The sequence below is a fragment of the Dipodomys merriami genome, unplaced genomic scaffold, assembly GCF_024711535.1.
Source record: "Dipodomys merriami isolate MVZ:Mamm:240054 unplaced genomic scaffold, mDipMer1.0.p SCAF_8, whole genome shotgun sequence".
Lineage (NCBI taxonomy): Eukaryota > Metazoa > Chordata > Mammalia > Rodentia > Heteromyidae > Dipodomys > Dipodomys merriami.
The window spans coordinates 32,923,873-32,995,354 of record NW_027206401.1 but is presented as its reverse complement, the minus strand read 5'-3'; the positions used below and the strand labels follow the sequence as shown (position 1 = coordinate 32,995,354).

Genomic DNA, 71,482 nt, shown 5'->3' with positions numbered 1-71,482 from the left:
CCAAGTCCGTGTCAGTGTCCAGGAGATGGGGAACAGGAGTGCAGCATGGTCTCAAGGACACTTGCTGTGGAGAGGATCCTCAGAGGAGGTCCAGATTCCAGAATCAAAATCCATGCCCCGCCCCACCTGTTTGGCTTCCTCTAGTCTCCTCAAATCGAGGGCAACGCCTGTCCAGGAGCGCCCAAGGGCTTGTGCCCCTACGCTTCTAGTGCACACAGAGTAGCACATGAGGCCTAGGCCTGCGTGTGCAGGAACGCATGCACGCATACGTGCAGGTGAGCACAGCTCTTGTTCCAACGTGTTACACCACACTGCTGAAAGTGCCTTTATTCTTCGTGTGCGTGCACAGGTGTGTGGCTGTTGGTGTGAACGGGATGTAGCGCGTGGCCATGTCACGTCTGTGCTGTGAGTGTGGCACGAAGTGGGGAGGTGAGAGGATGAAGAGGCTCCCCAGAGGAAGGCGCCTAGCAGGCTTCACTGCGGGAGGGGGCAGGTATAAGGTAGGAGAGGGATCTGCCTGGGGGCGCCTTACAGACAAGGGTGAGAAGGGTGTGGTCGCACCTCTAGGGCCCCCAGGGGTCTAACAAGGATTCGGCTGCCTTGGTCGCCTCCCCCCCCCCCACGGAACCAGTGATCGAGCCGGGGGTGGGGTGGGGTGGAGTGGAGGAACACCCCGCGATTGGACCACGCACCGTTCCCTCAACTGAATGACAGGCCCGAAGCGCCCCTGGACAGCTGGAGCACAACTGAAGAGGTGGATGCAGAAAGGCCGCTGTGCGGTCACCTCGCGTGCGGGGTGGGGGGGCTCTCCACGCCAGGCACTTCCGGCTGCGCGGGGCACCTCCCGCGTGCACGCCGCGATCGCGGACGCCACAGCTGCCTGCCCCTGACTTCGAAGCTTCTTCCGGAAGGAAAGTGTGGCCGCTGCTGGGGCGACCCCTCCTGGAGACGCGGCGGGCCCGCCTGGCGTGGGCCTGCCTCTCACTCCGTTGTAACGACCCAAATCCAGGCCTGTGGCAGATCCTCGTTGGGTATCGCCGTGGAAAGCGGCCACGTGGACACAAGCTCAGGCCCCACGCCTGGCCACGGCCCCGTGCGCCGCCCGTGGGGGGATGCACGGACGCAGGCGGCGACCCCACGACCCGGTGCCGCGTGCACGCTGCAGCTGCGCCGCTAAGGGCTGCGTGCCTGTTGGTGCGGGGCGGGGATCGTGGTCAGGGGCCCGAGGGGGCTCGACGTGCAGCTTGCTGAGCCCGAGAGAGCCGGGCCGGGGGGCCCGCAGCCGGAGCTGGAACGGGAGGAGCCCGGGAGCCCTGCGCTTCTTTAGCATCCACACCCCGCCCCCATCCAGCTCTCCAGGGATCTTTTTGTGTGTGTGTCGGTGCGCAGCTGGGGGCTCCCTCACCAACCACCCCTGGGCCTCCCCATACAGAATAAAGTCAGTCTGTATTTAATGGTTATGGCGGATGTGAGGCGGATTTGGCAGAAGCAGAAGAGGGGCCTTTCGCTCTCAAATATCGCTCCTTACGTCGTGTGAGTCTACCAACCCACCACGACCCCATATTCTTGTGCGGGTGTCTGACTCGCATGACAAGCGAGCTGATTTTTTCAGTACATAGCTGGGAAATGTAGTGAGTGATAATAGAGATTTCTCTTTCATTTTTTACGCTTGACTTGGTTATTGTTGCTTTTCTTTTCCCGTGATTCCTTCTGAGGATTAGCTCTGACTTCCCCACTATTGGCGGTCAAAGTGGCCCCGACTCGGGATGACAATTGACGGGGATCAAGGGATTGCCCATTCTGTGCCTGTAAGAACGGATTCGTGCCAGAGAAACTCATCAAGTGGAGGCGGAGAAGAAAGACCGTTCGGGGGTAAATGTATTCATTGAGAAGGGTTCTCCCAAATTGCTTCTAAGTTTTTTTAATGAAAAGTAACGATTGCAGCAATCAGCGGCTTTTTGGCGGATTACAAATCTGGAGGGAGCTGCTGGTGCTGCATTGAAAAATGCCCCCGCCTCCGCACGGGGCAGCCGGTTCACAGGAACAGCGCCGGGGGCGGGGTCCCGGCGCCGCACAAAGACTGCCCGGGGGCAAGTCGAGGCAGGTGACCTGGGGCGCTCCGAGGAGAAGCAAGGTGGGGTGACGCCAAGCTCCGCTTCCACTGCGGGAATTGTTGGCTTCTGGAGCCCGGAAGGTGCTCAGGAGGAACGCTGGTCCTCCACCAGGTACCATCTGGTCCCCAACCTCTACCCTTAGCCTTACACCCTAGCATCTTCCTTTAGGAATGTCTAATTTTGCACCTGGGGTCTTCCCCGGGTGTGACAGGCCGAAGAAGGGAACGCTGGGATCCCAGGCGCACTTCCAACAAGTGCACACCAGTCCCCCGGACCCCGAAGCACAATGTCGCCCCCACCGTGTGTGTGTTGGGGGGAGGGGGCCCATGCTCCAGCCTGGACTGCACCCTGGTCGAGGCTGCAGCCTCCCCCCCCCTCAGCCCCTAAAAAGCAGGGACTTGCTCTCCCTGGGGGGGGGGCCGAGAACGGGAAGGGGTGACAGACAGGAGGACAGGGCCAAATAGTTATTCCCATAGAGGCCAAAATCAGGCGCAGTAGTTCTAGACAGTCTCATTCAGAATGACTTTTCATACATTTATTTCTTAAATAGTAGATCTTGGCAGGGGGCTGGAGGTATGCTCCCCCCTCACCCCCCCCCCTCGTTCAGACTATTTGAAGCCTTTCCGAAGTAAATAAGAGGAGCAGAGAGCCCAGGGCCAGGGGGAAAAAGAAGAAGAAAAAACCTCCTCTTTGCCTCTCCTTCAAGTGTTAAGAATAAATCCAGCAGGCAGGCCCACAACGCTGAAGGTTTAACTTTTTTTCTTTGCAGCTTGTCAATGCGACCATTGCTTTGATGGGACCGCTCCTCAAGGTGACACATTTCTGAACTTCACCCCCTTTTCAAACTAACTCCCTACCTCCTTGTTAGTGGCCAGCTCTGAACTTCTGCAGAGTGTTTTTGTGTGAGTCAAGGCTCATTCACGGTGCCTTTGTGGGCCTCTCCTCCTTTCAGGCCTCAGCGTGTTACACCAATTAAAGGGCGACGTGCTGTAAATGTAATGGGCCGGGAGGCGATTGTTTCTGACAAGCAACAAAACACATAGATCCACCCCTTAGATTAGGCCGTTGAAGGGAGGTTGAGGCCGGTTAGTTTACTGAATAGTTTGTGAACTGTAATTCTGAGGGCTCATGTGAGAAAAAAAAAGTCTCTTCCCACCTCCTTTGCCTTACTCTCCCCCTCCCCAAAAACTCCCAAAGAGAAAAAGAACAAGAGAGAGATAGAAAAAAAAATAAAACAAAACAAGTGACATCCATGGGGCAGAATGGGGTCAACAGAGAAGAGACTTGGGTGTGGGCTTGTTCTGTCACTTGGACTGTCCAAAGAGAGCCTCCAGCCCTTCCCCCACACCTTCTTTCTTTGCAAACATCCCCTAGGCCTTCAGCTATAGGGGCTCCAGCAGCTTTTCTTTTGGAGGTGGCCTGGCTGAGAGTGAAGAGAAGTCAGACTGGATAACAATATCCTGGGGAGGTTTGATCTGTCTCTGTGGACACTGATGAGTCACTGTCACAGCCACCTCCAAGCCCTTGGCTTCTCCTCCAGTCTCCAGCTCTTTCCACACAACCCAGGGAGCTGCAGGACCCCAGTTCCCCCATACCAGGCTCTGTCTGGGAGTTCCTCCTCTTTTCTAGTGCTTCTGCAACTCTGTCACCACCTGAATTTTTAAGGGAGCATATTTCACCTGGACATTTACTCAATCTTCCTCACAAACTGAGGTCCAAATAAGAGATGTGACTGAACCAAAATGGAAAAAAAAAAAAAAAAAAAAAGCCAGTGAGCTACAGCTAGAATTCAGATATCTACCTGCCAGGCCCTGCAATCACAGAAAACATGGCCTCCCACCACCTTCCAATGTGCTTTGCTCACCTCCTCCCAGACTTCTGCACTCCCGTACTTTCACCTGCTACCTGTCTTAACTTCCAAAGTTTGGGTGTGCTCTGCAGATTGATTGATTGATTGATTGATTTTAGTTACAATTTCTTAGGCAAGCGCTCTACCACTGAAACACAGCTTCAACTGAAAGAATAATAACTATTACTGAAAATCATATTAAAAGAATATTCTGCATTTTCCAGCTATTTATGCTCCCGACCCCTCTCCCCCAAAATTCTCCTCTACCTCAAATTTCTCTTCCCTCCTCCACATTGCTTTCTGCTCAGAGACCTATCATTCTTCAGATGACACTTCTGGGAAATTATTCCAGGATGCAGAGCACCATAGAAGTGAGCTATAGCCTAATAGGAGAACCCAACAAAACCCAGTGTGGTGGAAAGACAACCAAAATCAGGTCAACACAGCCTATGTGCCAGGTAGGGATCTTGAATTGCACTTGGAAACAGAGGAAAGACACTAAACAGTTTTTGAGCAGTTAAGTTCCTTGCTAAGTTGAACTGGAGAATAATAACATATCCCCTTTATTTTTGTATTCCTATCTCCAATTCTTAGTGCTCGGTATATAATGCTCAAAAAATATTTTTTTCTGAACCAGTAAGCCAATTAACTCATTAAAAACACATAATGCAGACTGGGTATAGTGACACACACCTAAAATCTGAACTACTTGGGAGATCTGGAGAATCATAGTTTGAGTCCAGCCTGGGAATAAAGTCAGTGATGACTCCATCTCAAATAAGCCAGTCAAGCCAGGCATTGCAGTTTGCAACTATAATCCCAGCTACATAAGGAGCATAGGTAGAATGATCATGCCCCATGTAACCAGTACAAAAGAATAATACCTTAGCTGGGCACAGGTAGCTCACATCTGTAATCCTAGCTACTCAGGAGGCTGAGATATGAGGATCTCAGTTCAAAGCCAGCCCAGGCAGGAACAGTCCAAGAGACTCTTATCTCTATTAAAACTACCAGAAAACCAGAAGTGGTGCTGTGGCTCATGTGGTAGAACACTAGCCTTGAGCTGAAGAGCTGAGGGACAGCGCCCAGACCCAGAGTTCAAGCCCCCCCCCAAAAAAAAGAATAAGGTCTTATCTGAAAAACAACCTAAAGCAAAAGGGCTGGAGGCATGGCACAAGTGATAGAGCACTCAGACTCAAGACCCTGAGTTCAAACCTATGTCCTCCCCTCCCACCCACCCACTCCCAAAAAAACCATACCATTTAACTCTTCTTTACCCATTACAGTGGCAAACCAGATGTAATTGCAGGACCGCAGGAACCAAGTCGCTATGTCTTTAAATTCACAGTGGCACCTAAGTGATATTGGATCTATGCTGAGAATCTGTATTAGGTGCCCATTGATGAAATAACTTAAAATCAGTACTAGTAACCAAAGCTTGAGGACACTGCAGCCACACTGAAGCCTAAGTATCTTTATTAATAAATAGGAGTCATGCTCAGGAGGCTGAGATCTGAGAATTGTGGTTTGAAACCTGCATGGACAGAAAAGTTCCCATGAAATTATCTCCAATTAACCATTCAAAAACCAGAAGTGGAGCTGTGGCTCAAAGTGCTAGAGCACTAGCCTTGAGCAAAAGAATTCAGGGACAGCACCCAGGCCCTGAGGTCAAATCCTACAACCACCAAAATGAATAAATACATTAATAAATAGGGGTCATGTTGCTTCCTTCTAGGACCGATTGACAACTAAAGGCATTCCTATGAATGATGTTTATTTTGAAGAAATATGTGAATGCATAAAAATTAGGACATGCCACCAAGGTCTGAGCAAGACCAGTCATGGAGGTACTTCTTTAAAATGACAAGGCCAGGCATTGGTGGCTCATGCCTATAATCCCAGCTTCTCAGGGGGCTGAGATCTGAGGACTGTGGTTCAAATCCATCTAGGGCAGGAAAATCTGTGAGACTCCTATCTGCCAATAACTACAAAAAAAAAAAAAGTCAAGGATAAACCAGCCATGAGCAAAAAAGCTAAAGGACAGTGCCCAGAACCTGAGTTCAAACCTCATGTCTGGTACTTAAAAAAAAAAAAAAGTAAAATAAATAACAAGACATCCAGGAGCAAGCAGAAAGTTTGAGCCTCTGTTCTTTCATGACCAGGAGCCTGGCTGGTCCTGCATCTTCCCCAGGATGGGCCACTGCCTCTCATACCCTTCCCACCTGGCCTCCTGTTCCTGCTCTAAGAAGCCTCAAAGCACCCACGTTCTGACCCTGCCCAAAGAAGACTGCACTTGAAGACAGGACAACCAGATACCCAGAAGCTATGGCAGGAATCACACAGACCCCGATTTCTGAGATCCAGGTTAAGGAACCACTTGTGGCCAGAGCAGACAAAGTCACCAACCTCTGACCCCTTACCAAGCATGGTGACTAGGGAGGCTGCGGACCTGCTGCCACCCCTACTCCTACCCGCTACTCTCCACCCCCGCCCCAGGAGATGAAATGTGAGGACAAGAGCAGAGACTGCCCTACTAGATGCTGGGCTGTGTATATGGGGAGACATCTTTTTCATTTCAAAAAGCAGGCTAGAAGCTAATACGTGCAAAATCCTGAAGCAGTTAGCTCTAGAGCCTGCCAGAAAGCACTGTGAGCATGCAGGACACAGCAGGGTGCTGGGAATTGTTTGGCAAGGGCTGTTCTCCCTGTAGAGACCACTGTTGTGTCTCCAGGCTAAGTCAATGTCCAGCCAGAAGCCGTGGTCAATTGGGTCATCCAACATGGGAACCAAGGCGTCCTTAGAAACCTTTTGCTCCAACCGGATATGTGTGCTGTGCCTCAAATTACAAAAGTTCTTTTCCTCCTTTTCATAGGACAAGCTATTTTGTGTGTGTGTGTGTGTGTGTGTGTGTCTGTCTGTCTGTCTGTCTGTCTGTCTGTCTGTCTGTCTGTCTGTCTGTCTGTCTGTCTGTCTGTCGGTCATGGGGCTTGAACTCTGGGCCTGGGCCCTGTCCCTGAGCTCTTCAGCTCAAGGCTAGAGTTCTACAACTTGAGCCACAGCACCACTTCTAGTTTTCTCACAACTTTCCTGCCTGGGATGGCTTTGAACCATGATCTTCAGACCTCAGCCTCCTGGGTAGCTATAATTACAGGTGTGAGCCACTGGTGCCTGGTTATACCATTAAATCATTTAATGAGAAGTTATCAAGTGCACTTAAAGGGCCACAATCACAAATTAGGATTAGCCGGTTTGGGAGATGATGATGCAAAGCAGAGTGAGCCTGTGATACTCTGGGTGGAATTACTTGAAGGCCAAGGCTGGGACCCAACAGCCTTTTCTAACACATTTCTACTGCCTCTTCCTCTGCCAGGCTCTTGAATGAGCCACTGAAGTCTCTGCCAACAAGAGATGCCTCTGCCCAATTTACCCAAATAGCTAGTCAGTGAGAGAGAAAGATCTGAAACCTCGTGTGTGTGTGTGTGTGTGTGTGTGTGTGTGTGTGTGTGTGTGTGTGTGTGTGTGTGTGTGTGTGTGTGTGTGTGTGTGTGTGTGTGTGTGTGTACCAGTACCAGGGCCTGAATTCAAGGCCTCACGCTCTCACTTTCTTGCTCAGGGGTAGCATTCTACCACTTGAGCCACCCCTCTAGTCCTGTGTGCATTTTGCCCATTAATTGGAGATAGAATGTTTTAGATTTTTTTACCTATGATCCTTAAATCTTAACTTTCTAAGTAGCTAGGATTAAAAGTATAAGCTACCAATGCCAAGAAGGCTGAAACTTTATTTGTTTATTTATTTACTTACTTGCTTATTTATTTTGTCAGTTGTAGGGCTTGAACTTAAGGCCTGAGGGCTGTTCCTGAACTCTTTTGCTCAAGGCTAGTGCTCTACCATTTTGAGCTACAGCTCCATTTCTATTTTTTTGTTTTGTTTTGTTTTGGGGGGGGGTCGTGGGGCCTGACCTCTGGGCCTGGGTGCTGTCCCTCAGCTCTTCAGCTCAAGGCTAGTGCTCTACTACTTGAGTCACAGTGCCACTTTCGGCTTTTTTTTCTTCTGCTTATGTAGTGCTGAGGAATTGAACCCAGGGCCTCAGGCATGCAAGGCAAGCGCTCTACCACTGAGCCACCTGCCCAGACCTCCATTTCTGTTTTTTGAGTAGTGAATTGGAGATAAAAAAAAGTTTCATGGAGACTTTTCTGCCCAGGCTGACTTTGAGCCACAATCTTCAAATCTCAGCCTCCTGAGCAGCTGGAATTACAAGTGTGAGCCCCAGTGCCAGGTAAAACTTCATTTTTTAAACTAAGTTTTAAGTATTCTGTCACTTAAACTGAGCTGATAACACAAAAAATTGCTACTTCAAATTTTCATCTCAGAGAGTGCTCCTAGTCCTGTGTGAGAACTCTCATATCTATAGGAAATAGTACACATTTGAGAATAGAGGATAAATTAGGCAGATTTAGAATATGTGATTTACTGTTTTTGTTACATGCCATTTCAAAGTAAATAGGATTCAAGGCTTCTACATATAGGCTTCTATCAGCAGTTGTATAGGATTCATGCTGTAGAAGCAAACACACAGACAACAGGATAGTGGGATAGGAAAGTGGCTTCTGCCTATGGCAGTGGGGAGCGATGAGGACAGAAAGGTTCCCTCTCGTTTTATTAATTAAGAAGATTGATAATAGCATGGGGATTTTTTTCTGGATGATTTGCTAGTCTTAAGGCTCTTGACCCCAAAATCTTAGATCTAAATTCCACCTCTGCCATACACTAGCTGAATTTCCTTAGACAAATTACTTCTAACCCCAGCTGGGACTACAGGTGCACCCACTCATATTTGCCTTTTTTATGCAGTTGAGTGCTAAATTATCAGCTCCATCAGAGCAGCAATCATGTTTGGTTCTGTTTAACAATGTGTTTCTAGGGTACTTTGGCAATATTTGTTGAATAAAGGTTTTTTTAAAGTATTACATTATTAACTGGGCATCACTGGCTCATCCCTATAATATTAGCCACTCAGGAGGCTAAGATCTCAGGATTGTGATTCAGAGTCAGCCTAGGCAGGTTGGTCTGTGAGATTCTTATCTCTAATAAACTACTCCAAAAAGCCAGAAGTAGCATTGTGGCTCAAGTGGTAGAATGCTTGCCTTGAACAATAGAAGCTCAGGGACAGCACCCAGGCCCTGAGTTCAAGCTCCGGCACTAGTGCATCACACACACACACACATACACACACACACAACACACACACACACGCACGCACGCACACGCACACACACAACAACAGAAAGATTTTCCTGGCTGCCTTCTCTATGTGTTTTCACAGCTCTCTCTCTTTCTCTGTCTCTGTCTCTCTCTCGCAGGAGCATCCTTGGGAATATCAAGTCTTCACCTTCAATCTTCTTTATCTTCTTACAGGCCCTACCTCCAAATACAGTCACAATGGAGATTAAGCTTCAAAAGGAATTTTGAAAAGACACAAACATGTAGTCTATAATATTCTCCTGATCCCCAAAATTCATATTCTCTTTATAAATCCACTTATACTATCCTGAGTCCCCAAAATCTTAACGTATTCCAACATCAACTCTAAAGTTCAAAAACTCGAGTCTTATTTAACTATTACATAAATCAGATAGAGGTAAGATTCAAGGCACAACTAGTTCTGAGGCAAAATTCCTCCCCAGTGATGAATCGCTGAAACAGGTCAAGTGCAGTGGTCAGACAGGCATAGTTTACACAGTCCCCCTCTACAAAGCATAAAGAAGAAGAAGGGAAGGGTGACCTGTACAAGCACATGAATAAGGTAAGTCCCATTAGCTGACTGGCTGGGAAGAGCAGGCCTGTAGCTGAAAAGGTTGCTTGCTTTTTCTCTGTGGTTACCTCCAGGAGCCCACTTGGAAAGCTTTGCCTCTTTTGAGCTTGTGGTGGGAGCAACAGTTTGCTGATCTCTGAATTGCTTCTGGTATCCTCTTTTCTTAAGGGACAAGGCATGTAGCTGGCCTTTCTTCATTCTGCCCAGTTTCTTTCAACCCAGCAGAAAACCCCACCTCTATCCTTGGATTCTGCAGAGATGTCAGATCAAATCCACAGTTTGCTCCCACGTTAATCTCCCTACTAAGTGATCCCTTAGCCAAACCTTCAGTGCTTTCAAAACATGCCTTTTCCATTTTCACGATGAAGACAGGCTAGGAATTTTCCAAACCTTCAAGTCCTAGTTTTTTAACTTACCCATCCCTTCTTCAGTGTACCTTTTTCCTGACAATGCCTTTAAAGTCCATTTTTCTACCAATAGGTCCATCGTGGCAGCAGACACTTCTAGCATGTACCTTGAAACTACACATTTTAGGAGCTGGGAAGGTGGCTCAGTGGTAGAGTGCTTGCCTTGCATGCCTGAGGCCCTGGGTTCGATTCCTCAGCACCACATAAGCAAAAAGAAAAAAGCTGGAAGTGGTGCTGTGGCTCAAGTGGTAGAGTGCTAGCCTTGAGCTGAAGAGCTGAGGGACAGCGCCCAGGCCCAGAGTTCAGGCCTCACAACCGGACCCTTCCCCCCCAAAAAAAGAATATTATCTAAATGCATTTATGAAAAAAGAACAACAAGATCTTCTGAAATTGCTTTGCAAAGGGTGAAGGGAACAGGGAAAGTGATAGAGGGATGAGATCGCAATACATTGTAAATGTGAAAATGTATCAATGAAATCACACTTTTATAATTATTGCAAGCTAATAAAATACATATAAAAATATCCTGCTCAAAGGCAGTCAGGTAGGAAGGTCTGCAAGCATTTTTGTTATTTTTCAGACTTCAGCTGATTAGGTGTCACCCACTCACATGAGGGAAGACAATCTTCTTTACTCAGCCTACCAATCATTAGTCTCAGACAGAAACCTCTTACAGGCATCCAACAAATGATGTTTTCACCGACTACCTGGGCAACCTATGGCCCAATCAAGTTAAGACGAAATTAACCTTCACGCTTCTCAAATCCATAAGTGCAAACTGTAATCCCTTAAAAAGCTTTAAAAAATTACTGTAGTCTCACACTGAGAAATTCTTAGGTTATTGGTCTGAGATTCAGCTAAGGTCTTAAGAGTTTTAAAAGCCCCTCTAGTGATTCTAATATGCAATAGAGAGGACTAACCATAGTACCTTAGCAAGCAAGGTTCATGCAGGCAACAATGCTATGCAGAAGCACTTCATGAGATCTGCCCCAGAAGAGTCTCTTACAGAGCTGGGAACATAGCTAAGTAGCAGAGCTGTGCTTAGGCTCTGGGCATAACCTCCAGCACCAAAATTTAATTGATTAATTTAATTGATTAATTTAATTGATTATTCAGTCAATCCATTAATTAAATTATTTTTCTTAGCTTAGTAGCCTTCTAGCTTTAAGTATAAAGGAATTCAAGCAATTTAACAACACAGGTGCTAAGTGTGACTACAGTAAAACTATAAAAGGCACAAACCTTTGTAGGGAGGGGAAGATAAAGTTTTTTTTTTATGTGAAGACAGTGGAGGTTTATTTTAAGTGATTGGATACCATCTAGATTATAAACTTATAGGGATGTTTGCTGCCCTTAAAAATCTTTGAGTTGGGCTGGGAAGGTGGCTCAGTGGTAGAGTGCTTGCCTTGCATGCCTGAGGCCCTGGGTTCGATTCCTCAGCACCACATAACAGGAAAAAAAAAAAAAGCCAGAAGTGGCACTGTGGCTCAAGTGGTAGAACGCTAGCCTTGAGCTCAAGAGCTGAGGGACAGCGCCCAGGCCCAGAGTTCAGGCCCCATGACCAGACCCCCCCCCCAAAAAAAAATCTTTGAGTTGATTTTTGATAGTTACATCTTTTCATCTGGGAACTTAAAGGAAAAACACTGTCCCCTCCCCTCTTCCCCAGTGCTCTGCCTACAACCAAGGCAGAAGGGAAGGGGCACTGGCAGGGTCTGTTTTGTTATTATTTTTTTCTTTTCTTTTTTGGTCGGTCGTGGGGCTTGAACTCTGGGCCTGGGCGCTGTCCCTCAGCTCTTCAGCTCAAGGCCAGCACTCTACCACTTGAGCTACAGCGCCACTTCCGGTTTTCTGGTGGTTTATTGGAGATAGGAGTCTCACAGTCTTTCCTGCCGGGGCTGGCTTTGAACTGCGATTCTCAGATCTCAGCCTCCTGAGTAGCTAGGAGTAGCTGGCGTGAGCCGCCAGCGCCCGGCTCTGTTTTGTTATTATTAATATTATATTGCCATCCTGTGCCCTGGCTGGCCTGAGCTTTGGGGTTTGGCCTGGTACAGGGTGAGGACGAGGGAGAAGCTGGGAAGACATGGGAGAAACTGCCTTGGCCAAGAAAGGAGGTCCTAGCTGTGGGTGGGGCCACAGAACAGGGGTGTGCTGCTATGAGGTAACTGTGACCCTTCCCTTTTTAGAGCCTGTGTCAGAACCAAAAGGTGAAGAGGAAATCAACAGGGCAGCCTAGTAGCCAAGGGAGATTTTTTTTTTTTCTTGTTTGGTACTGAAGCTCAAATCCAGGATGTTGCACTGGGTAGGCGAGCCCTTGATCACTGAGCTACATCCCAGCCCCAGGTGAGACTTTGTACAGTATGACTCAGCAGTGATCTGGGGAGCGCTCCCAAATCCTTGGGAATTGTTCCTGGGTGAATAGGGCCACCTTATATTGTTCCAACTTTGACCTGGACAACTCACTAATGGAAGTTAATTCCTTAAAGAGAATTTACTGGCGATTTGACAAGCCATGGAACCAACCTTCAAAATCGTTTCAAAACTAAGTGCCACGCCTACAGCATTGCCCTTCAGGAAGCTGCGAAATTTCTGGAGCTGGACGGCGGAGGCTGCACAATACGAATGCACTTTTTCTTCTTTCTTTTTTTGTCGATCGTGGGGCCTGAACTCTGGGCCTGGGCACTGTCCCTCAGCTCTTCAGCTCAAGGCGAGCACTCTACCACTTGAGCCACAGCATCACTTCTGGCTTTTTCTGCTTATGTGGTGCTGAGGAATCGAACCCAGGGCCTCCTGCATACAAGGCAAGCACTCTACCACTAAGCCACCTTCCCAGCCTCAGAATGCACTTTTTCGAACAGTGTAAAAGGTAATAACAATATTACAATAATTACTTTTAAAAAAGAAATACATTGCACATTTAGAGCTAACTCCATTTTTTCTGTATTTGGTACCCAGAATGAAACGGTGCAGGCGTTTTTTTCTAAGTGTCTAAATTAGGAAAGTCTAGATTCAAGTTCACAGGGGAGGGGCAGGAGACCGGACTGCGGAGGGGTAACGTCTATGCACATCCCTCCACCCATCCCAGCCTTTCCGAGAGCAAAGCGCCAGTCCCAGGGACCTTCTCCCTTCCGTGACGTGCTGAGTTGGTGTCGGAGACTCCAGAGGGAAGACCAGGGAAAATCCAGAGGGCCGAGGAGAGAAATCGACCCCAGAGTCACCCTCGATCGGGGCCAGGGCGCCCCCACACCGAGCCGGCCCAGCCTGCGCGGGGACCCCTGCGCTGGCACGCACAGCCCAGCCTGCGCGGGACCCCTGCGCTGGCACGCACAGCCCAGCCTGCGCGGGGCCTCTCGTGGCTGCGGCTGCGAGGCGGTGGCCGCCGCCTCCCGTCGTCGCTGGGCTGCAGGTTCAATAAGGATGACATCATGGAGCAAGTATGCCGGGCAGCCTGAGAATCAAAGCCGTCCCCACCCGCGGCTGGTTAACTGTACAGTTGCTGAAACCCACCCTCTGGGCACCCCACTCCCCGCCGGCCCTCCGCCTCCCTTACCATTAAGGGCAGCCGTATGGGGGAGAGGAAAAATTTGACCCAAACCGTGGCACTGCCACTGGCGGATTTTTCTATGGATTCTCTGAAGGCCACCTTTAAGATTTCCCTAATTAATGGATGACATCTTTGGCTGCAGGAGAGGCGATGGATTCGACTCCGTCTTCGTCTTTGTCAACCTTCTAATTAACTTTCGTAGGTCACCCAGGTCTCCCAAACCTAAAAAGTGAAGAGGCCCATTGTGCCGGCTGCAGTAAACTCACTTTTGCTGCTGGGGTACTTAAAAGGGAGCACGATTATAGGCTGAGAAAAAGAACTCCATTTAGAAGCTTTGTGGCTGCAGAGAAAGCATAGGGTCCCTCCCTCAGAGAATAATTGAAACACCTTTTATACCAATATTTCTATGCATAATAAAAACAAATTAGTAAAACGCATCTAAATTCAGCAGCACTTTCAAATTACCTTTTTTTTTTTCTCTTTTGGAATGTAAGCCTCTGTGCATCAACAAAAGGAGTTGCGTTTAGAGGGAAATTTGTAACTGCAACAGCTATCAGCCTTTGTGTGACGCAGGGCAAGACTAGCCAGGAGCTCTGTCAAGTCTCCTCCATGAGGGAATGCCTTAGGCTACTGCCCTTGAGAAGACCATTAGCAAAACAGCACTTTGGGGGGCTGTGGGTGGGGGGCGGAGATGGTTTTGGCTTTTGGCTTTTGAGTTCTTTTTATTTTATTTTATTTTGATCTCTCCAGGCTGGCTGGGAATGTATGGGCTCAAGAGACACTCCTACCTCAGTCTCCTAGATTGTGAGCATTGTACACACCCACCCCCATGCCTGGTTTAACTGTTACTTGTTTATTTGTTTCCTCGCTCACTTATTTTGCAGTGCTGGGGATGGAAACCAGGGCCTCCTACATGCTGAGCAGGTGCTCTACCAATGAGCTACCTGTCTATCCATCATTTTTTTTTAAACCAGTCTTAATGAAGAACAAACACTAATGGAAGGCCAGAAGGTGAAATGTAAGCCTATTGTGAACAATGCAAAATTGATAAATTTGAGCAATTTATTTTAAAAAAAAGAAAAAGAAAAGACTATTTCTGTTGTCATTTTTAACTCCTAGCAAATGAGTCTGGGTGTTGATTCAGCTCCTCAGAGTCTGAGCCAATGAATGCAAAGGGACCCTGAGGGAGGAGCAGGTGTTTAGCCTGAAATAGAATCACATGGGGGGGGGGAGGTCCTTTAAAAGAAGAGCTGGCTCCAGGGCCTTGTACTGGCTAGGTAAGTGCTCTAAGGCTGAACCACACCCCCAGTCCTCTGACATATCTGGTCCTACTTATACCAAGGACAGCAGCAACCACTGCTTCATTGTCTTCTGGTCACAAACCAAACCAAAGCACAGTTGATGGTAGAAAAGTATAAACTTTTAAATGTGGTCATTTGGGACATCTACTTTTCTGCATACCAAAATTTACACAGTTCAGATTGTACACTTCTTTTCGTTACCACAATACCATATCATGTGCATTTTTCTGTGTTATTAAAAATAGGAATAAGAGAGGTTGCAGGCATGGCTCAGGTGGTAGAGCACCAGCCAGTGAGCAAAAGTGTCAGAGTTCAAGTCCTGGTCTCCAACCAAAAAAAAAAAAAAAGGAACAAGAGCTGGATGCTAGTGCTCATCCCCACAATCCTAGCTACTTTAGGAGGCTGAGACCTGCAGGATGGAAGTCCAAAGCTAGTCTGAGTGGAAAAGTTGAGACTCCATCTCCTGTTGCTCAAGTAGATCACCAGTCAATAAATAAGCAAGCTGAACCAGAGCACATGGGCCTGAGTTCAGGAGTTCAGGACACACACACACACACACACACACACACACACACACACACACACACACACACACACACACACACACACACACGAATAAGATCCACTATTATTTTCTCTCCATCCCTTAATGCAATCTGTCTGCCTAAAATACCATTGGGAATTATTAAGTTGAACCATATAAAAGTAGTGTTGTGTCAGTGACTCAAGAGCAACTATTTCAAGATCAGATTCATAGTTTTCCTCATCTTGTTGCAGCTGGAGTGGAGACCCCATCACCTGCCTGATCTAACATCAGTTCCTCCCTCCCTGTCAGTAGGACTCTCATTTAGCTCCTATTTAAGAATAGTAAATTTCACTGCTACTAAGTCATATTCATGTACAACTCATTTCTTTTGCCCATGATTGGTTTAGATTTGGGCATGTGACATAGTTCTTGGCCAATATGAAAAAAGTTAGAGGCTTCTGGGAAAGATTTCTCACCCAGGGGACAATTTCAAGTCCAGAGGGTTGCATGGAGTGCCAGATGCCATCTTACTGGTAGAACTGTGGTAAGCATGCACACAAAATGCCGATTCTGCCAAGTGTCAGGGACTCAAGCCTATAATCCTAGCTACTAAGGAGTCTGAGAATCATGGTTCAAAGCCAGCCTGGGACAGGAAAAATCTGTGACTCTTATCTCCAATAAACCACCAGAAAACGGATGGGGTGCTGTTAGTCATGTGGTAGAGTGCTGGTCTTAAGCTGAAGAGCTCAGGGATAGGTCCCAGGCCCAGAGTTCAAGCCCCACAACAGACAAAAAATAAAATAAAGCTACAAAAAAAATTGGAAGTGGTTCAAGTAGTAGAGTGCTAGCCTTGAGCACAAAAGTTCAGTGTTCAAGCTTCAGAACCAGTATAGCAACAGAAAAGAGGAAGTATTAAGCTCCATAATTCTCTCAGTCTGGACTTCTTTACTACTTGAAATATTAATTTCCCTTGTTGTTTAAGCTGCTTAGAACTAGGTTTCTATTACACTTCAAATAGATCATTCTAACACACATATTCATCACTCGGAAAATAACAACAAAAAAAAGTGGTATAAAGCCCAGAAGAAAAATTTTGTAAAAAGCTCCTCAATTAATGCTTTCATGCTTCTCTGGCCAAGACATTTTAAATCATAAAAAATAATGTCTCTAAACCGGGCACCGGTGGCTCACGCCTATAATCCTAGCTACTCAGGAGGCTGAGATCTGAGGATCATGGTTCAAAGCCAGCCTGGGCAGGAAAGTCCATGAGACTCTTATCTCCAATAAACCACTAGAAAACCGGAAGTGGCCCTGTGGCTCAAGCAGTAGAGCGCCTGCCTTGAGCTGAAGAGCTGAGGGACAGTGCCCAGGCCCCTCAACCAACCAAAAAAAAGTCTCCACTAGGTGCTGGTGGCTCATACCTGTAATCCTAGCCACTCAGAAGGCTGAGATCTGAGGATCAGGGTTGGAAGCCAGCTTGACCAAGAAAGTCTATGAGACTCTTATCTTCAATGAACTACTTGGAAGAAGCCAGAAGTGGTTCTGTGGCATAAGTGGCAGAGCTTTGAGCACACACACATTGCCCAGGCCCTGAGTTCAAACCCCAAGGACTGGCAAAAAATAAAATAAAATAAATGCCTCCTCAATATCATTAGTCATTCAGGGAAGTAGAACTGGAAACCACAGTAAGATACTGCTTTACATCCACAACAACAGCATCAATAATATTAATAAAAATAGAAAATAACAAGTGTTGGTGAGGTAGAATTAGACTTCTCACTGGACACAGGGTACACAAGCTCTGAAAGGGCAAGATTCTGAGTTTAACCTCCCCCACGCCCACACACATGCAAAAGAAGGAAGAGGAGGAGAAATGACCCTGCCAGGAGCTTGTGGTTCACACCTGTAATCCTAGTTGCGCAGGAGGCTGAGATCTGAGGATCGTTGTTCAAAGCCAACTCTATGCAGGAAAACCCAAGAGATTCTATCTCCAGTTAACCACTAAAAAACCAGAAGTGGAACTATGGTTCAAATAGTAGAGTACTAGCATTTAGCACAAAAGCTCAGGGATAGTATCCAAGCCCTGGGTTCAAGCCCCAGGACCTGCACACACACACACAAAAAGGACGCATTAGCCTTTCATATGTTATTGGTGAGAATATAAGATAATTCAGCCACTTTGGAAAAAATAGTTTAGCAGATCTTCAAAAAGTTAACTATATACGGAGTTACCACATAACCATCATATCCCCAGGACAAATGAAAACACACCACCACACAAAAACTTCTCACAAATGTTCCCATAACAGCCTTGAGGCTGAAACCACCCAAATTTCTAGCAACAAATACAATGTGTTATATCCATGCAATATGGCAATAAAAAGAGATGAGGTTTGGGATACATCATACAAGATGAATATTAGAAAACATGACATGAAGGAAAAGAACCAGATACAAAAGGCTACCTCCTGTGTGACCTCACTTACATGAAATGTCCAGATCAGGCAAATCTATAGACAGGAAGTAAATCCGTAGTTGCCAGGGGTTAAGGGGAAATGGGAAGTGATTAGTGATAGGCACGGGATTTGATTTTAAGCATGATGAAAATACTCTGGAATTTGAATATAGTGATAGAGACACAACTCTGTATTAAAAACTACAGATCTATGTATTTTGAAAGAGTAGATTAGGGCTGGGGGTATGGCTCAAGTGGTAGAACCCTTGTCACTTCAACACTTGTCCGGAGGCCCTGGGACAAAACCCCAGTAATTAAAGAAAAAGTAAACTTAATATCAGTTTTATCTTAACAAAGCTTTGATTTAAAAACAAAACAAAGCAAAACCGTAAATCATGTCATAATTATTTTGAAAGATCTTGAAGTTAAAATACAAATTAAGAGCCAAACTTCAAAAGTAAATATGGCTCTATTAAAAGAATGATTAAGTCAGGAGTTCAGGGAACATGCCTGAAATTTTGCTACTTCAGAGATCAAAAGATCATAGTTCTAAGACAGCTCAGACAAAAAGTGAGATCCCATCTCAACAAATAAGCTGGGCATTGTAGATTACATCTGTAATCACAGCTATATGGAAAGAAAGGTAGAAGAATCATGGTCCAAGGCCAGTCCAGAAAAAAAAGTATGAGACCTAGTCTGAAAAACAGCCTAAATCAAAAAGGTCTTGAGATGTAGCTTAAGTGGTAGAGCATCTGCCTAGCAAGTATAAGGCCCTGAGTTCAAACCCCAGTATCACAAAAAAAAAAAAAAAAAAAAAAAAAGGAAGAGAGGGAGGAGGGGCTGGGAAGGTGGCTCAGTGGTAGAGCGCTTGCCTTGCATGCAAGAGGCCCTGAGTTGGATTCATCAGAATGGCTCTGTGGCTCAAGAGGTAGAGTGCTAGCCTTCAGCTGAAGAGCTGAGGGACAGCGCCCAGGCCCAGAGTTCAGGCCCCACGACCGGACCCCCCCACACACAAAGAAAAAAAAAAAGAGAGAGAGGGAGGAAAAAATGAGGGAAGGAAGGAAAGTAGGAAGAAAGGAAGGAAACAAGCAAGCAAAGCATAGCAGTACATACCTGTAATTCCAGTATTCAGTAAGTTGAGACAGAACGACCATGAATTGCAGGCCAGCCAGGACACTACATGGTAGTTTGAGGCTAGCTTGGGCTATATAGCAAGAACCTATTGGGGAAAAAAAAAAACAAAAAACTAAAGCCAAGCCAGGTACCGGTGGCACATGCCTGTAATCCTAGCTACTCAGGAGGCTGAGATCTGAGGATCATGGTTCAAAGCCAGCCCAGGCAGGAAAGTCCATGAGACTCTTATTTCCAATTAACCACCACAAAACCAGAAGTGGTGCTGTGGCTCAAGTGGTAGAGTGCTCACCTTGAGCTGAAGAGCTGAGGGACAGTGCCCAGGCCTAGAGTTCAAGCCCCACAACCACCAACAACAACAAAAGCTAAGGCCTAAAAAATTAAAAACCTAAAAAACAGACAACAAAAACCCTAAACCTGGTTTCAGTGGCTTACACTTGTAATCCTAGCTGCCCGAAAGGCTGAGATCTGAAGATTGTGGTTTGAAGCCAGGTAGAGTAACAAAGTCTGTGAGACTCTTACCTCCATTTAACCACTTAAAAGCCAAAAGTAGAGCTGTGGCTCAAGAGATAGACCACTAAAAAAGAAAAAGAGGTAGACCACTAGCTTTGAGCACAAAAGCAAACCTCAAAGACAGTGCCCAGGCCATGCATTCAAGTCTTAGGAACAGGAAAAGAAAAGACCTTAAAGATTTTGAACCTAAATAGCAAACATTTCAAATGGCTTCTCTCCTTCCCGCTGCCCGTTCCATGCTTCTTTTCTCTTTGTATGACTTTAACACACACCGGTAGGATGCACAATTGTTTGGGAGTGGGTGAGGGTGCACCAGAGGTCAAATTTTGATAGATAAGGAGTGTCCCTCATCTATGTTGTTAGTGGGTGTTGGAAAGGAGAGCCCGGGACAAGTTAGAAAATATGACACCCCTCCTTCATAGCAGAGGCACAGGAGCGAGCGAGCAGCCAGAGCAAATAAGTATTATGAGACAGGACAAGCCTAGGGGAAAGATAAGTACAAGATTTCTAAATGGATCTGCCCAGATTTCAGGGCAGGGTCGGATCATTTCTGTAATTAATATGCTTCAATTAGTCTTTCTATTTAGTTGCTCTGGTGGGGGAAATACAGGCCATTTGGGGGAAAGATACTTGCTGGAGAGATGAGGAAATACCTGTAGCTTTCAATTTGGGGGAAAGATACTTGCTGGAGAGATGAGGAAATACCTGTAGCTTTCAACCAGTTCTATGGAGTCACACCACAGCTCCTCCACCTCCCTGGTCAAAAATAGAGGATGAGGGTGGGGCACAGAAATGGAGGGACAAAGGGTGAACACATGCAGCAGTGATATTCACCAGACACTATTTTGAAAATGAACTACCCACCTTGTGGGTGAGGACAGGAAAGAGTGAGCGTAGAGGTGACATTGTCCAAAAAGAAATGTACTCTTGACATGACTTATCTAACTGTAACCTCTCTGAACATCACCTTTATAATAACAAATTTAAAAAGAAAATTTTAGCAAGAAGGAGAAGGAGGAGGAGGAGGAGGAGGAAGAGGAGCAGGAGCAAGAAAGGAAGGAAGGAAGGAAGGAAGGAAGGAAGGAAGGCAGGAAAAGAAAATAGAGGACAGAGGACAGGGTAGAAAAAGAAGCCTTTAGTCCTGGGCATTAGTGGGTTAGAAACCACCCTAGTGAGCCAGAAACAATAGCTAGCCATTGTTGGACTCCATTCTCTTTTCCCTTTGCTCTTAGTTTGAGGAAGACCTGCCTCCAGGGGGAAATCTCCAAAATTTCCAAGAAATCTGGCTAGCTGGGTAGCCCCTGTAATCCTAGCTACTCATGAGGCTGAGATAGGAGGGTCCAGGTTCCAAGCCAGCCCAGGCAGGAATCAGTGAGATGCTTATCTCCAACTAGGCAAATAAGCCAGAGGTGAAGCTATGGTTCAAGTGGTCTCTTCCACTAGCCTTGAGCAAAAATTTCAGAGAGAGCACCCAGGCCCTGAGTTCAAGCCCCAGGATCAGTACAAAAATAGAAAGAAAAAAGAAAGTCGGCTGTATTTTCTCTGCAGAAAAGTTACACTGGTCCTCTATTTCAAAAGTTCTTGGAGAGCAGAGCCCCATGGTGATGGATTATTTCCTGGGGCTTGAACTCAGGACCTAGGTGCTTCTCTCTGAGCATTTTTTCTTTTTGGTTGGGGGGGGGTGGCAGGGTTGAACTCAGGGCCTGTGTACTGTCCCTGATCCTCTTTGTGCTCAAAACTAGTGCCCTACCACTTTAAGTCACAGCTCTACTTCCAGTTTTTGAGTGGTTAACTGGAGATAAGAGTCTCATGGGGACTTTTCTGCCTGGACTGGCTTTGAACCAGGATCCTCAGATCTCAGCCTCCTGAAGCCACCGGTGCCTGGCTATCTCTGAGCTTTTTTGCTCAAGGCTAGCACTCTACCGTTTGAACCACAGCTCCACTTCCAGCTTTTTAGTGTATAATTGGAGATAAGAATTTCATGAGTTTCTCCACCCCACCCCCCACCCCCTTACCCTGTGGCTTGCTTTGTACCAGGATTTTTAGGTATCAGCCTAGATGAGTAACCTAGGTTACAGGTATACGCCATAGACACCTTACTCACATAGGATGTAAACAAATAATTTTCTGGATTTGTGTAAGGGGCCTTTGAAGTGTTTTCTGCATGCTAATTTCTCTGCTAATCCAGATACTACTGCTCACTGTGACATCAGAGAGGTTACTGAGCACCATTGAGAACCTTCCAGAAAACAATGGCATGTCAATGCCAAACTGCTTTCACTATTATTATGAGTGGTAATGTTATCATTTAGTGATCCATTTTTACTTTGAAGAATAGCTGGTCAAATCTGAGGAGGTCTTTTTCTTGTGCCATCCTTTTTTTAAAAATTGGCTTCTATCAGTTATGAGGGGAATCTCATTGTTATAGCTCCCTAAGTGTTAATGCTGTATTCCAATCAATTTCACACACACCACAGGAGGTCTTAACACTGATACAAATTTCTCTCTGGTTAGTCAGTTCCAAGAGCAACTGGAGCTGCTGTTTGCAGATGGCCACATTTCCTATCTATGCAGCGCCTTCTACAGGAGCTACCTTTAGCCTGGGCCTTGCCAAGATTGTTCAGTGCAAAGAAGAATTTCCTCTGACTTGGATTCCCCACAGCCCTAGCTATAGCCAAACCTGTATTTAGATGCTGGTGGTTTGGAAAAAAAAAAAAAAAAGTACAAATGTCAGAGGCTGAAGCTTGGAGCCATTGTATTTTTTTTAGGAAATCAACATAGTTTGTGGAATTTATGTTGAAAATGACAATGTCCCTGTAATCATCTCAGTACTTGGCACACTGACCCAAGACATAGAATTGGAAGTGTCCCTTATCCCATTTTGTTTTACATACAAATATTGGTGGAACAAGAAGTTTGAGGATGTGTGAGATGTAATCGTTAAAATATAACAGCTCTTGGCAATCACGTCCAAATCATGGTAGCTGGCCTTCAACCTTAGTCCCAAAGATTACAGTTTTTGGAGTGCACTTGTTACTCTTCTGTGTGCTTTTTCTTAGTGCTTTCTATGTACTTTTAATTTATTCCCAGGTTTTACATCTTCAGGCTCACACTTCCGCCACTTAGGATTCCTTCCTCTCCAGGTCTCTGTGGGTGCTGGGTTATGCAGGGCCACGCCTAGGGCAGGTGGCTGGGAGTCTCAGCACTGGCCACTGACTTGTTCTCTTCTCTTCTGCAGTTCCTCCCGCCTTGTTGTTTGCTGCTCACTCATGCAGTCCTTGAAGGCCGGCACATGAGGCTGACACTGCCTCCAGTCTTGGTGCTGCACCATGCACCCCTGCACTGCAAAGTGACAAGCAGCACAGCCAGAGTGAGAGATCAGCTAGTCTCGAGGGTTTTCTTCTTTCTCCTCCTCCTCCTTCTCCTCTTCCACTTGTCCAGCCAAGTTGTGGCCTTGAGGGACAGAAGTTGACATCCTGGGTAATCTAACCTGTTTAGAAAAAAACCTCAGACTGCTGGGTGCCTGTAATCCTAACTACTCAGAAGGCTGAGGTGCGAGGATCATGGTTCAAAGCCAGCCCAGGCAGGAAAGTCCATGAGACTCTTATCTCCAATTAACCACCAGAAAACTGAAAGTGGCTCTGTGGCTCAAGTGGTACAGCTCTCACCTTGAGCTGAAGAGCTAAGGGACAACGCCCAGGCCCAGAGTTCAAGCCCCATGACAAAAGAAAAGAAAGAAAGAAAGAAAGAAAGAAAGAAAGAAAGAAAGAAAGAAAGAAAGAAAGAAAGAAAGAAAGAAAGAAAGAAAGAAAGAAAGAAAGAGAGAAAGAGAGAAAGAAAGAGAGAAAGAGGAAGGAAGGAAGGAAGGAAGGATGGAAGGAAGGAAGGAAGGAAGGAAGGAAAGGAAGGAAGGAAGGGCCTCAGAGGCATGTTCGACAAGCAAAACATCAACTTGAATTCTAGAGAAATTTAAAATATTTAATGTGTTTAACATGTACGAAGTGAACAAGTGTTTACTATCTGACGAGTGTTAATTTTGCTTGTATGGAAACAAATTTTGTTTTGTTTTTGTTAGTTTGTTACTTTGGCCTTGGCAGTGCTGGGGACTGAACCCAGGGCTTTGTAGGTACAAGTACTCTACCACAGAGCCAACTTCCCCCACAGCCTCAAAACAAGTTTCTTTGAAACTGAAATATCTTATTTGGGTATGATTAAGGAACAAAAACCTAGCTGTGTAAGCCATGCATACAGAAAATCCATTTGTATTTATAATAAAAAATTCTAACCACTTTAGTTTCCTGCTCTGTGAATTTAAAGATAACATGCTTTTAAGAATAATGTTATGGGGCTAGGAATGTGGCTTGTTGGTAGAGTGCTTGCCTAGCATGCATTGGAGCCCTGGTTTCAATTCCTCAAGGCCAGAAGTAGTAACTGTGGCTCAAGTGGTAGAGCACTAGCCCTGAGCAAAAGAGGCTCAGGAACAGTGCCCAGGCCCTGAGTTCAAGCCCTAAGATTGGTTAAAAAAAAAAAAAAAAAAAAAGATATTATAAGCCAGCTGCCAGTGGCTCACGCCTGTTATCCTGCTACTCAGGAGGCTCAGATCTGAAAATTGTAGTTCAAAGCCAGCCCTGGCAGAAAAGTCCCTGTGAGATTCTTATCTTTAATAATCAAAAATGGGAAGTGGGAAGTGAAACTGTGGCTCAAAGTGGTAGAGCACTAGCCTTGAGCAAAACTGTCCCTGCTCAGGGACAGCACCCATGACCCAAGTTCAAGCTTCATGACTGACAAAAAAAAAAAAAAGCCAAGCAACAGTGGCTTAATCCTGGCTGCTCAAGAGACTGAGATCTGAGGATTGAGGTTTGAAGCCACTCAGGCAGGAAAGTTTGTGCAAAAAGCCAGAAACAAAGCTATGGATCAAGCGGTACATCACCAGCCTAGAGCAAAACCAAAAAAAAAAAAAAAGGAAGTTCAAGTCTCAGTAAGGGCAGCAAAAAAGAGGAGAGGGAGGAGAGGGAGAGGGTGAAGAAAGTGAGAGGGAGAGGAGAAAATCTAGAAGAGGAGGGAAGGGGAGGGGGAAGGGAGGGGAGGGAAGAGAAAAAAGAGGGGAGAGGAGAAAAGGATGTTATGATTGTTGTAAGGAATTTGAAAAAATGCAATGATGCAAAAAGAGGAAAATAATTGATAATTCCACCACCAAAACAACCACAGTTCATATGTCCTTCCACGCTACTAGGCGTAGAGAAGTTTCTCTTTTAAACTTTTTCCATTCTGGTTTTGTTTGTTTGTTTGTTTGTTTTAAGGGGGGAAAAAAACCTCTTGTTTCCATTTCCTCTGTTCTGTTTTAAAACAATAATATTCCATATTGAGACATGTCTCAACTTTCTCTTGAGAGAAAACAGAATGAAGTAAATTTTGTCTGCTGAGAGAGAGAGAGAGAGAAAGAGAGAGAGAGAGGGAATGAGAGAAAAGGCTCCAGGATTATTCTCTTCCCTCCTAGAGAGACAGCTAAAGCTTTTCTAGATTCAAAGTAAATATATCAATATTCTATATATGATATCTACAAAAAATGTCTGGTTGTTTGCCTTTCTATCATCTTTTTCTAGGTATCTAAGAAATTATAAATATTTCTCCATCAACATTTAAATTTTATTTTGTAACTGTTGCATAAAAATATAAAAATAGTCAGGCACCAGTGGCTCACACCTGTAATCCTAGCTACTCAGGAGGCTGAGATCTAGGGATTGTGGTTCAAAGCCAGCCCAGGCAGGAAAGTCCATGAGACCACCAGAAAGCCAGAAGTGGCGCTGTGGCTCAAGTGGTAGAGCGTTAGCCTTGAGCTGAAGAGCTGAGGGACAGCGCCCAGGCCCAGAGTTCAAGCTCCATGACTGACCCCCCAAAAAATACATATATATACATATATATATATCACATAGTAATAGAGTCCTGTGTAATATTTTGATACATGTATATGTTATGAAATGCTTAGATCAGGTTAAGCATACCTTTCTCCACAAACATTTATCATTTCTTTATGTTCTGTTTTTTTGTTCTTTGTTTTAAAAAACTCTTGCTTTGTAGCTCAGGATGGCTTTGAACTCTTGCAACTGCAAAATGATCCTGCCTCAAGTTCCTGAGTGTTGTGACTTCAGGCATCTACCATCGTGCCCAGTCTTTTTTTGTCCAAGACTGGGACTCATAGTCAATATCTGATACTTGCTTTCACTCATTGGCTGGTACTCTACTACCTGAGCCATCTCTCCCACCCCTCATTTCTTTTTAGTGCATTTTTATTGTTATTGTAAAGGTAATGTACAGAGGGATTACAGTTATATAAGTCAGCTAAAGAATATATTTCTTTTTTTGGGGGGGGGGTCCAGTCCTGGGACCTGAACTCTGGGCCTGGGCACTGTCCCTCAGCTCTTCAGCTCAAGGCTAGCACTCTACCACTTGAGCCACAGCGCCACTTCCAGCTTTTTTCTTTTTGCTTATGTGGTGCTGAGGAATCGAACCCAGGGCCTCAGGCATGCAAGGCAAGCACTCTACCACTGAGCCACCTTCTAGCCCCAAGAATATATTTCTTTTTGAACAACGTTACCCCTTCCTGGCTGTCTTCCAGTTTTTCCCTCCCATCCTCACCCACAAATTGCATAGTTCATTTTCAACATGGTGAATAGTATCACTGCTGCATTTCTTCCTTTGTCCCACCATTTCTGTGCCCCTCCTTACTCTCCCAAAGACAGATAAACCACCTTTTATATCTCTTTTTATCTCTTTTTATCTGGCTTTCTATAGTCACCATACTATATGCCATACTGGCATACCTGAAGGTCTCATTCCTAACTCCTAGTATTCATTTATCAACTACTTAATAATGACAATGAAAAAGATATGCAAAAAAGGTTACAAACAAATGTTTTATAAAACACATTCACAGGTCGTAGAAGAATGTTCAACATTACTAGCGTGCATGGTTCCATAGGATGGGGGTGTCATTCAGTGGTAGAGCTCATGCTTAACATGAATGAGGTTCTGCGCTTTTGTCCCTGGTACTCCAATAATGATCATTCAGAGAAACAGTTTGATATGGAATAAAACTGAAGAAAAATAACAGTTCTACTCCTGGGCATACATATTAGAGAAACTCTTGCATACATGTATATATGTATACCAGGTTGCATGCATGAAAGATATTCCTAGCCGCTTTGGTCATAAGAAAAAAGAACAAGAGAGAAGGAAGAGGGGAAAGAGAAAGAAGAAAGAAGAAGAAGAGAGACAGGAAGAGAAAGAGGAGGAAGGAAGACTCCAAACTAGTGTTGATAGTGATGATAAATCACAAGTGACATACTCCCACAGTGGAGTACTATACAACAACGAGAATGCCGATGTCATAGTGTGGGAATATACCAACAAATATACCAACATTATAAACATAGTGGAAGAAAAAGACACAAAAACTTTATGATGTTTGCTTTTCTTCATATAAAAGTTTTTAAAAGGCAAAACCACATCAGTTTATGGGTACATACATAAGCAATAGAATTACAAAAGAAGAGATTAAATGAGTAATTAGTCAAGGTGGTGGCAACCTTGGTTAGAGAAGAACAATGTCAATCAAAGGGCACCAAGGGGTCTCCTGGGGACACCGGGTGTCCATTTCTTTCCATTTTTGTTGGTCTTGGGGCTTGAACTCAGGACCCAGGTGCTATCCCTGAGCTTTTTCCCTCAAGGCTAGCTAGCACTCTACCATTTTGAGCCACAGCTCCACTTCTGGTTTTCTGGTAGTAAATTGCCATATTCTAACTCAAGTGCTGTGCTTGCCCTACTCAGATTTCTGACTTTTTGGCAATCTAAACCTGAGGATATGAAGACTCTCATGTTCCCTTTCTAGCCTGCAAGTGTAAGATGATTTTTTTTTGTTTGTTTTGTTGGTCCTGGGGCTTGAACCAGATCTGGCATGGTGCTGATCCTGGGCTCTTTTTGCTTAAGGATAGGACTCTACTACTTAAGCCACTGTACCACTTGCAGCTTTTTCTGTGATTAATTGGAGATAAGAATCTCACGGATTTTCCTGCCCAAGCTGACTTTGAACCTCAGTCCTCAGATCTTAGCCTCCTGAGTAGCTAGGATTACAGGCAGGAGCCATGGGCACCCAGCTTGTTTGTTTGTTTTTAATTAATTCACTTCATTGTTATTATAGAGGTGATATACAAAGAGGTCACAATTACATGAGTCAGGTAATGAGTACATTTCCTTTCATACAGTGTCTGTATTCCCTCACTCTTTCCCAGTCCCTCTTTCCCGTCTCCATCCACGCATTGTATAGTTCACTTTCATCAATGTCCAGTGAGCTCCACTGCTGCACTTTTTCACCCTTTTTCTCTAGAGTTCTATGCCCTCCCTTCCACCCTCCCAAATATATACACATGAGTACACCATACATAAGGTCGACATAATCACCAAATGCTAAAAACTAAAACAAAACAAAAGAAGAAAAGAAAAAAAAGAGTCTCTTGTTTCCAGTAAGATAATTCTTTAAAAAAGAAAATAAAATTGAATTGTAATCAGAATTTTGGGAGCTTCTTTTCTCTGCTGATGTTCACAATGAGTGACTCTATTTTTTTTTTTTTTTTTTTGTCGGCTGTGGGGCTTGAACTCTGGGCCTGGGCGCTGTCCCTCAGCTCTTCAGCTCAAGGTTAGCGCTCTACCACTTGAGCCACAGCGCCACTTCCGGCTTTTTTCTTTTTGCTTATGTGGTGCTGAGGAATCGAACCCAGGGCCTCAGGCATGCAAGGCAAGCGCTCTACCACTGAGCCACCTTCCCAGCCTCTCTTTTTTATTTTTTTTCTAAAAGAGTACTTCTTCAAGCCCTTGAAAGTTAGCCAGGGAGGGATGGAAAGGCTTAGTATGATGCTTACCTTTTGCCTCAGGAGACCTAGGACATTACCCAAGTGTCCCTCCCTCTGATGGCCTTCAATGGAAATATAAAAATGATCAGCAATGATGCTGGATATTTTCAGAAGCGGTGATCATGAACTATGATTAGAAAATGGAGCCTGCCTAAACCTATACATTACTTCAGCTCAGGAGTTTTCATCAGTCTGCCTCTAACTTGCTTTTTATTTCATCCTAATAACATTATATCTGGTCTTTTTACCCTCACTCAACTCTTGCTAGAATTGATACATTCAGCACTGGCACACTTGCCAATAAAAGTCAAATACTATATTGGTTTTTTGGCAAGTGTTAATAACTTTCATAATAAACAACCATTCTTGTCCCTTATTTAATCTGAACTTGCAAAGGCATCAATGCACTCAAGGAAGGCATTCTGAGAATTGATGGAAGAAAACGTTGATTCCCCAATTCGTCTTCTGGGAATGCAAAGTACACAATAGAGCAACAGCTGTTTGAGATTTCCATCACAGATTAGCAGATAAGTTATTATTGAAATTCAAAGTTGTGACATCTTTAGATAAATATTTGTCCTTGATTTTCACAGCCCACCCTCAGATTCAACAGAATTCTGGCCCAGAGGAGATGATTTTAAATCGACAGATTTTAAGTGATTGAAAAGGAGCCCAGATTGGATCCAGCCAGCAGGTCCTGCCCCACCCTTTGCTTCCTATCCCTCAGTGTGCAGGACCTGAAGATTTACCTCACCGTTCCTTAACCCGCAGTTCCTGGCATCAGCCTCTCACTGGGCTGCGGGGGGGGGGGGGGGGGGGGGGGGGAAGGGGGGGAGGGGGGGGAGTGAGTCGGGTTGGGAGAGACATTACCTCTAGCTAGATGCCGCCAGAGGGGCTCCACATGAAAGACAAGCTGTTAAAAGACTTACCCACTCCTGTACAGCACTTGCCAGGTGATGAGCACAGATCCAAGGATGAGAAATGGGCCCATTTTTATTGTGAAGGGAATCTCTCACTGCTCTTCTCGCTGAAGAGCCCCCGACACCTCTCTTACTTGGAGAGGAAAGACATTAGAGACGATGTCTTCCGTGGCCAGTGAGGTTTAGACCAGTGACCCTGCTGATCCTTCTATGGGTGCTGTTGCTTTAAATCAAGGCCTCTTTTCCAAGGACGGTGAGTCTATTAGAGTAATTAGATAGCTTTTTCCCCAGCTCACTCCAGCGGCACCATCTCATCATTTTACAGCAGGCTGGTACCTTGGCTTGCGCTGCTCGGGCTGGCACGCATCCCCTCCCCTCCCCTTCATCAGCTGGTCTTTCTTGTGCTGTTTTCTTTTTCTCTTTCCTTCCTTCCTTCCTTCCTTCCTTCCTTCCTTCCTTCCTTCCTTCCTTCCTTCCTTCCTTCCTTTCTTTCTCTTTCTTTCTCTTTCTTTCTTTCTTTCCCAGTACTAGGGCTTGAACTCAGGGACTTCAAACTCTCCCTTGGCTTTTTTGCTCCAAACTTGCGCTCTACCACTTGAGCCACAGCTCTACCTCCATCTTCGTGCTGACTAATTGGAGGTAAGAATCTCATGGACTTTTTCTACCCGGATAAACTTCAAACTCGGATCCTCAGATCTCAGCCTCCTGAGTGGCTAGGATTCTAAGGTGTGACCCCTTAGGTTGGCCTCCACTTTATGATCCTCCTGCCTCAGCTCAGTTGATGCTATCTATCACCAACTAGTTTGTGTCTGTCATGCCCGACTGCTAAAGGCAAACTGGCTTTGTCTCCCTCCTGTTCAGATTCAGTCGTTGCTGAATTCACTAACTGTGGGGTGAATGGTCGCGTCTCCCTCCTGTCCCAAACACCTGCCTCTACTTGCCCAAGCCGGCGTCCAGTCCTTGGTCCTTAGGGTGCTACCCCAATGCGGTCCCTCTGCGTCTAGCAGGCCCCAGCCCCAGGTCCAAGGGACCTGGCGGGCCAAGGGACCTGGCCGCCACCCCCACCCCCCTGTGCTCCCAGCCCTGCACTCCTGGGGTCCCCCGGGGTCCCTCTGGCCCCAGCTTCGATCCCCTATCCCCCACCCCCCATGCCGGCCGGACGAGGCCAAGGGGCGAGTGGAGAATCGCGCCGGCGGCCCCCTCCCCCGCCTTATAAAAAAGAAATTGACTTTTGTTTGGAGTTTGTGAAAAGTGGGGCTCGGGGCCCAGTCAATGGGGCGCCCCGCGGCGCGGGCTGAGTGGAGCTGCGGCGAATCGCTCAGCCGCGGCCCCAATTAATCCGCCCTTTGTGCGCCCCGCGCGGGCGCCCCCGCCGCCGCAGCACCAGCGCCCCATTGTCCGGCCCGCCGGGCCGCGGGATTTACGCTTTTCAAACGGCGCGTTTTGTCCCGAGCAGTTCGAGCGGAAGTTTCTCACTGACAATTTGCCCCAAATAGATAGATTTGTCAGGAGCGACCTTCGCCAAGGAAGCAAAAAGCCACCGGCCTGAAGGTTGGGCGGGGGGCGGGGGGCGGGGCGGGGAGACTAGGACTCAGTGTCCCACCCGCGATCGCCGCGCCCCGCCCCCGACACCCGGCTCCCCAGCGCCCCCACCCCCGCCCCGGGCGACGCGGATGCCGGGCACCTGCCCAACCACCTCGGTTTTACCCATCTGTGGAATGGGGCCGCTGGGCGCAGACAGGCCCGAAGGCAGGGATTACCTTCACTGGCTTGCTTTCCCCCACCCCCAACCTCCTTCCCTTCGGGAACGGAGAAAAGCGTGATGGTGGCCAGCAACCTCTGAACGAAGGTGGGTCAGGGTGACAAGTTCTGGGTCGCGCACGTGCTGGGTCTCTTCTGCCCCCACCCCACCTCCGGACCACTCCTTAACAAAGATGTCAACCGTGTTAAGTCACAGGTGGTGCCTTTGTAAGACCCGCCATTGTCTCCTCATAAGTCAAGATATAAAACGCTTCACATGAATAGCTGTGGTCGGGAGCTCTCAACTTGGGAGTCAGACTGTTAGATCCACCCCCCTCCACCCACCAGAGCTATTCTTCTCCCAAATGACCTCACTTAATAAGCAAAATTTAAATAGGGGGGAAAAAAAACCAACAGGCTGTTGATGAAAAGAATAGTTACTGATTTCTTCACACTTAATGGCAAGTATGAGTCTTTTAAAATACAGTCTCATACCAAACAGATCTGTGAATTTTAAGCAGAACTGAATTGTATTAATCAGTTGATGGGTTTGTTCATTTTCTATCACTAGATGAGAAATACAAAGGTTGGGAACTCCACCGCGTCTGTACTCAAGCAATCTCTTCAGTCCAGAAAATTCTGAGCTAGTTGCACATGAGAGGGGGAAAAAAATGAAACAAAAAAATCTGTTTTTTTGTTTATCCATCAGGTGAATACACACTTCAGCATCCTACAGAGGAAACCCTAGGTGGTCTTTAACAAGATTTCAGTGGTTAAGAGCTACAATTTAGAAACGATGACAATACATACACAGTGTCAATAGTATTTAAACAAACATCCCAGACAACAGAATCATGGTTATTAGCTATGATGCTTTGGGCTTCTAAGTAATTTCCCATGTCTTTCTGCAGCCAAACAGCTGCAAGTTCCCCTTACACACACACACACACACACACACACACACACACACACACACACCAGCCACTTTTAAAAATTGTTTTGTGGGCATCATTTTTAAATTTTACATTTAGCAGCCATCCCCCCCCCCCAGAATAGTCCCTCCTAGTGCAACTGGAATGAATGGCTTAGTAACTGCAATGAAGCTAGTAAGAAGAATGTCTTTCATGCCAAAACGACTCTAACCACTGTAAGAAACAAACTACTTTAGAAGACTATCCACCTCTGTCTGTCCCCATTTGACCTGTACGGTGGGTCTAAATGAATAGAGCTCTGGATCCTGGCTCATACTTGACTAAATCATTCAACTGTACTCCTTTGGGAGTTTGAAAAATAGTAAAGGAATCCAGAAATGATTTTACACAATTTCTCACATATCCAGACAAATACTAAAAATTTAAAGTTACTTTAGGATTGGAGTAGAGCTCAGTGCAAGAGTGCTTGCCTAGCATATAGTAGGCCCTAGGTTTGATCCCTAGCACAAACACACACACACACACACACACACACACACATACACACACACACACACACACACACACACACATACACGTACCACTTCAGTGGTCAAAGATTAGAATAAATTCATTCCTTCTACTCCCAAAATATGTAATGCCAATCATTACTAAGAAACACATCTATGTAGAGATAGAAATACAAGCAGTTACAAAATTCTTGGGTAAACAGACATTATTGTAGCTATTCATAAATCCTTGGACTGGAGTTGAATGACCGCTGCTTGCATTGTTGTTGTTTAAATATTTATTAAGCACCGATTTGGCACTAAAAGATTATCAGAACATGTGAAAGACCCTCAACTTTCAAAAAAAAAGTTCTCTAAATATGCCTAGACTATCTTTAGAGAGACATAATGCAACATGTGCATACAGTGCAGGTGGGTATTTCAACTATCTCACAAGTCAATGTGCTGACCTTTTTGAAATATTAGACTTCCAATCACTGATCTGTCTACTTCAAATTCACATATGTAACACCTGAAAGGTTAGAGGCTGGGAAGAAAGGTCTGCAACCTTATTCTAGAGTTATGAACTCTACCTGCAAGGCCAAATCCTCCACTGCCAGCAGGCAATCATCTTATGCCCTGAAGCATGAGATCTGATTACCCCTATCATCATCTTAGCTTGCATAGATACAGATGTTATTAACGGCTGTAGTTTATCCAACCCTTTTTCAAAACGCAGCTGCAGCATTTGACTTGGGGACCTCCTGTGAATCCCACTGGTTGACTCCTTCTGGCACAAAGCACGTGGGGCTTGGGGGAGGAAGAAGAGAGGGAGGTTTGTTTTGTTTTGGAGGGTTCTTTTTTTTTTTTTTTAACAGACTTCCCTAAATAGCCACTCGGCATCTTTGTAAGTGATGTGAATTCTGAAATTACTTAGTAGAATAGGACAACAGCTCGACTCATTGGAAACAAAGCATACTAGAATGTATGATGTTTTTTCACAAGCTTGGCAGAGATCAGATATGCAGATATGTGGTCCTGAGATACTTAGTCACATGATAGGAATCATAGCCTGCTCTCAAATATGTTAGCCACATTTAAACTGGCTAGCCAGTTTTACATAACAATTGTTTCTATGAGTGCTGAGACCCTAATCTGGATCAAGCAGTTCCTAAAACCTGCTGTAAAAGAAAGACCATGACATTTTATTTTATTTTGTAATCTAAAAGGCCTGGATGGCCAGTTCACACTGGCCAGATTCAGTGATTAATTGCTCCATCTAATCATTGAGTATCATCTCTAAGTGTTTCTCTTGTGGATCACATTATCCCCTCTACAGAACAGAAAGGGACCTCCGAGTCTTTCTATCCCTTGGGGAAACACAGATTTTTCAATAGTGACAGAAGAGGAATTTGAAGAAACCCCTGTAAAGCGAAGGAGGCTGAATTCGCAGAAATACTGAATAATTTCTTCAAGATGCACAAAACATTAGTCTTAATTCTGATTATTTCACTAGTGGATAAGGGAAGTTGTCTTAATTGGGGCTTGAAGAAGCACTCGTGAGAAATGAGAGTTGTTCTCCTCCCTTCCCCCTCCCCCATCCTCAAGGAATGAGTATTTCAAAGAGCACTGAACTCCACATTAGGGGATCCAAGTTCTGGGGTGGTCTCTATTTCTAGATGAGTGACCAAGGACAAGGTTTGTCTGGGAGAGTCTCAGTTTCCTCATCAGTAAAGTGATGGAATTATTAGGTACTATTGTCCTTTCTGATGCGGTGATTCTGAGCTATATGGAAACCAAACCACACTGTGTAAATCAGAATACATTAAGCCAAAGAAGGCTGGGTGTGATCAGTCTCTGGATGTAATCTGCATTATTGTTTGAGTATTTTGTTTCAGAAAGTCAAAAATGACCTGAACTGCTTCCTAAACCCATCCCATTCCCTTCTGTCTCATTGTGGATCCTTCAGCTTTACTTTATAAAGCACTACTGGGTACTAGGTACATGGGCTATGAAGAAGCTTTGATTTGATCATTCTTGGGGCAAGAAAAATATCATGGCCCAGCAGGACTCTAGAAACTTCTAATCCTCTGTGGAATCTAGAACCTAATTTCTTCGGTCAAGCCGGGGTGTGAAGAACTGCATATATGATTTGTGTGACAGGGGATGCCCAGCACACACAGTACTATGTTACTGCTGTTGCTGCTAGCAATGCTTTTCTCCTCATTAGTGGAAAGTAACTGACAGCTCTTAGCAACATTGTTGAAGATTGTGCCAGGGAAAAACACAACTCAGCATTTACTGCTCTCTAGAGAACCTGGGTCTCTTTCCTGGATTGTTCTAGGTTCCCCCTCCCACCCCTTCTTTCTCTCCCTCTCTTTTGGTCAGCTGAGTTAGGAACAGGCAAAGAACTTGTAGAGAGGTCCATGACAGAATCAGAAGCAAGTCTAGAAACTTTTTTTCCCTTTGACATAGCAAGTCCTCACTGAACATCCACTATATTCTAGACTCTGCTCTGTGGCTCCATTGGCATTCACCATCCCCTGGGCAAGCAATAATTATAAAGTTTAATTACAACTGGGAAGCAAATGAAAATCAATTTTCTAAGGGTGGGGCACGGAAATGGAAGGACAAATGGGTGAACAAATGCAGCAGTGGTACTCACCAGATACCATGTTGAAAATGAACTATCCAACTTGTGGGTGGAGACATGGGGTAAAACTGGGAGAGAGCAAGAAAAAGGATGGCATTGTCCCAAAAGAATTGTACTCATAAGCCAGGTGCTGGTAGCTCATGCTTATAATCCTAGCTACTCAGAAGGCTGAGATCTGAGGTTCAAAGGCTCTTATCTCCAGTTAACCAACAGAAAACCCAAAATGGCATGGCGCTGTGACTCAAAGTAACAGAGTGCTAGCCTGAGCACAAAGAGGTCAAGGATAGCTCCTAGACCCTGAGTTCAAGCCCCATGAGTGACAAATAGAAGGAAGGAAGGAAGGAAGGAAGGAAGGAAGGAAGGAAGGAAGGAAGGAAGGAAGGAAGGAAGGAAGGAAGGAAGGAAAAGTACCAATTACCTGACTTATGTAACTAATGTAATTGTAACCCCTCTGCACATCACCTTTATAATAACAATTTTTAAAAACCTAAAAAAAAGGAAAAAGAAAATCAATTTTCTCCCTCTTGTAGGCAATCAACCAATTTAAAAGCTTGTATCAGCATGTTTTGGGGGGAGTAAATATTAAAATTCAGCCAAGTTAAACTGATAAGTTTTCCCAGCCACTTCCTGGGTCTGAGTATTTAGCTGCTTTATCCTTTGAAAGGAAGGATATTTTAGAGGGGTTTGATCGCTGGTTGCAAAAGGAGTGTCTATTCCACACTGGCTTCACTGGATCTGCTTGCTGATGGGAAGTCTTTTCTCTTCCCTTTTGTTCTTTTAATTGGGAAGAATAAAGAGAATGGAGAACATGGTGCCATTTTTGGAGAAGCCAGTGAACGGCAGGACGAGGCACAACCAGCTAGTCTGATGCTGCAGGGGAGAGAGTATCTGCAACCCTGCCTCCCGTGCAGCTGGCTTAACAGGCTAGAAGGAATATTACCAAAAGCAAACTTGAACATAAGACACTTCACAGTGGCAGAAGATTTCCTGGCTCAGGGCTGGTTTTCCAGACATGGACTGACAGTCCATAACACTGCACAGTGGTTTAGGGCACCTTGCATTTTTTCCACAGTTGTCTATGTTTTATTCCATTCTAAAACACATCACTTTTTTACGTGCATGCTCTATGCTCCTTCTGCAGAAACATGATATTATATCCCCACCCATGATGGGTGCTCAGGTTTTTGTTGTTGTTTGTTGTTTTGTTGGTTTGGTTTTTTTTTTGCTGGTCCTGGGGCTTGAACTCTGGGCCTAGGCTCTGTCTCTGAGTCTGTTTGTGCTCAAGGCTCTCTACCACTTGAGCCACAACACCACTTCTGGCTTTTTCTGAGTAGTTTATTGGAGATAAAGAGTCTCATGGACTCTTGAAGCCAGCCTGGGCTGGCTTCAGACCACGATCCTCAGATACTCAGCCTTCTGAGTAGGTAAGATTATCAGCTTGAGCTATTGATGCCTAGCAAGTGCTCAGGGTTTTTTGTTTGTTTGTTTGTTTTGTTGTTTTGGTTTTTTGCCAGTCCTGGGGCTTAAACTCAGGGCCTGGGCTCTGACCCTGAACTTCTTTTGTTCAAAACTAGCACTCTACAACTTGAGCCACAGCACCATTTCTGATTTTTTTTCTGTTTATGTGGTACTAAGGAATCGAACCCAGGGCCTCATGCATGCTAGGCAAGCACTCTACCACTAAGACACATTCCTAGCACAAGTGCTCAGGTTTTGATGAGTGGAATGTATTGCTGAATAGACAGAAACACTCTTGATCCAAGGTTCTGCTCCTAGTCTCATTTCTTAACTCCTGAACCAGATGTAAATGCCCTTTAATTTGTTTCTTTGTTTATTTAAATGCCCATTCTGGGGGCACTGTCCCTTCACTTTTTTGCTTAAGGCTAGCACTCTACCCTTGAGCCACAGCTTCATGTGTGGCTTTTTTGGTAGTAAATTGGAACTAAGAGTCTCCTGCCCTGGCAGGCTTCCTCACATACTAACCTCTTGTAGCTAGGATTACAGGCGTGAGCCACCAGCACCTGGCAGCCTTCTCCATGTTTTAAGTTTGGGTTTGACAGTTCTATATTTACAAAAGACTAAAGAAGAAATGAGTGGCTATATTTGGAACTGGTTAGAAAGGCTTCCAAAACCACTGAGGTGTGGCTTTCCCCACCTCTGAAGCTATATATTTTACCTTGTAACTAAAGGTGTAGTTTAAAAATGTTTCTGAGGTAGTCCTGGCCCTTCATCATTTTCCTTAGTGACCTCACAGGGGGAAAAATTCTTGAAACTTCTCTAGCGTTGAACTGAAGCCGATCTTTTTACAAATAACAAGCTGGAGCCCAGAGAGGTCTAGTCATTTGCTCAAGGTTGCACAGCTAGTTGGACAGAGCCTGGATTCCCATCACCTGGCTACTAGTAGACTTACAGTGCCTCCTGAGGCCCAGGAAATCTCATGAAAACTACCTTCTTCTTTCTCTCTCTCTCCCTCCTCTTATCTCTCCCTCCCTCTCTCCCTTCTTTCTTTCCATCCTACCTTCTTTCCCACAACGTGCATGCAGAACGCACTATGACTCAGGCAGTGTGCTGGACCCACTAGTGATTTTTGGAAAGAAAAAAAAAAAAGAACGTTTTGTCCGGCAGAAGCTTTTTTTTGTTTGAGTTTTGCCCAAGATACCCGCAAGTTTCCACAGCTTAGCACGCGGGTCCCTGTGGTCAGCAGCAATTTGGCATTCGTGGAGGCCCGTGAGCCCTCTGGCTTTGGGCTTCTTCGAGTCCTGGTGGGCGACGGTGCTCCAGTCCCCAGCCTCCTACCCCACCCTCCTACCGTGGAGCTGCTTGCCGCTGTAACCAGCGAACCAATCATGCCAGAAAGTCATCACGATGATTTCAGAACTGCATTGTGAATTATGCAAAGCGCGCAGGATAATTACAGCCGGGCGCTCAGCACACAGGACGCATATGTTTGCTGGTGTGTGTGTGAACGTGTTGTGCCTTTTGCCAGGGCTGTGTGTGTGTGTGTGTGTGTGTGTGTGTGTGTGTGTGTGTGTGTGTGTGTGTGTGTGTGGTAGGCTCTTCAACACCCAGCTTGATTAGGGACTGGTGTGGGAGAAAGAGAATATTCCATTTCGATCTTGAGTATTTTCCCTAAGTTTTAGTGCCTACCTAGGAGCCCGGCTGGCACAAGAAAAGGGGCAATCTGGAGCCCAGGGAGAGCCACCGCCCTACCCCCTTGGCCCTTCACCTGCAAAATAGCTCCTAGATCTCCAACTTGCCCAACACACTGAAACTACCCCCTGCACCCCCACTGGTCCCACCACCGCAGCCCTTATCTTGGCCCTCGTCAAATTAGTTCGAATCCTGAAGTTCTTTGTCCTTAACCAAGCGCCCCCTTGGGCCGGCTCCGCTTCGTGGCGGTGGCGGTGGCGGTGGTGACGACCACTCCAGCAGCCAGTGGATTTGTGGCGGGAGTAAAAACCGGGTGATCCCAAAACCAAACCCGGCATCTTGTTTCTCAATCGCTCACCCCAAATCCCTTCTTTCTCTGGGCTCGGAGTTCGAGTTTGTGTTCCGCCGGGGCTGCCTGCTAGCCCAGCTTGAACTGTCATGGAAACAATTCCCTTCGGCTTCTGTCTGTGCCCCACAATGTCCTCAACGTATCGATGTGGGGAAAAAAAAATGTGAAGGAGAGGTGACTTGGGAAATAGTTCTCCTTCTCTGTTTCCCCGTGACCCCAAACCCTGCGCCTTGCTGGCCGCGCCGCCCCGGGGAGGACACAGGTTCGCGGCCCGGGGCTGCGCCTCCAGCCCGGCGGGTGGCGGAAAGTTGCGGTCACTTGCTGTGACCGCGGGGACCCGAGCGCACGGCCGGCTCCCTCTGGTTCGCGGCTCCGGGAGACGCCACCACTCACTTCCACGCACACAAACCCGATTCGGAAGCCCCAGGAGACGCAGCGCCTGCGGGGAGAGCTGGGGGCCCCGGGCTGGGCAGCCACGCCCGGCGCTAGGCACCGCGCCCCTCTCCCAGCCCTCGCCCGGGACGGGAGACACGACCTCTGACCTCTGGCCGAGCCCATGGCCCCCCCACCCTTACCCCATCCCGCCACCGCGGGAGAAGAAGCTGGCAAACTCGGGTTCTGCAAGTTCAAGCTGCCCCGAGAGCTTCAACAGAATTACTCTCCTAGCGATCGGAAATCAGCGCTCCCTCGGCGCGCGCTCTCCCCGCCTGCGCCGCGCCGGGAGCCGGGGACTCGCGGCCGGGCGCGCCGCGGCTGGGGGGAAGCTTTCTGGAATCTCTGCGCCCTGAGCGGGGCAGCCGACTATGCCCGATGCGGAGGAGGGGGGGAGGACGGGGGAGAGGGGGGACGACCAGCCGAGGGAGGGGAAGCCCTGCCTTTTCAGGCGCCCCAGTGCCCCCAATGAAGGAAAGAGTAGCTTCGCCCAGCTCTATGTGGGCCGAGTTTGCACGGAAGAAACTGGCACCGCCCTCCTTGGGGCTGGTACCCAATCCCCGCACCCCACGCGAAGGCCGAAGGGACGCGGAGAGCCCCCCTCCTCCCGAAGACCCCATTCCCAGGCCCCCAAGTCTGTTCACAGTACCCTCAGCTCCGACTTTCCATAGATAGATGCAAAAGGAATAAATGACTTACCTCGGGCCAGATCCAAGTTTTACCCAACAGAAGGGGCACGGGACCAACAATGAACCAACTCACATCAAACACAGCCACACAATTTCTTCCACGGAATCTATCTGGCACTCTGGAAAGAGCGGGTGGGGGTGGGGGAAGCGGGTTTTTTTGCTGTGTTTTGTTTTTTTGCTTTTTTTTTTTTTTTTTGAGAAAGCCCCATCTCCCCTCCCCTTCTCCCTTGCCAAGAAATAGAATTTTTAAAAAAATTCATTTTTATTACAAGAGCAGCGCCGTCCTCCCCGGCACGCACGCACGCACGGAGCCGCACTCGCATTTGCACACTCGAACTCCGCAGCTCCGCGAGCGCCTGCATTTTCTTTGGGAGCCGCTGGGAGGTTCATTAATATCATTAGCATTTAACCCCCTCCCTCTTCCCATCCCCGCCTCGCACATGGCTGACGTCAGACCCCGCCAGGAGTTGGGGGAAAAGCTAAGTGGGCCAGGGACGCCCTATTCCCCTCCCCGCCGCTGCCTGTCAGAGCGCTTCTGGAGATATTACAGGGGACCCAGCCCGCAGCGACAGGCACAAAGTCAGTCCCAGGGTAATGAACTTCGGGGGCCCTTTGGCGCTGCGCGCGCGGCTCTCCCCGGAAACCCGGACGCGGCTGCCTTTTCCCTCGGAAGATTTCCCAGCGATCTAGTCCCCCCCCCCCCCCCGCGCTCTAGGTTCTGACTGCACGGGGCCCATCCGCCTCCGACACTGCAGTTGTTTTTTGTGTTTTGGTGGGGTTTTCCCCCCTCCCTGTCTTTCGTTAGAAGACCGGCGCTCGGTGGAGAGCTGCACCCTCTCCGCATGCCTACGTAGAGGGGGAGACTCGAGCCCGAGTGACAGGAATGGGGAAGGAGGGAGATTCTGCCCTGTTTGCTTCCTAGGAAGACCACTCTCGTGTCTCTGTCCTTCAATAGCCCCCCCTCCCCCAGGCTGGCCTCCTTTCTTCAGTCTGTCTGTCCAAGCGTGTGTCCCTCCCGAACAGCGCTCCCCGCAGCTGCAGTTTTGCAAGAGCCGGGAAAGAAACTTAAGGATGCTTACACTGCGAGCGTGGAACGGATTCTGAAGGCCTGGAGAGAGCAGCGCGCGACCCGATCCCCACCTGTCCCGCGTGGGAGCCTCGCAGGCTGGAGGGAGGCTGGAGAGCGGCGGCGCCCGGCAGCGAGGCGGGCGCTGCCGGCCGGGACTCGGGCAGTGCCCACCAACCCCTCCGCCCCGGGACCGCCAGCATGAGCAAGCCAGCCGGATCAACAAGTGGGTACCTCTCGGGCCGCCGCGGGGGGCCCAGGCGCGCAGCCCGGGGGAGGGCGGGCGGGGAGGCCCGGGGCGGTCCTGCCCGGAGCGCTGCGGCTCCCACCGGGAGACTCCAGCGGTCGTGGGCCCTTTGGCCCAGCTTCTCGTAGACCGTGAGCTGGAGCGTTTCGCGGGAAGGGGAGAGCGATTTCGTTGCTTCTGGATTGCTCCCTTCTCTCTGGTGCGGTGGGAAGGCTGCGACTCACGCAGCCCACTAGCCAGTCCAATGAGTGGTTCCCATTGCCAGGTGCTGCGGCGGGGAGAGGGACACGCGGGGCGGGGGTGGCGGGGGGACCGGCCACCGCTCCGGGCCGCAGCACAGTAACACTTTCGCTCCAAACTCCGAGCTCCTGCGCGCAAAAGCAACTCTGTGCAAAGCGGATTGTGAATGGAATGCTTTACACCCCGTTTCTTGCTATTTCGAATAATCCTGCAAACTGGGAAGCAGAGACCATGTAAAAGTCACATTTTCCTTTAATCCTAAATCCGCGTAGGTCATAACTGGGGAATTTTAAGTATGGCGAACCGCTCGAGCAAAGGGAGGACCAAAGCTCTAATCCCAGGACTTTTTGAGCGGGAGCTCAGCACCCGCCGCGGTGCGCGGCCTGCCTCCCTACAGACGCGTCTCCCTTTCCCGCAACTTCTTCAGCCGCTGGCGGAGGAATGCCAAGCCTCGGCTGATCTCCCCCCACCCCCACCCCCGACGCGGGAGCGAAGGGCCACTGGGGTGCGCAACGGTATTTGCGTGCTCAGTCCCCGCGGGACTCGAGAATTTGCAGGCCCGAGCCGGCGTTCGGAAGGCAAAGCCGCGGGGCTAGGGTCGCCCCCCTGGGGCTTTTCAGTTCCCGCCTTCTAGGGGGAGCCGAAGTCGCGGGGTTTCGGGGAGATGGCTGGGGCGGCCGTGGCACAGGTTCCCCCACATTGCCCCGGGGTGTGGTTTTCCCTTAGAGCATTTTGGGGGGCGCTGATCGGTCCTTTTCGCCCCCGCTCCCAGCCCCCATTGTCCCGCGTCTTTGAAAGTTGGGAGCGTCGCAGATACTTCTGAGGACTGGTAATGAAGTCCCACTGCAGGAGGATGCGGTCCCGCCCCATCTCCCACCCGCGCTAGAAGTAGTGTGTGTCTTCCTTCTGTCCGTTTGGTTTGAGTGCTGCCCGATGAAAAACTGGAGCAAAATGAACGTGAACAAAAAGAGGAACAGAACGTCTGGAGCTGGGGCAGGGCGAGCAGAGAAGGAAAGTCCTCGGTGGCGGGAATGCGCGGCCGATCTTGCGGCGTTTCCCGTTAGCCTTGGGCCTACCCTGGCCCTAGCTGTTCCGAGCCCTGGGACCTGGGGCTCGCTTGCTTTGTGTTATCAGAGTCCTGGGGCCCAAGAGGCCCAAGAGGCCTTTCCAAGTCTCCACTGCAAAGACCCGCAGGCGGTGGGCCTGGGGCGGGGGAGGTCTGCGGGCCGGCTCGCTCTGAGCCAGACCCTCCTCGCCTCTGCCCTGGAAGTAAAGCGCGTCGGGTTGGGGTGCCCACTTGGGGTGCGAAGACCACCCCCTCTGGGAGGCTTGAAAGGTGAGGCCTCGGACGCGTGGAAAGGAACAGATGCGAAGCTCGGCTCGTCGGCCTGCGACCTGAGATGCGGGCGGACCCTCGGATGGGCTGGGGGCAGAGCAGGCACACTGGGGGGCGGGGGGACTGGAGTGCTTTCCCGCCGCCGCCGAGGCTGCCCAGGCCCGCGGGGCAGCGGCCCCCCGCCCGCAGCGCCGCTGCCCCGGCCTCACCGCACACCCGCGGCGGCAGCTGGCAGAAACCTGCGGCCCTGCGGCCCCCGGCAGCCAGGGGGTCGGCGCGCTACTGGGTAGGTCAGGAACAAGCGGGCAGGGAGGTCTCCCACCTCGTTCCGCTTTGGCCGGCTAGAGGGCAGCGCGATGTCACCCCGAGCCCTGCCTGGGTGGTAACAAGACCCTGGGCAGTCACCCCTGCAGTCCAGACTAACTTCTTTCAACAGCCTCTGATGGTAATTACAGTAATCGAAGCTGCCATATATCTTTAGGCAATTATGACACACAAAAAGCCCCGAAGGGACCCCCTGGCGAGGGAAGTTAAGAACGGTTTCCAGCCTCAGGAAACTCTGGCTGGCCTCACGTCGGAGCTCGCTCTGCTTGTTAAATGAGAGAAGCTTTGCAACAGGGTCAACCAGCTTGTCTCGTGACCCCAAGTCACCTTAACGTGGCTGCGTGGCTGGGTCTGCGGCGCAGACCCGCCATGCGCTGGAATTCTTGCTTCCCTCCCTCCCGTGCCCCGCCCCAGTCCCGTTCCCTGGCTCTAATCTGCCCTGGGAACCCCGGCTCGGAGCTCTGTTTCCATTACAAGGCCGATCGGCAGCGGTGGCAACCCAAGGGGCGACTGTCCCGGGGTCCAGTCCGCGGAGGGTCACCAGCCTCGTACTCATCTTCCACACACTACCGTTGGGTTCTCCAAAGAGACAAGTCCTTGACCTCCAGTCTGCATGGGGGAGGGGAGACATCCGACCCTTCTCCCCCAGGGCCACCGGTCAGAGGAGAGCTGGGGTGACAGTACTGCTGGGCCCTCAACATGGACCCGGTGTGAGCCCAGTGAGTGTGCTCTGCAAAGGAGGATGTTTGCAGAATATGGAAACTTTAGTTTACTGCTTCGAGCGTGAGGGCGGTGGTACAGTAAAGGAAAGCGACCCTGGCTCCGAGGCGACCAAGAGTTTCTTTAGGCCGGGTGACAGGCCGGAGAAGGTGGACGACCAGACCATTGCGGCCTCGCTCGCTCGGCTCGCTTGCAGACCCTCCCTCCCACTCCCAGCCCAAACACCCCTCCCACCCTGCGAGAGAGGGGGCACGGAGGAGGTGACCGCAGCGCCCAGCGCCTCCCTCGCCGGCCTTTGTCGTCGTCTGAATTCCCATGCTACTCTTTTTGACGGGTCACTGGTGGCTCTAAAGGCAGGTGCTGTGGCGGGGTTGTAATTACCCCGGCTGAGCCTAGTCCTTCCCGACCCCCCACCCCTGTCCACTCCCCCCACGCTCCCTCTACCCCCAGGCACCTGAGACCAGGGTCCAGGCTCAGGCTGCCAATCCACTCCCACGACTCAGAATCCCAGAGCAGGCCCCCCCCCATGCCTCAGGAATCTACCCAGGCAGCACCCTCACCTTCCCGCCCCCCTTTCCCCGTCATCCTAGCACCCAGCCTTTCTGGACCCCAACCTAAGCACTCTTGAAGCAGTTGTCTGGAGACCTCCAGGGCCCAGGTTAGAGGCCTGTGGAGAGGAAGCTATGGAAAAAATCAAGTTAATTAATAAGTTAATTACTATAAACTTAAAAAGATTAAGGTGTTAACGCTTCTTAAAATACTCCCTACGTTCTGCAGATTTCTAAGTTCTTATAAACCACTTCAGGAACTTTTGGACTCTAGAACCTAAGAGAAAAACAATTTCCCCCTTTGCTTATTACCTTCTTTCTAACGTTCATTGAAGGTCCTGGGCACCGCAGGCTTGCAGGATTGCAAGGAAAGTTCTCTTCAGCCACAGTCCAATGGGGCTAAGGGACACAGTCTAGAGAAATTAGAGTCTATCAAGGAAAAGGAAAAATAATCAGCCTTGACTAGTGATGAAGGGGGGGGACACTGGAGAAAGACATACACAGGCCCAAGGGGGGTGGGGGGTAGGCCAGTCTTCAGGGAGAAAGGACTTGGGAGGAAGGGAGAGAAGGGGCGATGTCCCACAGTAACCAGTTTGGGGATACATCAACTTGCATGCTGTCCACAGGCTTGCCTAGACTCTTGCTACTTTGCAGAGACATTTTGGGAGCAAAAAAAAAAAGTTCTCAAAAGCGATCCACCAAACGTTTTTAAAAATAGGTAAAGAGAAAGTTGGGCAATTACCACTACCCTTATTATCATTAATAAACTGAGTATTAGCATCACAATAATAATCCTAATAATAACGACCGCCGGGCAGAGCTGCATGAAAACTCGATTGCCTTCCAGCTGCCGTCCCTGGTTCCAGCCGTGTTTGTTTTTCTTCTTTTCCCTTTTACATTTCAAGTTTGTCTCCTCAAGCGCTCACTAACAACTTTCCTCTGTTAAATGCGAGAGCAGAGGAGGGAGGCGGCCAAAACTTTCCCCCGGAGCAGAAAGGCAACAGCGAGCTATGCCGCCGCCGGGGCCTGCTGTAATCTTTTATTCCAAAATGGGTCTCGGCGATTAGAGGAGACCCAAATACAAGTAGCGGTGCATGAATAATGCTCATTGTAGGAAACTGACACTTGCTCAAGGAAAAAAAGTTTGGCTATAAAATCACTTCATTATTTGCTTTTACCGCAGCTTCGATGCTAATCCCTTCAGAGGTCAGATTGCTTAGCATCCCTCTCTCCCTCTCCCCTTTCCTCCCTCTTCTCCGCCCTCCTCTCCCGGTCGCTCCTTCCCGCCTTCCCCTTCGTTTCTGCGATTTCAGGCCGCATTTTAGATATCCCCTGCAAAGTGTGCGGTGACCGCAGCTCCGGGAAACACTACGGCGTCTACGCTTGCGACGGCTGCTCCGGGTTTTTCAAGCGGAGTATCCGGAGGAACAGGACGTACGTCTGCAAGTCTGGAAACCAGGTACCTTTAGCCTAGAGCTTGGCTGCCGGCTCCCCTCTGCCACCTCTCCCTCCTTTGTGCCAAGGCCTCTTCTAAGTTTCCACTCTGCAGAGGGGAGGCAGACGCTGACCTCTCCTTCCTCTCCCCTCCTGCTGCCTCAACTCTGGAGGCTGTTGGGCGCTGGGTCGTGGGGCTGAGTTAAGGGAGGGACAGATGCACTTACAGAAAGGAAGTCTGAACTCCCACAGCCTTCCCATACCTTATTATTTCTTTAAACCCCTATTAGATATTGACACACTACTGGCTATGAAGCCAGCCCAGGGGGCCTAAAGAACTTCAGAATCTAAACTGCAAGTGGCAAGCAGATGAAAGCCATGTTTTGTTGCCAGCCTGTTACACACACACACACACACACACACACACACACACACACACACACACACACACACACACATATCTGCCAGCACCCAAGCTCAGGCTCCCGCAGCCTGGAATGACAGAAAAAGGCACATAGGAATTTGTTTTTAAATTATATTCTTATTATAAAGATGATGTGCAGACAGGTTACAATTGCATAAGTCTTGTAAAGAATACATTTCTTTTCGGACAATGTCACCCCTTCGCGATTTTTCCCTCCCACCCCCATCCACAAGTTGTATATAGTTTATTTTCAAGAGTGTCCAGTGAGCACCATTGCTGCATTTTGTTCGATCTTCATCCCTCCATTTCTGTGCCCCCCTTGCCCTCCCACACATGGTAATTTGAGCACAATCACTGCCACCATTAGCTAACTTCAGAGGTGCTAGTTCACACTCTTGGCTCCTGGGAAGCGGGGCTGCTCTAGAACTGAGTGATAAGAGCTTTAGAACTCTTGGAACTTTTACTGGGATTTATTGGGAAAAGTCAGGGTGGTTAAGAAAAGAAGACTCAGAGAAAAGTGTAGTTGGCATCCTTCCAGGTTCCTGTATCCTCTTCCATTTTCAGAGAGAGAGAGAGAGAGAGAGAGAGAGAGAGATGTGCCTGGTTGGTTGTGCTTTGGTCCAAAGCAGGTAGAGCTAGCTTTTTGTTTTTCCCCTGGGGCTTGAGCTCAGGACCTAGGCACTGTCCCTAAGTGATTTTGCTCAAGGCTAGTGCTCTTCCACTTGAGCCATAGCTCCACTTCCGGCTTTTTGGTGGTTACTTGGAGATGAGAGTCTCACCGAATTCCTTGCCTGGGACTGGCTTTAAACTGTGATCCTCATATCTCAGTCTTCTGAGTAGCTAGGATTGCTGGGGTGAGCCACCAACACTGGGCTACAGAACTACCTTAAAGAAGCCAGACACTCAGGATATGAACTGAGTGTGAAACTAAGCTTCCCCATAGAATAAGCAGGATTCCTTGACTGACTCAGTTTCCTGCTCTGCAGTGGATTCATTTCAACCTAGGAGATCAACTTTCTAGTGCCATACTTTTCTCTCTCCTCTGCAAGGAACACAGACTTCAGCACAAGAGGCTTCTGCCTTCACTTCTAAGAATTGCCCTTTGTAACCGAATTGTAAAAAAGCTTCCATTAATTAATGTTTATAATGCATGCTAACAGACACACAGACAGTCTGACACTAGAGATTTGACTCCTTTTCTGAAGGCATGCCTGCTCACTTCCATTTCTGACAGATTTGGATTGGTGGCAAAAATGAGAAGACATTTGCATTTGGATAAGTTATTTTAAACTCTCAGCCCTATTACCTGTTTAATTGGACACTCAGATCTGTATCCGTGTCTAGCTTCTCCCCAGGGATGCATCACATTATACACTCACATAGGACTGTACCCCAAGAGCTCCATAGGGCTACAATTACTGTTGGGTGTCAGATTCAAACAGTCGTCTACTTAGGTTATCTTTCACTTGTATCTAGATGTTATCTCTGATATTATGCTTGGAATTTTAAAAGCAAATGGCTATCAATTTAAACACATTGATATCAATCCAAGCGTTTGGAAAGGAGTGATAATAGGCTCATCAGGTCCCATGTTTCTCTTCTTGCAAAGAGAATAAAGGGGCCAAGCTGAGAAGCTCATTCTTCCTGCTCTCAGGCAACAGATATTTATATACATTTGGTCTGATTTGAAGACATACTTAAGAACTAATGAAGGCTTCCATTTTGCAATTGCATGTTTAGCAGAATACTGGGAAGATGGTGTTGCAGTGGGACATTTGATCGCATTTTATAACAAGTTCTTTAAGCCTCTTTCACATTGAGGTATTTACATTGGCTTGAAGAATTTCTTAGGAACCAAAAATCATTTATGTCCTTCCTTTTTGTTCTAACACAGGTTAAGCACTATTTCAATTTATTACTAACAGTAATGCAGGCATTTAGAAATTGTTTTAACATCTGTTACACCTTGATTTTTAATAAGTTTTTTTAGCTTTTTTTTTTGTACTAAGGATTGAACACAGGATCTTGTGTCTAAGAAGGGAGGCCACATAAAAGTACATTCTAAAGAATTTTTTTCCTAAAAATATTTCAGGGGAAATGTATGCCTTGTAATTTCAGAGTATATGAAAATTTGAGATTGCAAAGCAAATTAAAATATGTAGTATTGGACACAGCATCGGTGGCTCATGCCTCTTAGCTATTCAGGAAGGCTGAGGTCTTTTGAAGTGAATTTGGGCAGAAAAGACTCTTCAATTAACCACCAAAAGCCAAAAGTGGAGCTGTGGTTCAAGTGATAGAGCACTAGCAAAATCACTCAGGGAAAGTGCTAAGGCTCAGAGTTCAAATCTTAGGACACACACACACACATACACACAATTACATGCATTTTATTATTTTAATTATTCTTTACAAATATAATAGTGGCAATTTATAGAAAGATGAGAGAGGGGCTGGGATGTAGTTCAATGGCAAATGCTTGACTAGCAACTGTGACATCCTTGATTTGACACCCCTCCCCCAGCTTCAGAAAAGACAAAAAAAAAAACAGTTAAAAAAAGAAATATGAGAGTATCAAACTTCTTAGATATATTCTCTGTGTTAGGGATGTTCAGTGGTAGAGTAGTTATAGCAGGTGTCCTGGATTCAATCCTGTACTATAAAAAATTTAAAAAATCAAACAAACATATGTACATAGGACTCTTTATGTATCTATATGTTTTTTCAGTAACAAAACGTAACATTGGATAAATTCTGGAAGAAACTTTGTTAAGTTTCTCCTTTATGATCAAAATTTTTTTCCTAGAAAATTGTTTTAAGTAAGGATTTTACTTTTTCCATCATACAAATATTTCTAAAGTAGTGACTACCTTTTTTAAATCACTTAGTCTGATGATTTGCAATCTGTACTTTCACTCTGCCAATCAGCCTATCATATTATTTTTCTAGACATATTTACACAATGACCATTTCTAGAACTTTCTCTAGGCCTGGAACTGGTTCCCTTCACATCTTCACCTTTTATAGACCTTGACTCCCTAGTCATTCTGGTTACTGCCTCATTTTGGGGAAATGGATGTTTCCATAAATCTGGAAACAGGCTCGTCTTTAAAACTTTAGAGTTGTTTCAACATGCTGTTTGTAAGGATTATTTTGGAACCAAAGCAAAAGGGAGATTAGAGAAGAATGAAGAATGAATAGGAGATATTTGCATCAGGTAAGTTCATAGGTTGGCAGCAAGAAGTAGATTCAAGACCTGAAAGTGGAAAGAATAATGTTGGGAGAGGGATTCCAGAAACTGGTTTCTCATAGAGCTCAGAGCCCTGTTACTTACTCTCTTCAGTCCTGGAAAGTCTTGTCCAGGTTGACTGAAAGTTCTCCTCTGGGAAATCTGACAAACCAGGCATGCCCAGACTTCACCTGCTAGGAGTTTTGGTTTTTTTTTTTCCTTGTCAGATTCCATGGGTAGAAGACTGACCCTCTTGTAGCCTGGGAAATCCCAGCTCCTTCTCTAGCCTTACCAGTGCCCAAGGCTCTCCCTAGCCCAACCTGGAAACTCCAGGGTTTGTTGCCAGGTGGGGGTCCCCAAGCTGATTCTTTCCTGCAGTCACCATTTCTGCTCCTCTGAAAGGACCCAGAGGATCTCTGACCTACTCTCTCTCTCTCTCTCTCTCTCTCTCTCTCTCTCTCTTTTTTTTTTCCAGGGAGGCTGCCCGGTAGACAAGACACACAGAAACCAATGCAGGGCATGTCGGCTGAAGAAGTGTTTGGAAGTCAACATGAACAAAGATGGTAATCAGCAATCCATTTATTCTTGTGAGGTCGATGGATAAATAAACTATATGCATAGAAAACACATGATACTCCTATGCATATTAGCTAGCTCCAAACAGAATAAATCTTCCCAGATGCTGGGAATTGACCATATCCTCTCTACATGAGTTCCAGGCTGACCCCACTGAAGTCTCCAGGACAAGACTGATGCTCGCAGTGGAAATTTGCTCCCCTAAATTACTGGCACAAAGGCAGAGACTGGGGGACTCGGTGCCTCTAGGGACACAGGGAAGATATTTCCTGCCTGGAATCTCAATCCCTCTTCATGCTTCTCTTTTTAGTTCTTGGTGGCTCTTCTAGAATCTCAGTCTCAAAAGTATCCCTGGAAGGAGGGAGGGGAAGATGAGAGATTGTGGTGTATTGGTAGCTGGAGAGCAGAAATGGGAATACATTGAACTCGTCGAAAATTCACAGTTTGGCCATTGGGCTAGTCTGGGTTTTTCCAGTTCCTTCACTCCATTCTACAGAAAACCGAGAAAAGGGCGGGAAAAGGCTGGGTGACTGACACCCAGGGGCCGGCTCACCACCCAGGTTCAAACATGCTCAAGATCTGAGACTTCAGAATGCTTCCTGGGCATAGGGCACAATCCAAGCTGTGTCCTTGTGTCCTCCTCTGTCATTGTGTCTTGGCAAGAATGTTTCCAGGGCTCAGGTGGGGCTGAGGATCCTGGGCAAGAGAGGTTGGAGGGGAGAGATGGAGGTGGTGTGGGCCAGGTAACAGCCACCAAAGGCACAGCGCCCCCCCTCCCCTCCCCAGCCTATCCTGTGCTGAGCAGGAAGCAGAAGAAACCTGTTGAACTTATGTATTGACAAGTTGTCAGCTCCGCAGGCGGAAGATTGCCCTGAATTAATTTGTTTGTTTAAACTGTTGGTGGTAATTGTCACATCTCCTCTGCCTTCCTCCAGCACACCCAAAGATGGGCTCTCTCAGGTCCCCTCCCCCCAGCATTCCCCCTCTCTGCCCCGCCCCGCCCCGTGTCCGTGGGGCCCTGGAAGCCAAAGCCCTGGGGGCCGGCCAGGGGGTGGGGCCAGCCCCTTCTTAAGCAGAGCTGTTAGAGACACCAGCGCAGAGGCTGTGTCAGGCGTGGGTGACACTCCCTTATTTCAGTCCTAGAGGCGAGGACCCCTCATCACTACTTTTTACAGGATCTCTGGTTTCCCAATGACCTTGGAGCAAGAGGAGCCGGGAGCAGGCCCAGAACACTCTAGGCTGGCCCATTATCGTGACCCTTTGGGGTCTTGGCGTCCTGAATAATCCCCGCGCCCCCACTCCCTCTCTCTTGCGGCCTCTCGGAGCCCCTCGGGTGACCTAGCCAGCCCAGATGTGGCATTAGCGGAGGAGCGCGACAGTGACAGATGTGGCAGCGTCTCTGATCCTGGCCGTGTGTCTGTCTACCTCTGCAGCCGTGCAGCACGAGCGGGGGCCTCGCACGTCCACCATCCGCAAGCAGGTGGCCCTGTACTTCCGCGGACACAAGGAGGAGAACGGGGCGGCCGCGCACTTCCCCTCGGCCGCGCTGCCCGCTCCCGCCTTCTTCACGGCGGTCACACAGCTGGAGCCGCACGGCCTGGAGCTGGCGGCCGTGTCCACCACCCCCGAGCGGCAGACCCTCGTGAGCCTGGCGCAGCCCACGCCCAAGGTCGGTGATCTCGCCAGGAGGCCCCGAGAGATGGGGCTGGGCCATGGAAGGAGGAGGATGCGTGCAAATGGGCTAAGCGAAGAGAGGGAGGACTTGCCAGGGGCCAGCCAAAGATGCTCGTACTGGAGAGTACAGCAGACTCGACCTCCGAGAGGCCAAAAAGGGGGGCTCCCAAGCTCATCTTCCAGAAAGTTCTACTCGTGGGTGGTCATGGGTAGATGGGCGGGAACTCTGTTTAAACTCAGAGGGCAACCATGTTCCCGGAGGCCAGAAAAAGACAATAGTTGACACCTGTTGGAGGGAGGAACTCCAGGAGTCCTAAATCCCTGGGATCTTCCATCTTGGGTAAAGCAGTGGAGTCCCAATACAAGGAGAAAGAAATATGGAGCGCACACTATTAGGACCGTGCGCAGAATCTGATTTCATCTCCCACAAGCTCCTTCCTGGCTTGGGAGCCTGGTGGATTTGCACCAGGATGGAGCCCCTACTAGCAGGGCCACAGTGTGCAACATTCATCTGGGAAGGCTGCCACCTAGGGACTAGCCTCAAGACCTCCAGCTGATTCTTCCCCAGGGCCCCCACTCTAGGGGGAAAAAGGGTCCAGGATTTCCTCCTGAGGACCAGCTGCAGCCCCACACTGCAGGGAAGCCAAACACCTGGGCACAGACACCCGCACAATATTTAATATTGCTTTCTTACCCTTGATATGTATAATAAGCTCGGGAAAGTAGTGTTATGAATATGTTGTCAGTTATGAATGGGAATGCTCTGTGAATGATTAAGATGTCTAATTGAAATATTTCCATAATATACTAATCCTTTCTAAAAATACTCATATGCATATTTGTGTTTGGGATGCCTATTAATTTATACTTTTTCACATCTATTTTTATTTACACAAACGCAAGCAGCTCTTGTCTAAATTGGGAGCCAGGCCTGGTACTTGGCTCAGCCCAAGGAAATTTGCTGCAGGGACTAGAAAAGCCAGATCGTCTCAGGAAGTCAGAGGTCCCAACGGATACAGATGGGCCTGCCCTGACATTCAGTATTTCCCAAACTCTAAATAATGCTTGTCCCCTCTCCCCCACCCCCACACACCCAAATTTCTTTGTACCCTTTCCCCTTATTTACTTAGGAAATTGAAAGGCTTTGGCTCCTCTTGCAAAGCTGTGGTTGCCCCATTTTCAGATGTCTGTCCCTCTTTTTTTCTCAGTATCCCCATGAAGTGAATGGGACTCCCATGTATCTCTACGAAGTGGCCACAGAGTCTGTGTGTGAATCAGCTGCCAGGCTTCTGTTTATGAGCATCAAGTGGGCTAAGAGTGTGCCAGCTTTTTCCACACTGTCTTTGCAAGACCAGGTAGGTCCAACGGGACACTGAGGTCCTGGGGGAAGGGGATTAGAAATGAAGCATTAACGCTCAGCCTTATAAAACTCATTATTACTAAGATAAATCCAAGGCAGGCATGCGTTTTTACAGCAATGAGAAAGCTGTTTATTTTTGCGTCTATCAGTAGCTTCAAAATATCTACCTATGGAGTCATTAGTAAGAAATGCAATTATGTTATTTCAGGAAAGCTGGATCTGGTCTAGGGAAAACATATTCAAAAGAACATGATCCCCTTTTTTAGTTTAATTGAAACATCAAGTTTAATCTTAAAATTTTTAAAAATCTTAATGCTTCTTAAAACTTTGGGTAAATTAGATGTGGTTGTATGGGCCAATAATCCTAGTTACCCAGGGGGTTAAGAAAGGAAAGATCATGGCTCAAGGCTAATCTGAGCAGAAAGCTTTGTGAGACCTTATCTTGAAAGCAAAAGTCAGGACTGGAGGTATGCCTTAAGTGGTTGAATGCCAGCCTAGCAGGCAGGAGGCCCTGAGTTCAAATTACCATCAAAACAAACAAAAAAGAGAAAAATGTTGATAAAATGATGTTTTCTTTAGAATTATTAATTAGTATACATTAGTTGTACATATGCAATGAATTATCTCAACCATACTTAAGCCTCTGTTACTCTCCCTTCCTCTCTCCCCATTTTTGAAACAATTTCAACAAGTTTTATTGTTTAGTTTTCTCTCTCTCTCTCTCTCTCTCTCTCTCTCTCTCTCTCTCTCTCTCTCTCTCTATATATATATATATATATATATATATATATATATATATTGCTGGTACTGGGGCTTGAACTCTGGGCCTGAACACTTTCCCTGAGCCTCTTTGTGCTCAAGACTAGCACTCTACCACTTGAAGCATCACGTCTGGCTTTTTCTGAGTAGTTTATTGGAGATAAGAGTCTCATGGACTTTCCTGCCTGGACTGGCTTTGAAATGCAGTCCCCAGATCTCAGCCTCCTGAGTAGCTATGATTATGGGTGTGAGCCGCTGACACGTAGCTCACTAAGATTTCTTGCGGCATCTTCATAGTTGCAACATATTTCAAAATTTTTCACCCTCCATCTTTCTTCTTCCTTCTTCCTTCTTTCTCATCCCTCTAAACAATGTCATAGTTACAATTATGTTCTATGAATATAAATTTATGTATATATATACATAAATATATATATATATATGGATGGGTGGATGTTCATGCCCACAAATATGTATGTCTTTAAACACAGCTTCCACAAATGAGTGAAACATGATATTTGGCTTTTTAAGTTTGGCTTATCTCACTCAACATGGTTTTCCCCAATTCCATTCTTTATTTTTTTTCTACAAATGACATGATTTCATTGTTCTTTCTGGTTGTGTAATATTCTATGGTATGTATGTATCATATACCTATATCTGTTGTTTGTCACCTTGGCTGATTTCACTATTTGGCTATTGTGAACAGCACCAGTAAACATGGGTATGGAGGTGTCTTTCTTATATACTGATTGATAGCCCTTCAGATAAGTGCCCAGTATTAGTATGGTGGGGCCATAAGGTAGGCCTGTTTTTCATTTTTTGAAGAACTGTCATATTGACTTTCATAATGGTTGCACTTGTTCATATTTCCCCCAACAGCCTATGAGGGTTCCATTTTCCCTGCATCTTCTCCAACATTTATTGTTTACTTACTGAGATCCTGTCCCCTTCAAAAAACAAATGCCAAACAAAATGGTAAATGATGTTTGCTTAAGAACATTGGAAGTGAGAGAAACATCCAGCAGTGGGGGTACAACTGGGAATCAAAAATGCTAAGGAGGATGAGGCAGGAAGAACTGAGAACTGAGATGTTAGTCTCCGATGGGATTTTTAGAACTAATGTCCTAGTGTTACATTCTCAGCTTTACGTCCTCCATTGTGACCCTCATAGTTTTGGCCATGGATGTATCTGTATGTAAGGATTGAGATTATACCACACATATACTGCAGTTCGTGTTCTTGATTCGTGTTTGTTTTGTTATGGTGCCAGGAATCAAGCTCAAGGCCTCAAATATACTAGGCAAACACTCTATCACCAAGCAACACCCTCAGGTCCATCTTTCTTGATTCTTTAAGTGCTTTTAGAGATTTTGTAAACAAATAGACATATGTGGGAAATGACCTTCAGAGAGAGGGGAATTATGTGGAGCTAAAACTTGCATCATGGCAGGCGCTGGTGATCATACCTATAATCCTAGCTGTACAGGAGGCTGAGAACTGAGGATCATGGTTCAAAGCCAGCCTGGGCAGGAAAGGCTGTGAGACTCTTACCTCTAATAAACCACCCAGAAAACCAGAAGTGGCACTGTGGCTCAAGTGGTAGAGAGCTAGTCCAGTTGAAGAGCTGAGGGACAGCGTCCAGGCCTAGAGTTCAAGCCCCATGACTGACCAAAAAACCAAAAACAAAAAAAACAAAAAAACCCACACATATATAGCAATAGACCAAACCCCAGAAATTTTGTTGCTAGAGATATCAGAAATGGCCCTTTCCAGCATTTTTTCTAACGTCAGAGGAGAGGAAACAGTATTGATACCATTGCTGGTAGCAATACATTCTCAGAAATTAATGACAAATTTCTCTAAAAGCTAATAAGCTAATAAGGTTGGGCATTTTTTTTCACTTCTGGAGTTGGGGATCAAACCCATGCTAGGCAAGGGCTCTATAAGCATGTTACAGCCCCAGCTTTAATATGTAGTTCTAAAAACAAAAGATTTAATTTTTTAATTCACTTCTAATTGTAGCATAAAAGTTTCCTTTAATATGAAATACATTTCCTTCAGAAAGACTAGGCAATGTGCTAAAAATAGTCATCTAGAATGAAATATGGCCAGAGTAGACATTGTTTATTTTGCATCTAAAATTATTTCCTATACTTAATACAATAAGCCAAAAAATAAAGCATTATTAAAATTAAACCTTTTGATCTAATTGTGATTTAAGTTATAAGCCTTCATGATTCTTAGCTCCCCAGGAAAGAAATTCATTGGCATAAATCATCCAGGATTGGCTGATTTTTGAAAGATTTTTTTTTTTTTTAAATAAAGATTGCTTTCCAGGCTGTTAGATATTTGACCAGGGTTACTGGTTGGTTTTATCTTTTGCTCTTTGCATGGGGTGTGTGTGTATGCTTGCGTGTGTGTGCATATGTGCCTGCATGTGTGTAAATTTGTATATTTTTCCCTCAAAACAAGTATTTGTAGACTCTTTAACCCAAATAAAATTCACTTACTGTCGGCCACTTAGCCTTTTGGCAGAAACCTTTGACAATAAGCAAACTACAATGAAGTGGAACCCAGTTTATTAATTTGGCAAAGACAGCTTTTCATTTTAAATATTCAGTAGCACATTTTTATGAGAATGAAAATGACAAGCACCTTGATGCTGTCCACTTATGAGTCTCAGGAAAATCAGTCAGAGAAATGAGGTAAACTCAGCAAAACCCGATTAACATAATTACACCCTGATTTCCCCCCCCCCCCCCCCCGCATGCCTCTTGGGAATTAGTGATCTCTCCTCTCTCCCTGCCCAACCCCCTCAGCCCTCCAGGATGACAGGGACCTAGACCTGCAAAGCTTAGTCAGAAATACTCAACCTGGAAAATATTGGCATTTGATGCCAGAAGAATCCACCTGCTGAGCTGCCAGTGACATTTCATTGCCAGAGAAGTTTCTAGGTGGTCAGACATTGATGGATGCAAAGACCCTTTTTCATGAGGGAAGCAAACTTTCAGGAATTAAAATGGCTGACCCTGAAATACATGTGCAGATCTATAGGCACTTTTAAAAACAAAAAAGAAAGAAAATATGGGAAATAAGGGAAAGCTAGACTTTTCAGAAAAAAAAAGATTCACCAAGACAGGCATTTAAAAAGACTTTAAAATAATGGAAATTTACATATTGAAATTGTTTATAAATTTATAAATTACACACTATATTATATTATACATCTATTGTATGACAGCTGATGCTTTTGGAAGATGCTTGGAGAGAACTGTTTGTTCTAGGAATAGCACAATGGGCCATTCCGGTTGATGCTAACACTCTACTGGCTGTATCTGGTAAGAATTGCACAATTTAATGACTTTGTTGTAGAAATTACCATAAAAATACATTACTGAAAAAAGAACAACATGTAAAGAATAACAAATTCCTGCTGAACAATAGAGTATACCTGTCATTTATAAATCTATATTTAAATGCAAATAATGTTGTTTTGTTGTATTCATGACTGCTTGCATTGTTATTTAAATGCAAATTACTGTGTTTGTTATCATCCAAGAAAAGATTTTGTATTAACTTTCATACAATATAGCCAGTTTACATGGAATCAGATATCTTAGAGTGACAATTGAATAGATAGTGATATGCAAGAATTTTTTGTCAAAAATCAATATTAAATCATGAAAATGTCTTCATATTAGAATATTTATCCCATATTTTTATTCTAGGCATGAATGGTGACAACACAGATTCTCAGAAGCTGAACAAGATCATATCTGAAATACAGGCTTTACAAGAGGTGGTAGCTCGGTTCAGACAGCTCCGATTAGACGCTACTGAATTTGCCTGTCTGAAATGTATTGTCACTTTCAAAGCGGGTAAGCAGACACAAGCCCCCCTCCCACCCCTCACCCCCACCCTTATCTCTTCTTCCTCTCCAGTTTTGCTACTCAAAAAAGGCGATGTTTTTCAGGAAGTTGGTACTCTCAGGCTGGCTCCATCTTCTCTGGTTGGAAGGACCATGGATGCTGTCCTGGTGGGCACCCACTTCCAGAACCTTCTATTCCCATAGCATTTCTTGTGCTGTCTAACACAGTTTCCTGGCCTTCATTTCTAGTTCCGACACACAGTGGCTCTGAACTGAGAAGCTTCCGGAATGCTGCAGCCATTGCAGCTCTTCAAGATGAGGCTCAGCTAACACTCAACAGCTACATCCATACCAGGTGACCCTTACTTGTCTTGAACATGTACTTAAGAAAATTGCTTCCTTTGTGAAGTTGTAAGCTGGCAGTAAGAGCCAGTTCAAACCTTCGTGACTAATTATCCTGTGGCTAGTTGGTTAATTTCGTTAGCATCCAAGTCCTCACCTGTCTCTCAGGGTGAGGGAGGGGAGCAAATCAAACTAGGTGATCACAATGAAAGCATGGCCAGACATTTTACAGTTGTTCTGGCAGAACACTTTGACAAACTAAATCATTTGTGTGAATGGAGATAGGGGAGACTAAAAAATGAGGGCTAAAGTGTTACACTGATATTGTAGAGAGTGGTCACATCATCCTTGGAGGAAAAAAAGTGGCTTTCTTCAGATACCAAGTCACAAATAGGACCAGGGAACTTTCCAGAAAGGTCATCTTTATTCCTTTTCATAACTGTTGCAGTTATTTTGAGTCCCCACACCTACTACGTTAGTTCTGGCCAAGCAAAATCCTCTATCCTGGGCTATTTGTAGAAACACTCAGACCCTGGCACTCCAGTAAAATCTCTCCTTCGCTCAGCACAGAGCAAGCCCATCAAGAGATGGACCCGCCAGATATTCAGATTCCATTTTCAGATACATAAAGGCTTCTAAAGGCAATAGAACCTTTTTAGTTTCCTAAGTTTGGACTTTGATGGCTCTGAGATTAGAATAGACTTGATATTCTTGTTCATTCTCTAGATTAATCTTGAGAGGGACCTTTAAAGGCCTGACTGCATCTCAACATTGGCCAAAGACACTGGTGGGAGTAACTGCATCAAATGGATAGAGGTCATTAATGCCTCCCTCCCATAAGGGGTCAGGAAAGTCACAAGTTATCCATATCCATTCACCACTTCTGCTAGGATGTCCTTATTTCCATCCCAAATTCCCTTCTGAATGCTGAATGAATAAAATCTTTTCACTATCCATGGATTATCACTGAAACTATATTAAGTAGATGTGTCTATGTTTGTTTCCAAAATAAATACCACAGTTTGAAATTTTAAAATCCTTGTTGAATTATAAAATAGCAGGCTCTTAATATTTGTGGATGGGCTGGGATGTAGCTCAGTGGCAAAGTGCTTTTCTAGCATGTGCAATGTATTGGGTTTGATCCCCAGTACCAAAAAAGAAAAGACCAAAAAAAATTACAAAATGAAGCAGTACATAGTTTGGGTACTTCCCACCCCCACTAAAAACTGATTTGTACAGCATAATTGACCTTTGATATTTGCAGTCACTGAGACACTAAGAATACCAAACTGATAGTAACATGGTATTCTGTTACTGGCCCAGCTAAGCCTTTGCTGGTTACTGTCATGCACAGGGCTGCAGGTAGATGTGAAATACCAGAAAGAAAAAACATTTCCCCTTTCTATCATGAAAGTGGGAACGAATGTCACCCCAGTTCAGACCAAAGAGGAGAGCAAAGTAAGGTGGGGAGTGGGAGAGATGGAAGGGGGCAAGGAAGATCTAGATGTGTTAATTGATGGAGAAAATGACACGCAAGCGGATCTTCGAATGGTGGAAAGATTTCCCTGGGGAAGCGGTGGAGGACCTGGCCAGAGGTATTTAGTGAGGTGCCTGGAAGGTAAGCCAAGAAAGTCTGACAGAGCCTGAAATGCCACACTGCCAATAACGTAACGGGGAGAATTCCACCACAGGTGAACAGCCATCTATTTTAGAGAAGCAGCAAGGAAACCACCCCACTCCCACCTTCAAAACAAGGGGACCATCTGTGGCTGGACCACATTTGCTTTGATATGAATCCTTATTTCATGATGTAAGCTGCAGCTGTTGTTTAATATCTAGAGACTTACAGGTGACAAAACCCACTATGCCTTGTTTCTTATCTAGTTCATATCAAGGAACATGCTTGCATCCAGCACTGTCTAGAAAAATAAAATCTGAAATTAAACTGAAAAGTTAACATGCAGGTAGAGCTAATTGTTCCAGCTCTATAAGGCTTGCTCTTATTGTCCAGGATGAAAGGATAGGCTAGGAACTGTAATTCCACAAAACTCAGTTATAACTGAAGACTGAGTACACAGATCTGCCACAGATGCAACACAGTTAAAACTGAAAGGAAGTTTCTAGTTACGTATGCTATATGGCTTAAACAATGGCCATAGATATTCTAAAAATAATTTTGAGCAGTCTATCAGACACTCACACACACATTGTTATTGTTTGTGGGTGGCACACAATTCCACAAGTAACAGTTATTTTCCTGACTGACTAACCTGCCTTTTTCCTGCTAGACAATAAAAAGAGTGCATGAGTAGATGAGTTGACAAGCTATGCACAGAAACCAAGCATTCATTGTCAAACTGGGGATGTAGCTCAGCTGCAGAGCACTTACTTGCCTAGTATCCACTGCATTCTAGGTTCAATCCCCAGGATCACTGTGTATTGAGTCTCCAAAATCCATCCTTCCTGGGTGGAATTATTTCCATCTTGGAGAAATCTTGGGAAATGGGCAAAAGCTGTGGAGATGGTCTAGGCAACCATTCTTACTCTGAAGGGTTTTCTCCCGTGTCTAATTCTAGAAAGGGAAACACAGAGCTGCCTTGGCCACAGGAAGTGGCCAAAGTCAGAGGAAGGTACAAGACTTGGGATTACTTTCTAGGAAACCTGCAGATACGTTCAGCCAGGAGAACAAGTGGTAGGATTTGGGTGGTGGCTTTTCTTTAATGTAGATGAGTTTCACCTTTCCATTCACATTGTTATTTCTATTCCACATGGTCTGGTGGCCTGTCCATGGATGATCATGAATGTGGGTGATGTAAGAGCCAAATGAGATGGTCAAGGCCCACTGAGGGTCATAAGCCTCATATGTGGTTGGGGAGCAAGGCTCTTATTTGCCCACAGCTAAGAGACAGCATGGAGGTTACTTTCCAGGACTTTGTCAGCAGAGTGGGAATTAGGCTTTAAACAGAGCTACCAAACTCTGAGGAATTTTGTTATCTTGGTTTTCAGTACCTATGGCCGGTATTGAGCCTGGCATAGTCATGCATCCATGTCTCGAGAGCTTAGTGCTTTAGATGGCTTGTGTCTGTGAAGGGGGCTGACCTTGTCCAGTGCATTGATAACGAGACTCTCAGCCACTGGCTGCAGAAGCATCAGGGCCACACAGCTGAGGTGGCTTCCAAAGACAGCAGAACTTGCACATCTGAGTACAGATATATGTTGGACATCAAGAGAGGAGATTGTTAAGCAATTTCTCACATCTTTAATTGTGTGCCAATTTCATTGACATGAAAGTTGGGTGGCACTGCCACCCAACAGAACTTAGTCTTTAATTTGCAATGTAATAAGGGTGGAATTATTCCTGAGAGTGACTAAGTATAATGCCTGAATAATAATTGGGAGAATTGCTTAGAAAAAGAAGCCATTTTATTTGAGGGAAATAGCCTGGTGAGGGAGCATGGAGAATTAGAAAATGTGGATTCTGATAGGAGCTTTATCAGGTAGGCTTGTTTGCTACAATGGCAATACTCAGTTAATTATTGCCTACATATTAACACCATTTCTTTAAAAACTGTTCTCTTTTTTTCTCTCAATCAAATGCACTCCCTTGTGATTTTTTTTTTTTGACTAGTCCTCAGGTTTGAACTCAGGGCCTGGACACTGTCCCTGAGCTTCTTTTGCTCAAGGCTAGCACTCTTACCACTTGAGCCATAGCACCAATTCTGGCTTTTTCTGTTTATTCTACTAAAGAACCAAACCCAGGGCTAGGTAAGCACTCCACCACTAAGCCACATTCCCAGCCCATCCCTTGTGATTTTTAGCAGTGTCATGTAGGGTCTTTGTGCCTCAGGTAGTCTACCTGGGAAATGGGGACAACAGTGCTTGTCCAGGACCCTATTGCAGGGGCAGGATGTGACTTAAGAGACCCACCTCAGGATACTATTCTAGAGATAATGTGTGCTCAAGTATAAGAGATGAATTGCTGTTAGTGTTGGGCTCTGACATTGCTTTCATGGCTTCTCACCTTCCAGATACCCCACTCAACCTTGCCGCTTCGGAAAACTCCTGTTGCTTTTGCCAGCTTTACGTTCTATTAGCCCATCCACCATAGAGGAAGTGTTTTTCAAAAAAACCATCGGCAATGTGCCAATCACGAGACTGCTTTCAGATATGTACAAGTCCAGTGATATCTAAGCTCTCCAAGCCCCGCCTCTTCAGGATGGGACAGTGTCAAATGAACTACTACTTGTGGAGAACAAGCCTCAACTAACAAACCTTTCAGGAAGTGGAAACCTGCAAAAGTGTGGAACCTTCAGGAAAAAAAAATACCAACGGACACAAAACAGCTCCCGTAGCTATGACCTACTGCTCATCCAAGATGGGGCAGCCAGGAAGAAAAGGGGTAACACAGAACCATCTGACAAATACAAAGACAAAAAAATACCATTTCTGCCATGCCCTGGGAGGAGGCCATCTGGGGAGGGTCACCATAGAATGATCTGGACATTCAGCTGAGCTATCAAAAGCTGATAGACATGTCACACTTTTAAATGTTTTCCTGGTTAGCACATATATTTGGTTGACTAACAGCTCTGTGGATAACATCATGTGGCAGCCTTCAGAACTGTGTTACGTTGGAGCATTTATTTAAAAAAAATAATTGTTAGGTTTTAAATCAAAAGTATTATCAAAAGATTCCCTGCTATTGTCATACATCATGAAGTGGCCTTCAGAACTGAGTTAATAAGTGAAAAGTAGCTCCCATTGTGTGATTTTTTTCTTTTTCTGTATCTCCCCTTCCCTTTTTCTTTCTCATTCTTTCTTCTTCCCTTTTTTTTTTTTTTAATACCATAGGCCAGGCAAACTTGTCAAAGGAATTGGTGGACAAAACTGAGATTCTCACCAGGACTTCAGGTTGAATAACATCTCAAATACAGCAGAGCTTTACTGAAAGAACACAAGGGAGGGAAATGAGTGAAAACAGCAAAACCAAATACAGTGGAGATGAGAGTGAGAGGCAGACTGCTGTCCTCTTGACTAGTGCTGAAACCACAGGCAATGGGGTGCAAGCTACTGGTCAGCATGTTCCCCCCACCACCACAAACACAGGGCCAAAAGAAACCTCAAGGTCTTAATGCTAAAAGGTTTCTTGATTGATGCATTGCTCATAGCCTGAGACTCTTCAATCCTTTTCAGAACGCTCTGGTTTCTAGTAAAGCCTTGGATGTGTGTGTACACACACACACACACACACACACACACACACACACACACACACACACACACACACACACACACACACACACACACACACATTGTCCTACACAGTAAGCTGCTCCTTTGATGTGAATCTCTACTTATGGAAATGTAGGAACAAACATTTTTAAATAGCTGCTGTACTTTTCACATTTTGATTTATTAGGTACTAGCACTGAGGAGAAAACAATTCAGCACTTGGACTATCATAGGATGAGTAAAACTTTTCTTGTACAAAGTGAATTAACTGATTTGTGAAGTTAAAAGGTTGTACTCATTGTATTTACAAAGAATAAAAAATATATTGAATTTAAATGAACTCTGCCTGATTTGTCGCCCGCCCTCCCTGGCTGGTTCGCAGTCATCAGATGCAAGGTGGTAGTGGTGGCAGCGGCAGCTGGTGTTAAACTGAAACTCCGAGCACTCCAGTGCTGAACCGAAAGAACCAAACTACAAAGGCAATTTCCTTTTTACAGTGAATAGCATTTGTAAAATGATGAATAAAGAAATAAAACATAAAATTCTGCTCTCTCCAGCTCTCAAATGTAATTGCATCTGTTAAAAAAAAAATTGCTGTGTGAGGAAGAAAGAAGCCGATGAACAGTCTCCATTCTCTGCTCTGCTTTTCACTCTCTTGCCAACATTTCAGTCCTGACCAGGAACTAGAAACCACTGAATGATCAAAAGGATAAAGCATGAAGAAGCATACTGGTGAGGAAGTTGTGGAACAAGCCATAGAAAGGCCATGTAGCTGTTCCCAGCAAATCTCAGGGCACTGGCTGGGTGCTGGTGACTCATGCCTGTAATTTTAGCCACTTGGGAGGCTGAGATCTGAGGATTTCAGTTCAAAGCCAGCCCAGGCAAGAAAGTCCATAAGACTATTATCTCCAATTAATCAACAAAAAGCTGGAAGTAGAGCTGTAGTTCACATGGTAGAGTCCTAGCTTTGAGGAAAGAAAGCTCAGAGACAGTGCCCAGGACCTAAGTTCATGCCCCAGGACCAGCATAAAAAAATAAAATAAAATCTCAGGGCACTGGCCTCCACTAAAAGAGGCCAGTGGTGGAAATCAGAGATGCTGGATGCCACAAGAACTGTAGGCTTCTGGTGGTAACCCCAGCAAGAGTTACTTGTGCCTCTGCTAGTACTGAAATGACCTTACAGATTGTGTGTGTGAAAGTATAACCAGTCAATCATTTGTTTACTGATTTCACAGAGAATGGGAAGTTGGTCTCAAAGAACAGCAAAGTTGGTCTGGGAATGTAGCTTAATGCTAGACTGTTTTTCTATTGTGCCCAAAGCCCTGGGTTCAATTCCCAGCACCTCCCCCCCCAAACACACATTCAGCCAGCAAGTTACTCAAACATGGATGCAAAGATGTTCTTTGCAACCCTGTTTATGCTTAACAATTTAAATGTCCATCAGCATTTAAGTTGTTGAATGATACAGGTAGATTATAGTAGTTAAAGGGAATGGTTCCCATCAATATTCCAACATGGGTAAATCTAAAGAACAGTCTTGGGAGAAGGAGGAATGAATGGAAGACCATGGTATTATTTATATAAAGTTAGGTAGCCTACAGATACTAGATATGGTATACAGATGTACAGCAAACTTTTAGATAAACGTGTGATGTGTGACTAAACATGAACACATGCTAGCAGTTACCTCTGGGAATAGATGAGACTACAGGATGGAGCTAAGAGACTTGCAGATATCTCTATAATGGTATATTTTGTAATAAAAATAACAACAAAGAATCTGTTAGATGCTGAAAATGAAAGGATCATGGTTTGAGGCCAATCTAGGCAGAAAAGTTTGAAAGACCCCTTCTATCTATAGCTGGTAGGTGACTGTCATCCTAGCTTTATGGGTGGCTGAAATCCAGAAGACAGTTACTGACAGATATGTCTGGAAGACTCCATCCCACTGGAGGAAGCTGGGCATGGTGATGTACTGCTATCATCCTATCTAGGATGTGAAACCTCGAACAGAGCACAATCCAAGCAAGTGCCTAGGTAAGAAACAAGACTATATCTAAAAAATAACCAGTGCTGAGCCAGGCACTGGTGGCTCACACTTAATCCTAGCTACTGGAAGACTGAGATCTGAGCATTGAGGTTCAAAGCCAGCCGGGGCAGGAAAGCCCATAAGACTTTTCTCTTCAAGTAACCACCAGAAAAACAGAAGTGGTGCTGTGGCAAAAAGTGGTAGAGTGCTAGCCTTGAATGAAAAAGCTCAGGGATAGAGCCCAGGCCCAAAGAATGAAAGAAAGAAAGAAAGAAAGAAAGAAAGAAAGAAAGAAAGAAAGAAAGAAAGAAAGAAAGAAAGAAAGAAAGAAAGAAAGAAAGGAAGGAAGGAAGGAAGGAAGGAAGGAAGGAAAAAAGAAAGAAAGAAAGAAAGAAAGAAGGGCTGGGAAGGTAGAGTGCTTGCTTTGCATGCATGAGGCCCTGGGTTCGATTCCTCAGCATCACATAATCAGAAAAAGCCGGAAGTGGTGCTATGGCTCAAGTGGTAGAGCACTAGCCTTGATCTGAAGAGCTGAGGGCCAGTGCCCAGGCTCAGAGTTTAGGCCCCATGATTGGCAAAAAAAGAAAGAAAGAAAGGAAGGAAGGAAGGAAGGAAGGAAGGAAGGAAGGAAGGAAGGAAGGAAGGAAGGAAGGAAGGAAGGAAGGAAAGGAAGGAAGGAAGGAAACAAAAAAGTATGAAAAAAGCAAAAAATGTTTGTGGAATTCTACAAAGACTAAAATAAATAAAATATTGTCAAGAGAAAAAAAAAGTATGAGGTGGCGCTCAATGGTAGAGCACCTGCCTAGAAAAATAAGAGGCCCTGAGTTCAAACTCTAGTATCACTCTGCCCCAAATCTGAAACAGATTAAAGACAAGATTTGATCATGTTCAGGTGATGGGTTCAAGGTTGTTCATTCATGCAGTAGTCAAGTTTAGCTTCAGAGCTGCTGGATAACAACCCCAAAACAACGTCTTTCTTGCTCATAGGACTACTTATGGCTCTTCAGGGCTTGGCTCAGGTCTGGAGTATGAGTTCAGATGTATTCTGGGGTGACCCCCTGGTGCACAGGCAGCTTCTCTTCACACTGTGCACAAGTGCACGAAGCTGAGCCAGAGCACACAAACCCATCCAAAGCTGCTGCTTTCCACTGGCCAAAGTCACACACATGGCCAAACCCAACCTCAAGGGGGCAGAGGAGCCTTCTCAGTTAGCCATGAAGGCTAACTGAGGGGAATAGAGTCATTGAACCATCACAAAAACCAGGATAATCATAATCGCCTTTAACCTATCTCAACTATCCTCAGTAAAGTTAAAAGAGAGTAAAATTCCCACACAAGTCACAAAACACTGATTCCAATCAGAATGCCTTTGTTTTAAGCATCTCAGTGGATACAAACAAGGATCAAATCTGGCTCTGAACCTTTTGAAAAGGCCCAGCATTTAAATCCATAGCAACCTCTTTCTGGATTTTGGGAATTTCTCCAAAATGGCATCTCAGGACAAGCTTCTTTGTATATTTCAAGATGTTACTGCTTGCACGAGTTCAAGGCAGACCTTCTCTGCGCTGCTGTTATTCAGTGGTCTGAATACTCAGTCAAGATTCACAACTTCATAATATGAACAATCAAGAAAGAACTCATCTAAGAGATTACTGCAGTCAAAAGCAAAACAAAACAACAACAACAACAAAAACTAGTCCGGTGCAGGTGGCTCACGCCAGTAATCCTAGCTACTCAGGAGGCTGAGATTTGAGGATCACAGTTTAAAGCCAGTCCAGGCAGGAAAGTCTGTGAGACAGAAAGTGGCACTGTGGCTCAAGTGGCAGAGCACTAACCTTGAGCTGAAGAGCTGAATGATGGCCTCCAGGCCCAGAGTTTCAAGCCCTACAACGACAGGAAGGAAGGAAGGAAGGAAGGAAGGAAGGAAGGAAGGAAGGAAGGAAGGAAGGAAGGAAGGAAGGAAGGAAGGAAGGAAGGAAGGAAGGAAGGAAGGAAGGAAGGAAGGAAGAAAGGAAGGAAGGGAGGGAGGAAGGCAGGCAGGCAGGCAGGCAGGCAGGCAAGCAAGCAGTAGTGAGGCTGGGAATGTAGCTTGTTGGTAGAGTGCTTGCCTAGCATGTATGAAGCCCTGGGTTTGATTCCTCAGTAACACATACACAGAAAAGGCTGGAAGTGGTGCTATGGCTCAGTGATAGAGTGCTAGCCTTGAATTAAAGAAGCTCAGGGACAGTGCCCAGGACTGGCAAAGCCCCAGGACTGGCAAAAAACAAAAAACAAAACAGTAGTAGTGCTAGTTGGGCATGGTGGTTCATGCCTGTAATCACAGCAAAGAAGTCTAAGGTAGGAAGATCATGAGTTTGAGGTAAGACCGGACTATATACTGAAAACTTGTCTTTAAAAACCTAACCAAATCAGACAAAAACCTGCAGTGCCTCTCTTTTGGTAAGTGGGTTTTCTAAATCTGGAAGAGTTTCTTTTGCCAAGTATTATTTACTCACCATGACAATGAAGTATGGGCCTTATGTTTATTTGTGTTTGAATTACTTGTTTTTTGAAGAGAGGAGAGAGAGAGAGAGAGAGAGAGAGAGAGAGAGAGAGAGAGAGAGAGAGAGAGAGAGAGAGAGAGAGAGAATAGAAGATGAGTTCAGGAACCAAATTCAAATTATTATTACAGTGTAGGATTTGGGGGAAAGGAGGTGGAGGGATTTGGTTTTTTAAAAAATATTTTATTTTAAAGATACTGTATAGAGGGTTTACAGTTACATGAGTAAGGTAATGAGTACATTTCCTATTGACCATTGTTACCCCCTTCTTTGTTTTTCCCCTACTATTCCTTCCATCTCTACCTCCCCAACTCCTCCTTTTTTGGTTTGGGGTTTTGTAGTTGTTGTTTGTTTGTTTCTGGGCTTTTTTGAACTCTGGGCTTGGGTGCTGTCTTTTAGCTCTTCAGCTCAAGGCTAGTGCTCTACCACTGTGAGCCACAGCACCATTTCTAGTTTTCTGGTGGTTGATTGGATATGAGAGTCTCATGGATTTTCCTGCCCAGGCTGGCTTTGAACTATGATTCTCAGATCTCAGCCTCCTGAGTAGCTAGGATTCCAGGCATGAGCTACCAGTGCCCGGTAGTACTGGGTTTTGAGCAAGCACTCTAATTGACCTATACCCACCCCAGTCCTAGTTCAAGGTTTTGTTTTTGTTTTTGTTGGTCAATGGGCTTGAACTCAGGGCCTGGGTGCTGTCCCTGAGCTCTTTTGCTCAAGGCTATTGTTCTACTATTTTGAGCCATCATTCCACTTCTGGTTTTTGAGTGGTTAATTGGAGATAAGAGTCTCACAGGGAATTTTCTGCCTGGGCTGGCTTCAAACTGTGATCCTCAGATCTCAACCTCCTGAGTAGCTAGGATTACATGCATGAGCCACCAGCACCCAACATTAGTTCAAGGTTTTCAGCCAAAATTTAGAAGCCCAGGAATTGAACCTATTTCCCTATAACTGATTTCCTCAATCAATTTTATAGAAATGGAAATACTGATTTTTGCAAGTTATGTGTTTGTGTGTGCACATGCATGTGTATATGACTCTCTCTCCTAGTGAGTACTTTCTCATTTAATTTTTCTGCCTATATCCCTTTTTATGGATTCCCAGCTATTTATCCAACTAATTCTTTCTTGATGAACTTTGGTTAATTGCTGTTTTCCACTATAACAAATTAGACTGCAAAGAACCAAACTTCTGTGTTCACTTGTGTGGACTTGTGAAAGTATTTCCGTAGAATAAATTCTTAACAGTGATGGTTCTGAGTCAAGGATTATATGCATTTTTAATTTTGATAGATACAACCAAATGACTCTCCAAAAGGGTTGTATCAATTTGCACTCCTGCCAAGAGGGCATGAAGGGCCCATTTCATTGCTCAAAATTTAAAAGTGCTTAATCAGACATGGGCTTGATGAACACTTCAGAAGCTATTAGAAAAATACAGGGAATGCATATGTTTCCATTAGGAATATGCCTGCGCTACCATGCTTACTGTGCTGGCTGAGTAGGCCTCACCCAGTCCCCATAGACAGAGCTTAATTCCACCCATGTCTTAGCTCAGGCCACTTCCAGGAACTTTGTTGCAATGAAGCTCAAGAAAAACTGGATAGATTAAAATGTAGATTCCATCTACCACTAAAATGTTGCTTCTTGGGGCTGGAGTAGAACTAAGTGGTAGAGCACATACTTATGTGTAAAGCCCTGGGTTTCTCTCTCTCTCTCTCTCTCTCTCTCTCTCTCTCTCTCTCTCTCTCTCTCTCTCTCTCTCTCTCTCTCTCTCTCTTCACACACACACACACACACATACACACACACCATAATAACAGCATGCCATTTTATACAAACATTTAAAAATAATCATTCTGAAAAGTGAAGAACAGTAACTTCCTTTTTTTTTTTTAACCAGTCCTAGGGCTTAAACTTAAGGCCTAGGTGCTGTCCCTGAGCCTCTTTTGCTCAAGGCTAGCACTCTACCACTTGAGCCACAGCACCACTTGCAGCTTTTTCTGTCTATGTGGTACTAAGGAATCAAACCCAGGGCTTCATGCATGCTAAGCAAGCATTCTACCACTAAGCCACATTCTTAGCCCAAGAACAGTAACTTTCTTAGACTGAATAACTCTGGTACCTTTACCATAAATGACAAGTGGTTTATTTTCCATGTTCTCTCTCTCTCTCTCTCTCTCTCTCTCTCTCTCTCTCTCTATATATATATATATATATATATATATATATATATATACATACATATATGTATGTATGTATATATACACATGCATATATACATATATATATACATACATATAGATAGATATTGTATGTGTGTGTGTTTATGCTTTTCCTGAGGTTTGAACTCAGGGCCAGGGTACTGTCCTTGAGCTTTATGCTCAAGGCTAGTAGTACTCTACCACTTGAGTCACAGCTCCATTTCTGGCTTTTTGATGGTTCATTGAAGATAAGAGTCTCATGGACTTTCCTGCTCATGCTGGCTTTGAGCTATGATCTTCAAATCTCAGCCTCCTGAGTAGCTAGGATTACAGATATGAGCCACTGGTACTTGGCTTGTACTCTATATTTTTAATAATGCTTTTAGATGTTAAGAACATGAAGCAGGTCCTTTCTCTGAGCACTGCTGACCTCCACAGAGACTGAGAAGTTCATCAGCATTTTAGTTGTACACTGTCAGCTGGCTGGTCAGCAGGATGGCAGGAGACAAGCTCTTAGATGAAGAAACCAGGATATTGCCACATATTCTAAGTCTCTTTGGCATGACACAGTGCTGCAAGGTTATGGGTTTAATCTTCAAACCAGTAAAATGGCCTTATTCTGTCCAACTCAGTAATGGGACTTAAACTCTGGGCCTGGGCACTGTCCTTCAGCTCTTCAGCTCATGACAAGTGCTCTACCACTTGAGCCACAGCATCACTTCTGGTTTTCTGATGGTGTATTGAAGATAAGAGTTTTGTGGATTTTCCTGCCCGAGCTGGCTTTGAACTGTGATCCTCAGATCTCAGCCTCCAAAGTATGCTGTTTTTAATTTATGCTAATCACTGCATCTCAGGATCCTGAGATTCTTCCATGAACTCTGTCACAATGCCAGTCCAGAGCATCCTTTACCATCACCATAAGCCCAGGGGAAGGAACACTGGCCAGGGTAAAGAGGCTGCAGTTCCAGTAATGACCAATTTGAGCCTGGGCAAGTCAGCAGATCTCTCTACCCATCTATCATCTGTGTAAAGGAATACCAGTTCTACATTGTCTAATCCCCTCCCCTAATTTCCAACTTCTTCTTAACTTTTTTCTTTTTCTTTCTTTCCCCTGGTACTAGGGTTTGAAGTCAGAACTCACCCTTACTAAGTTTGCTTCCTCCGCTGGAATCGTACTACTTCTACCACCCTCCTTGGTTTTGTGTTGGTTATTTTTGTTTATTTTGGTGCCAGTCTTGGGGCTTGAATTCAGGGCCTGGGCGCTACCCCTGAGCTTTTTTTGCTCAAAGCTAGGACTCTTATCAATTGAGGTACAGTTTCACTTTCACCTTTTTGGAAGTTAATTGGAGATAAGAGTCTCATGGACTTCTCTGCCTGGGTTGGCTTTGAATCAAGATCCTTAGATCTCAGCCTCCTGAGCAGCTA

At 45.9% G+C, this 71,482-nt stretch overlaps 1 protein-coding gene across 1 annotated transcript; it reads left to right on the top strand.

Moving 5' to 3' along the window:
* The first annotated feature begins 40,775 nt into the window (after window positions 1-40,775).
* Nr2e1 (nuclear receptor subfamily 2 group E member 1) lies at window positions 40,776-63,591 on the top strand. The gene is made up of 9 exons (XM_070010984.1): window positions 40,776-41,201; window positions 45,704-45,849; window positions 49,950-50,037; window positions 51,484-51,719; window positions 52,933-53,079; window positions 57,088-57,184; window positions 57,575-57,724; window positions 57,964-58,069; window positions 62,085-63,591. Exons 1-9 carry the CDS (start codon window positions 41,177-41,179, stop codon window positions 62,245-62,247), a joined length of 1,158 nt encoding a protein of 385 aa, XP_069867085.1. The 5' UTR covers window positions 40,776-41,176; the 3' UTR covers window positions 62,248-63,591.
* The last annotated feature ends 7,891 nt before the right edge of the window (window positions 63,592-71,482 follow it).

Excerpts from the sequence above, each read along its gene's own strand:
- Nr2e1 (XM_070010984.1), top strand. The coding sequence starts at position 41,177 with ATGAGCAAGCCAGCCGGATCAACAA. Across the intron at positions 45,850-49,949 it reads TCTGCAAGTCTGGAAACCAG|GGAGGCTGCCCGGTAGACAA; the intron begins GTACCTTTAGCC and ends TTTTTTTTCCAG. Across the intron at positions 57,725-57,963 it reads TATTGTCACTTTCAAAGCGG|TTCCGACACACAGTGGCTCT; the intron begins GTAAGCAGACAC and ends CTTCATTTCTAG.